The sequence below is a fragment of the Megascapheus bottae genome, chromosome 12 (assembly GCF_031878675.1).
Source record: "Megascapheus bottae isolate mThoBot1 chromosome 12, mThoBot2.hap1, whole genome shotgun sequence".
NCBI lineage: Eukaryota > Metazoa > Chordata > Mammalia > Rodentia > Geomyidae > Megascapheus > Megascapheus bottae.
In genome coordinates, this window is record NC_143520.1 from 14,925,054 (window position 1) to 14,997,142 (window position 72,089).

Here is a 72,089-nt window from a genome sequence, read left to right on the forward strand (position 1 = left end):
ATTGAGTATGCGCTTTCAAAAGGATATTTGGGACACAGCAGAGGAAGTCTTAACAGGCAAATTTATTGCACTAGGAGCCCACATTAAACAGACAGAAGAAAGGGCCTGGAGTTTGGCCTAGTGGCAGAGTGCTTGCCTAGCATCCAGGAAGACCTGGGTTCAATTCCTTGGTACCACATACATAGAAAAAAAGCTGGAAGTGGTGCTGAGGCTCAAGTGGTAGAGCTCTAGCCTTGAGAAAGTCCAAAGACAGTGCTCAGACCCTGAGCTCAAGCCCAGGACTGGTAAAAAATAAAATAAATAAATAAAACAACAAAGACAGAAGAAGTTCATGGAAAAAACTTAAAGAAGCAATTGAAGCACCTAGAGGAGCAAGAAAAAGTTAACTCTAAAACAACTAGAAGGACAGAAAAAACAAAAATAAACTCGGAAATATCAGAGATTAAGATCTACTATACATAAAATAAATAAAAAGTTGGTTCTTTCTACATAAAATTAATAAATAAAAAAGTTGGTTCTTTGAAAGAGTTAACAAAATTGACAGATTCCTGGTAAGATAAATCATAAAAATGAGGGGAGAGGCTCAAAAAAATAAGTTTAGAGAATGTCACTGACATTCAAGAAATTCAGTCCATTATGAATAAGTACTTCCAGGACATACATTCAAAGAAACAGGAAAATTTCAGACTTTTCTAATTTTTCCTTTAAGCATATACAGAAATTTCAACTTCAAGGACCTAACTTATGTAATGTCTTAAAAAATTTCTTTTTTAATCCTGTGATATATTTTTTCAGCTAAATGAAAACATTATACATTAAAAAAGTCAGTAGCTTTTCTGTATGACAACAATACACAAACAGAAGGAGAAATCATGAAAATGATCCCATTTGCAATAGCCCCCCAAAGAATAAATATTTAGGAATTAACAGCCAAAGATGTAAAGAAATTATTTAATGAAAACTATAAAAGCCTAAAGAAAGAAATTAGGTAATGGAAAGACATCCCATGCTCATGGGTGGGGAGAACCACATAGTGAAAATGGCTTTACTGCCAAAATTGATATATAATTTCAATGCAATCCCCATCAAAATCCCAATGACATTATTTACTGAAATAGAAGATGTAATTCAAAGGTTCATATGGAACAACAAAAGACTTAGAATAGCTAAAACAATTCTAGTCAAAAAGAGCAATGCAGGTGGTATTACAATGCCAGACTTCAAACTCTACTATAGAGCCATAATAACAAAAACAGCATGGTATTTGCGCAAAAATAGACCAGAAGATCGATGGAGCAGAAGATCCAGAAATAAAACCATGTGCCTACAATTAACTTACATTCGACAAAGGAGCCAGAGATATATAGTGAATTTTGTCTTGGAGATAGAAACATAACTACATAGACATAGAAATTGATGATAGAATATATACTCGGTAGACATAATATAGATTTATATGTATCTATGACATACAAACCACCACCTTAATTTTAATTATGTTCTAAAATCTGTGTGCCAGTGATTGCACATAAAGATTCCCTTCTTGAATGCTTGCATGTTAAACATAGCATTTGGAATATGATGTAAAAATCAGTGTTAATAAAATCTTAAAGAATATTTGAACTCCAAATCATTGCTGTTGTTCATTTGGTAAGCTTGTGACCGTAGACTAAAACATCAAAAACAACTGTTCAAAATAAGCCTTCATTCCTTATAAGTTGTTTCCTCAGTACCAGATACTCAGAAAAGTCCAGAAGTGATACTGTGGCTCAATTGGTAGAGCATTATCCTTGAACACAGAGAGGTTCAGGGAAAGTACCCAGGCCTGACTTCAAGCCACAGGACTGGCATATTATAATGGTAAATTTCAAAACCACAATACTAACAAAAATATCTTGAAACAGTACCAATTGTGAAAGACAGATGTAAGTAACATACTGTTATCTTGTTTGCTCCCTTGTACTGGAGCAAAATTAGTGACTTACTTCTAACCAAAAGATAATGGATTATTTATGACTGTTAATGATTGCATGCCAGTATTCAGTCTCCATTGCAACCTGTGATAAAGGAAATTGTCATGGATCATAAATCTGTCAGGAAATGAATTCTGTCAATAAGCAGACATACTTTGAAAGAAGTCTTATCTACACTTGAGTCTCCAATACTGGTCAAACACTTGCTTGCCCCTTTGCAGTGGCTATGGGCCCATGGACTCAATCTCATGAGAGTGAATAATAACAAGCATATGTTTCCCACACTGGTAAGTTTGTGGTAACTTTTCATTTAGTAATGTATGAATAATAAACCTGTTTCTGATCATTTATTTTTTACTTTTTTTATCAAGATGTACTTGAGCTCTATGAATTGCATTATATCAAGCTCAACTTGGAAGACAGTATATTGCACAGTGATTGGGTAAAAACAGGATCATGTAGAAGCTGGTGGGACTTGAAAATTTGAAATATGAACTTTAAATTAAGAATTTGAATTTTCCAGGAGAAAATGGTATGATATATATAGTGCTTAAAAACTGGAGTCCATCACAATGACCAAGATGAGACTAGAAATAGATTATCTTTTGTGTGTGTGTGTGTGTGTGTGTGTGTGTGTGTGTGTGTGTGCATTTAGTAGAAATGGAAATTGGCAAAATTACAGTTTTTAAAAGGAAGTCTTGTTTTTTCCCCAGTCTTGGGACTTTGAACTCTGGGCCTGAGCACTGTCCTTGGGCTTTCTCAAGGTTAGAGCCCTACCAGTTGAGCCACAGCAATACTCTGGCTTTTTCTATGTATGTGGTATGGAGGAATCAAACCCGGGTTTTCATTCATGTTAGGCAAGCACTCTACCACTAGGCCAAACTCCTGACCCTAAAAAGAAAGTTTTTTATGGACTCTCTTGTTTTTCTTTATTGTTTTTTCCAGAGCTGAGGACTGAACTCAGGGCCTTGCACTTGCCAGGCAAGGGCTCCTCCGCAGAGATAAATCCTCAACCCCTTCCTTAATTTTTCGTATGATGGTTGATTTGTCTTCACACACCAAAGTCTGTTGATCATAGAGCACACAAAGTTTCCATGATTATTCATGTCTCAGTATACATCTTCTCTATAAGACCACCATAACAAGTGGAACATAGTGACAAAGGTAATGCTGCAGAAACTTGTTCTATTTAGTATTGGCAGTGTTGGACACTGTGTAAAAACGCTGCAAAATTCACAACTCTACAGAATTTCCTTTCACTTGGAGTGTTGCCTTTCAAATATCAGTTTGAATAATAAGTACCCTGGGATCATCTTAAAGTGCAGGCGCTGATTCAATAAGTTTGGAGAAGACCTGAGTTTCTGAATTCCTAACAAGATCCCAAGTGATACTGATACTTATTTTCTTGCAGGTGCTTCAGAAAGTAAGGAACTAAACAGAAATATGACTTGAGTCCTCACAGCTAACTGGGACATAGCTCAATATTGGATCAGCTAGGGAATGGTGACATTCAGAACTTTCAGGTATGGTCATATCAGCAGGAGCAGAATCAATTATGATTAGAGATTTTGTAATATCAAGAGATTCTTTTGAAGATCTTAGTAGGTATAGCAAACCTCTTAGATAACAGACTAATTAAAAATGTATTGGAAGAGAGTGTCATGGCGCCCTCCATCTGAGGTCTGTGTAGTTACTTGACAGGAGTGGGTGGATTTGGTTCCCTGTAGCTAGAGGCATCTTTGAAGAGGACCGGAGACGAATCGCAGATCTTCGAGAAAAATGCCTTCTGCATCCTGCGATACACTCCTTGATGATATTGAAGATATTGTGTCACAGGAAGACTCAAAACCACAAGATCGACATTTTTCAAGAAAACATGTTGCGAAAACAAGGTGCGAAAGCGAAATACCCAAACATATTTACAAGAGGAGAACAGTCCACCAAGTGATAGCATTATTCCAGCATACAGAAAATTTGGATACGAACATGGGGGCTGTTCACATAATAATTCAGATGGAGAATATGTGGCTGGACAACTAGCTGCTTATGGCTATAAAATTTCAGGGAGTAAAAGAGAGAAATAAATCTAGCCTCCAAAATGGATTTTTCAGCCACTCAAAGTAAGGGAAGGAAGTTAAGTCCAGCCTTCCTAAAGATGAAAAAAGAGCTTTTGGGTTTAAATCACATCCTTCAAGAATTTATTGTTAGGATAGTTTTGCTAAATATTCATTTAAAAATAACTAAATTTGCCAATTTCAATGTTTTGTACTATGCTTCAAAAAATACTGTGAAGAAGACAATGCTAATTGAATAAGCCAAATATATTTCTGAGTGAGTTATTTTAATAGTTACTACTTTGGGTCATGAAGTTCTTTCTGTTCACAGATGTCTTACTCCAGTGTTTTCTAGTAACAATTTAAAAATACCTTATATATTATTGTTTTCTTTCTAATGTCCATTTGTACTTTAACATTGATTTTAAAACCTCTATAAAGAATATGATGACTGTAATTTGAGTAAAAATCACAGTAGTAAGTGATCAAAGATAAAGATGTATCACTGGGAATATTTTTTTTTCAGTGTGAGAGCTGAAGTGCTAGTTTATAGAAATGATCTATGAAGATGTTTTACAAGAAATATGTTCTAGTGTAAAAAAAGCATTCAGAATTTTTTTTCTGAAAAAAATGTGAATTGTTGATGTAACTTGACAGTGGTTCACAGACATTCAATGTAAGATTAAATTTAAAAAAAGACTCTTTAGGGAGAATATTTGAACTTGCCATTTATATTTCATTTATAGTAGCTTTGATATACTGTGACTTAGGGAAGGTGTAAAGCATATTTGCCATAAACAAGCACTTCTCTGTTCTTCAAAGAAAAGGCTTTGCAATTTTCAGTGAATGTCTATTGACATACATATGCTAATATTGTGTTGGATAAAAGTTTTTAATTGTGAAATGTAAAGCACTATATGAATACAGTCCATGTTTTTACACTTCTGTAATAGTTTAAACATCTTTCCTTGCCAAATGTATACAAGAAACATTGTAAAAATAATAAAAGTATTTTGCAAAATCTTAAAAAAATGTATTGGAAGAGATCTTGTCAAGTGAAACAAGTCAGGTACAGAAAGACAATTATCATATGTTCTTACATATGGAAGCTAAAATACTCATTAAGAGAAACGGGGTGTAGAACAGTGACCACAAGAACGTAAGAACAATGATGAATCTTGGTGCTGGTGGCTCAGGCCTCTCATCCTAGCACCTCAGGAGACTGAGATAAGAGGATTATGGCTTAAATCTGCCTGGACACAAAAGTCTGTGAGACTCATATCCAATTAACCACCAAAAAACCAGAAGTAGAGCTGTGACTCAAAGTGATTGAGTTTTACCCTTGAGCAAAAGATCACAGAGACATTACCAGGATCCTGAGTTGCACACACACACACACACACACACACACACACGCACGCATGCACGCAGGTGCACACACGCACGCACACACACACACACATGGATGAGGAGGAAGGAGGAAAGGAAGGAAGACATTTTATGGAAAGACAATATACTGTTTGATAGGAATAGTGATTTTAGTGTTTTATAGCTCCATGATGACCATATTTGAGAGGATTGTGAATGTTGCTAATACAGAGAAATGACAGATATTTGAGATGATATCTCATTTACATTGAAATGATTCATGATGTACATTGATATTGAAATACTGCACTCTAAGCCACAAATATCATATGTGCCAAGTCAAAAGAAGTAATTTAACTTAAAACATATTTTAGCAGAAAAAAAGCCAAAGAAATACCAGTTTGTACTAAAACTCCAGTTGTAAAAAGTCCATAATACTAGTATTAGTGAAAAGTTATGAGCTGGATATATGCGACTCACACCTGTAATCCTAGCTACTCAGGAGTCTAAGATATGAAACTCATGATTTGAAGTCGGCTTGGGAACAGCAATGACATAAGACTTGCCTCTAATCAACCCATAAAAAGCTGGAAGTGGAGGTCAAATGCCATCCTTGAGTTATGATGCTGAGAGAACATAATGTCCTAAGTTCAAGTTTCAGTATTACCACCAAGAAAGAAAGGAAGGATTTCACAGGATTTGTAGAATTTTGTCAGATATAGTACACTGGATTCTCGACTGCATTTTCATCTTCATTCTTCTGTCCCTTTGCCTTGACCCCACTCCATCCTTTTCAAGTACTCACTTCCCAGTATATTTTTCCTTCTAAATTATTTTTGCCAGTCCTGGGCTTAACCTCAGGGCCTGAGCACTGTCCTTGGATTTTTCTCAAGGCTAGAACTCTACCACTTGAGCCTCAGCACCACATCTGGCTTTTTCTAAGTATGTGGTACCGAGGAATTGAACCTGGGACTTCGTGCATGCTAGGCAAGCACTCTACCACTAAGCCAAACTCCCGGCCCCTTTCCTTCTAAATTTTATTTTGCCTAAGTAAATATACTATTTTAGATAGCTCTTGAATCTACCATATTTCAGTTATTATATTTGTATATACTTGCATATGACCCAACATATTAACATATGTTTGTTAGCTAAATCCAGCTTCCACAAATAAGGGACAACATGGATTCTTTGTCTCTCTGAACCTGACTTATCTCACTTAACATAATTGTTTCTGAGTATCTTCAATTCTTTACAAATGGTACAAATATAATTTTTAATGCATGAGTAAACTTACATGGCATATACACTCATATATATACATGTATATACAATGTTATATATACAGTATGATGTCATGTAATATATAATTTGATATCTATGTATCTATGTATCTAGCTAGCTAGCTGCCTAGCTTGTTAGCTATGGATCACTCACATTTTCTTGATCCATTCATCCATTCAGGGGCATCTGGGCTAACTCCTACCTTGGCTGTGGTGAAAAATGCTGTAGTAAACATTGTGCCAGTGGCTTTCCCATACTATGATGTGTAGTCTATTGGGTATATGTAGAAGAGTGGAACTGCTGAATAAAAGGGTAGTACTTGTTAATTTTTTGTGGATCATGGGGCTTGAACTCTGGGCCTGGGTGCTGTCCCTGAGCTCTTCAGCTCAAGGCTACCTCCCTACCCCTGGAGTCACAGCCCCACTTCCCGTTTACTAGTGATTAATTGAAAACGAGAGTCTCAAGGTCTTTTGTGTCTGGGCTGGCTTTGAACTGCGATTCTCAGATCTCAGCCTCCTAAGTAGCTAGGATAACAGGTGTGAGTCTCCACGCCCAGCTCAAAGGGTAGTTCCACGCTTAATTTTTTGAGCAACCTCTATGCTGCTTTCTAGAATAGTTGAACAAGTTTAAATTCCCACCAACAGTGTATTAGATGCTGTTAAAAAGCAAAAAGGTGACCCACAGTTATTAAAACATTATTCCTCCTATTTCTTCTTATATTGACCAAGACTGCATGCTTGCTACTGGCCCCTCTCTATTTCTGTCCTAGATTTCCTGCCAGCTTGGCCTCCTCCAACTGTCATACAATCCCATACTTTCTTTTCTTCAGTCCTAATTTTAAGTTATTTTGTGGCATCTAAGAAAAGCATTCTAATCAAATAAAGCAAAATAAAAATATCTTTCAGCAAATCAATCTGATACTGCCTTTTCTTAGTCTGATGTCCCACTGAAGTAGATTCTGAGGTGGAAATTTACAGACAATTTGTTTACTGGCAAGTGCTATTGGGATCAACATGTGTGGGAATGTGAACAAAACAAAACCCAGCCAAGGCAAAGGTTAGGTTATTGATATGATGCCAACCAAGCTCTCGGCTGGTACCATGTGGGATTGAGGTAGGTCTGGTGAGTTACGCTAAATTGGCACAAATTTTTACATACCATCTAAAACAGTCATCAGGTTCAGCTTGTGTGGAAAAGAAAAGCAGCACTTTGTCAAGTGAGGCAGCTATTTACAGCCAAGGGCAAAAGTCAGGAGGGAATAGCTAGCTAGAGGCTAGTTCTCTGCACTCACAGCAGGGAGGAATGAATCCTTTAATCCTGAAGGAGTGACATACACAGTACAACAGGGTATCTGCAATGCCCTTTTCCATAAACAGTCTGTACTTAAGAAATATAAATGCAAGTAACCACACAGTAATAAAAGGGAGCACATAATGTAACCATTTCACCATCTACCATAGAAGAGGACTGGGACACCAAAGTCCCTCAGGCAACCTAGGCCAGCACTTCAAAACCAAGAATGGGAAGGGATTGGCTTTTGTTTTTCCTATTTATTTCAAGCATGTCATCCTGTCATAAAGAGAAATGTAGTTGTATCCCTCATGACAAGTGCACACAGCTTGCAGCTTAAGAGTTAAAAAAAAAAAACCCTAAAATGACACGGTATATGATGAGACAAAGACACTGATCATGAGTTTAAATGTAGAAATGTCAAAACACTATATACATTTTTAAAACCTACTCTCCATTTCTGCATTTACATCAAGGATATTCAACATATACTGTGCCCTATTTGCTCTTCTATCCGTATTTTTTCATTTACTTCTATCTGTACTTTGTAATATCCATATCTTTGCAGAAATTAGACAAATAACCAACAGGAAAAACAAGCAAGAAACTATAGCAATAGCTGGGCACTAGTGGATCAAATCTGTAATCCTAACTACATAGGAAGGTGAGGTTTGAGCATCATGGTTAAAGGTTGAAGTCATCCCAGGCAGAGAAGGCTAAGGCATTTGTTGTGGATTAATCACATGAAAACAAAATTGGAGCTGGGGCTCAAAGTGGTAGAGCACTAGCCATGAGTGAAAGAGCCATGAGTTCAAGCCCTAGGACTGACAAAAGGTATCTATTAAAGATATATATATTTTTTTGGTTGGTTGTGATGCTTGAATTCTGGACCTGGGCACTGTCCCTGAGATCTTCAGCTCAAGACTACCACCCTAACTCTTTGACCACTTCTGGTTATCTGGTGGTTAACTGGAGATGAGTCTCACAGTCTTTATTTAGTGCCTGGGCTGGCTTTGAACCATGATCTTCAGCTCTCAGCCTCCAGAGTAGCTAGGATTACAGGTGTGTGCCACTGTGCCAGGCTTATTTTTTTTTAAAACCTCACTTTTAACCTAGGTTTTAAATGTCCCTAAGTCAAAGTTCTAATTTATTTCCAAACCTTTTCTAGGTTATTTTAACCTTGACTACCAGGAGAGAATTATTTGTGAGTTGAAGATACTGTATCATACATTATACATTCTTTTTGCTTCTAGTTTACATTTTATGTTTATCTTACAGGCCATATATTCAGGCCTGTTTAGACTCACAGCCATCTGTTTCAGAAGGAAATATCACCAGAAAAGCTATATTCAAATCACATCTAAGATCATGTGTAAAGTTGAAGCTGCTTCAGTTTCAAACGATATGAGAAGAAATTTAACAGGGTCCTTGTATATACATGTGTTTCTGTTCTTTTCAGGTCATCTGAATAGGAGAGTGGCTAGGACAACAATCCACTTGGATATGAGCTGTGCTTTAGTATTGTTCTTATGTCCTATACAGCCACTGACAAATGCAGAAAGAACTTCTTAACAGCTGCTGCTTTTACTTTTGCCTTTTGTACTCCCAAATGGCATGTCTTTTCTGAGCTTCTTCATTGGCTTCCTACCCAAAAATACAATGAAAACATTGTAAGAGAATCTCTGGAGACAGTTTTCTCTCAATACAAAGGGAGCTTCTGCAGTAGTCAAACAGCATTGCAAGTATAGTCTTCTGGCTCATTGAATGATTTTCCTGAACCGCACCAGAACAGCACTCTAAATCATAAAAAATAATTTCCTTTAAAAAATTTTTTGTTGTGCTGCCGATTCAGTCTAGGGACCTGTACATTCTAGGTAAGTACAACCAAGGCTAAGAAGGAAATTCTGATGTAAATTAATAATCTTTCTGGCCATAAAACCTGATACTGGTCTGGGAAATTGCAGAATAACAAAAAGACTGTATTACTTGCAGGATTGTTAAAAATATTATTCACAAATCATGATCTAGTAATTACTATTTTGCCTTGTTATACTATTTTTATTTTTTACAGAATTTGATCCTAAGCAAAAGTATTGGTGCTGCAAATCAGTTATTTGTATCTAAAAGTAAGGTATTTGTACAATAAAATTCAAGTGGTTTAATTGCTTAGAAAAATGAACTTACTCTTTAACATAATAAAAACCAGGAAACGGGTACACTGATCAAGGGAAGGGAAAGTATGCATTCATAATACTCAAAAGCATATCCTATAAAACAAGGAAAACTGAGGCGAGGGGCTGGGAGAGATTAGATATAATGATAAAGGATACTATTTTTTTTTACTTGTAAACTGATTTTCTGAATGGGAACTGCTGTGTAAAACTACTTAATAGAAATAAAATTTAATAATATAAAATGAATATTTTGATAATATCAATATGATTTTAGGAAAATTATAATAAACTTACCAAATCACTGCTTTGTTACTTTTTAAAAATATGCCCAATGCAAAACTGCACGTACATATCTAGGCTACAGTACTATTACATAGGAATTAATGATAGATTTGCTTATTATAAATAGAAATCAAGTAAAAAGTACCAGTTCTATTTTCTTTGTGTTTGCATCACATAGAGTCAAATACCCCTTTTTTAACCTCCTCCTTTATGGTTTTATTCTTCTCTTCACCAATTTCTTTTGCTCCTTTCCTTTATGAAAGCATCAACAAATCCACCCTTAAGAACTCAATTTCAGATTTTAGAGAAATATGTACAGCTGTATTCTGTAGTGTTCAAAAATGTCCAAGGTGGAGCTATCTTTTCAGTCCACTTGACCTAATTTTTTCGGGCTTACCAAAGTAAAAGTGTTTCAAGAAATATGCTCCAGTGTTGAAATTCTAAGACTTATAACACATTTTTATTTCTTATGCATGCCTAATACTGTCAGAAGGCTCAGAGTTCCTAATGTGTTTCTGCTTGGTGTAGCAGCGATTCTACTACTAAACTTATATAGCAGCTTCAGCTTTAAGAGCAAATAAAACTAGTGACATTTGCTGGAAGGTAAGTGAAGATGCATCAGTGCACTGATTATCAATATATTATTATGAGAGCAGGAATAAAAAATAGCTCTATATTTATTTCATAGATTGCACCAAAAATTCATTTTAATGTTTATAAATGTACAAGAGAAATATAGTGAAGAACAGGAGTTATTTTCAAAAGAAAGATTATCTTTAGGGGTAGATTTATTTTACTATGGTTTAGCTGCATCAACATGAGATCAAGTTGCTTTCTTCCTTACTCAGTTTCAGTTATTTGCAAAATTATAGGTTGCTTCTGTAAAGGATAAGAACATAAATAAAGAGGAGAAATTATAGTCCTGAATATAGACTCATTGAGGAAGAAGTATTTGGATTGATCTTTGAAAACAGATGTTGTAAAAAGGGTAAATGGAAGAAAATACCCCATAAGAATAAAGATAATAATAATACTGAACCCATTTTATAACTTGCTCAAGGTCAATAGACTAATATTGAAGCTAGAATATAAGCCTATTTTTTTTACCTAAAACATAGGAGGATGGAGGGAAAGCAGGAGAAAACAGGGGAAGGGGGTAACAGTGCTTGAAAAGAAATGTACTCATTACCTTACTAATGTAACTGTAACCTTTACAATAAAAGAAAATAAATAAAATATATGATCTCTCCAAAATTCCATGAATTTGTAATTTGTGCAGCAGTAGTTGAAGAATGTGACAAATCCAGACAGAGTCTTTCAGATGTTGGCGTGGAGGCATTCTCTCTCAAAATCCATAAGGAGTTTGAGAAATAGAAGACAGATTCTAGTCAGAAAAATACAAGTGAGAAAGAGCACTGAGAACCACAAGAGAGGACTAGCTAGAAAGTATGGTGAAACAGAAAAGTCACAGAGGAAACGGAGCTAGCTACAGCTCTAGCTCTCCAGGAGAGGATGGGTGTGTGGGCAGCTGCATGGTATGAAGAGAGGCCAAATGAATTATCCTCTCCAAGTTAAGTCAGGCGACCACTGTAGCCAGCCAACAGACATAGCTGTGGGAAAAATCTACACATCCAGTGCATAGGTCAATGACTTTCTCAGAATGACAGACAGGCCAGCATCAGTCAGGGGACACTTTGCTTTGTATATCCCTGCCAACATCAGGAAAACACAGCTTTCTTGAATGAGAGCTTTCTGTCTAAAACTGAGAAACTAGATGTGGGAGCAGTTTCAATACAAGGGGGTCATTTCAGACAATGAACCTAGGTTTTGCTAGCAGGAATCACAGACTATAGGCCTTACCAGAGAGATCATCTTGCTTTAGGTGCTTCTAATTGGTTGGCCTCCAATACATGACTGCTTCAAAGACTAAATGGAACCCAAGGACTTACAACTCAAAGAACCACTTGAGAGCTCTGAATCACCCATTCTCTGTGTTCTGGTGGACGATTTAAGCACAAAGAACAATTGCAACCCAGGAATTTATGAGTAACCTGGATATAGAGTACAAATGCAGGATTCCCTGTAGAGATGAACATCAGGTAAGGGAGTATGCACTGGATGTTCAAGAAGCACAAAGGGGATTAGTCACTCATAGTCTCACTATGTCTGACTTTGGAAAGCTGAGAAGTTAAACAGTACCAAGGAGTTCTGGTAATGGATGACCTAAGGGAAGATAATAGGATCCTTACAAAGACACCAGCAAGCCTGAACCTGGCAGCGTGTTCCACATCTAGGCGCTACGTGGAGGGTTTTGAGGGATTGGTTTTAGATGGGGTTGAGAGCTCCTGAGGAGGAGCAGGACTCAGGTCACACACAGTATCCTCCACATGGTGACAAACTGCTACATGGAATCTGAAGGAAAAGAAAATCAACCTGAAGCCCATAGGCAGAGTAACAGAGACCCAAAGTTCTGTGTCACCAATGTACAACTGTTTTATATATTCTCAAAACTACCAGTCACTCGTAAGGGACTACCATAGGAGGCACAAATTAGGGATGTACAAGAAAAGTTGGAACTAAGCCGGGAGGGTGGTTCATGACTATAATCCTAGCTCTTAAGGAGGCTGAGATCTGAAGATCCCAGTTCAAAGCCAGCCTGGGCACTAAAGATCATGAAACTCTTGTCTCCAATTAAACACTAGAAAACTAGTAGTGGTGCTGTGACTCAAGGAGTAGGTCAGTAGCCTTGAGCTGAAGAGCTCAGGAATAGCACCCAGGCCCAGAGTTCAAGCCCCATGATTGACAATTTTTAAAAAAAAGGAAAGAAAAGAAAGAAAAAGAAAAAGAAAAGAAAAGAAACATTGGAACCTTCTTCTAATACTAAGGAGCTAAGGACTGCTTTCCAGTACCCAAAGCAGGAAAACTTCAAACGTAGAAGCAGCACAAAATGAATTACTGACTCTTGACCATTCCTATCTTCCCGTGTAACGCATATGTAACACCGGTAAATACAAAATAAAATAAGCTATTTCTACATATGAGTCAACCTGGGAGATGAAGTCTAGTGCCTTGAACAAAAGGACAAAGCTTGATACCAAGTATCCCATATCCAGAAAGTAAAAACCATACTTCCTCCTTCTCACTACGAATTCCTGTCTGAATGTTGAAAATACTTTGATTGTAAAACTGCAGGTGATTAAAACTATCAACTGATGAATTAGTTTCAGAGGAAATAAATCTCAAGATAGATATAAAATATATGATAAGTCTAAATGGCTAACTATGCTATGGTAACAAGCAGCAAAAAATTTAAAAGGAAACAAAATTCACACAAAGGAAAAAAAAAAGCAGAGGTTTCATGGTTCCCTTATTTGTGCTAGATAAAATGCTATAAATCTATGAGTAAACACATTGGATGGCAGGCAAGCGATTACAAATGAATTAAGTAAAATATAACAGACCATTTTTTTGCCAGGCTTGGGCTTGAACTCAAGGCACGGTCCTTGAAATTTCTCAAGGCTAGAAGCTCCACCATTTAAGCCTCAGCACCACTTCTGACTACTTTTTCTATGTATGTGGTACTGAGAAATCGAACCTGGGTCCTGGTGCATTCTAGGCAAACACTCTATCACCATATGGAATAATAAAAGACCCTGTATAGCTAAAACAATTCTTAGCAGAAAGAAAAGTGCAGGAGGAATTCCAATACCAAACTTGAGACTCTATTACAAGGCTATAGTGCCCAAAACAGCTTGGTACTGGGTACAATAACAGGCCCACAGACCAATGGAAATGGGGACCAAGTCTTGAGAAAGAGTATCAATGTATGTGAAGTAATTCAACTTCTATCTGGTGAATATAATATAATCCTTCTATTAATTACAATAAAATATATTAAAAAGAATAAAAATTGTGTATATAAAATTAAGTCAAATAAGCAGGGGAATGTGTTGTAGGCCCATGAGAATGTTGAAGTGGTGACAGTGATCAATATACCTTGTATCCATAAATTGCTTCATTAAATGGCACCTGCTCTATGGAGCTACTTAAAGATAATAAAATTTACAACCCAAAGGCATGACCATAAGAATGTGTAATAAAATTAAAGTGAACATGCACAAAGAGATGAGTGAAGTAAAGGAGGATGAAAGTGACTAATTGAAGAAACTAAAAGTGAGCACACCTACAGAGCTGAATAAATAAACCTCCAAATAACCACACGGAAGAGGAATACAATAAGGATTCAGAAATCCTTAGAAGGAATCTGACTAGAATACTGGAAATTAAAACACTGAGAAGTTACATAGAGAATTCATTTTCAAGACTAAAACTGAGTGGACTGAATTGAAGGCAGGATATCAAGACTCAAGAACAATGTAGATATATTGGAACAGAAGATGAAATAGGAAGAAAATAAAGAAGTATGACTGAAATATGCAAGATCTCAGAGAGGGTGAAGGAGGGTGAATAGTTGAAAATTTTTAAGTGTATTTGTGAAAGTGGAACAATGAATCATTGGGATTATTTTGGTGTTGGAGGGAGGGTAACTAATCAAGATACAGTATGTGCATATATGGACATATCAAACTGAATCACCTTTGTAATTGATTATGAAGAAAAGGGACAGGAGTGTTGAGAATAAATATGATAGAGTGAGTGTCCTGAAGTCTGGATATATTGTGAAATCTATTTTAGAACTTGTGGAAAACACGTATTATATGTTTTTATAGTGACCCATGAATTTTAGGTATATGAATATGTGTATAGAGACTCATTGCAACATAACTATACATACAAACTTACCTGCATTATGGTCAACTAAAATCACACACACATAGGAAGGCATGGTTATTCTAATCTAAAATTATTCATACCAATAAAACCCCACATTATATTTACCTATTCACACAAACCTATGTTTATAAAATTATATAAACCTAGTACATTTCATGATATGCAATGCCCCCAGTTTGTCAACATTGAGCCTGCTTCAGTCATTATCTTTAGAAAGAGAAGCTGGATAAAAAGACAGTTTTTTAACTTTTTACTTTTCCCCAGTGATTTTTTTGTCAGTTCATACAGTGGTCTTTTAATTAAGAACACAGTGAGAAATTTTAGGCTAATATTTACATAAGAACAAAACATACATAAACATGTAAACTACAAATTTTAAAGTGTCAGTCTCAATTATCTTCACTTAACTCATTGTGAAACTTTAAAATGATCTAGTCCTGACTATCCCAAAGTTATATGTTTTCTTCTTGTTTAATTCCTCCTTCTCTGAACATTTGCCATATGGCTATGCTATGACATATGATAATGTGATTTCTGCATTTCAGCAAGAACAAATGACTTTCATTTGCTTTCTCTTGTTTGTGAGTTCTTGGAGAGAGACAAAGTGTAAAATGGAGAGAAAATACTCTTTGATGTGTGGTAGCAGTAATGAATGGTCATCCTTTGAAATGAATCCAGTAAATATTTCTAGAAAGCAGCTTTTCTAATAACTGACACAGTGGAGAGAAACAACATGATGCCTCGATTTATTGCTACCCATCTATTTGGTGATAATAGGTCTGGCTGTTTAAGATGGGCAATCTTCACAAGCCCAGGGAATTAAAAGAAAAATGTTCATTGATTTTCTTTATTCTATTCTGTAGAAAGCGTTAACTCCTGCACTATTCTTCTCCATATATATCATCTACAGGAAATGCCGTGTGTAAAGGCATTTGGATGAATCTTCAGTTTATAAATATTACTGTACTTTCAAGTATTCCTTTCATCTTCTCTTGCTGCCATAATACTGTGAATGTTTTCTTTGCAGCTAGAAGAGGCAATAAATTTACCGAGGTGATCATTGCCCTGAAGTTGAGATATTTTATATCAAGCCATGAAGAGAGAGTAACCAGTTAAAAATGTGAAATTTGACCTGAATGGCACAAATTATTTGTAATAAATTTCAATTGGACTGACAAAAGAGCAGAAAGTGTGAAAGAATGACTCCATTTTTCCAACTTTCATAAAAATACACACAAAAACACAGTCAGTAGATATTTACCTACCTTATCCTCATTAAAAGAGATTTTAGTAAAATATATTAAATGTGCATCATGTCACCTTGGTCTAAGCAAATGTAAGAAAATTTACCATGCCTCTAATCATTTGTTAGAATAATTAACATAGATGGAGAACCAGTGTAGTTTTTTCTGTCACACACATTCAGTATCATTCAGTCCTTTATTATTTTTTGGTTATGGGACTTGAACTCTGGGCCTGGGTGTGGTCTCTGAGCTCGTCAGCTCATGTTACCACCCTACCCGTTGAGCCACAGCACCACTTCCAATTTTCTATTGATAAATTGGAGATAAAAGTCTTGTTGTGACTGGGTAGCTGGACTGATACTATCAGTGGCCTACACCCAGAACATATCCCCATAAATAACACATTAGGATGTCCTTCTGACTGTGTATTAGTTTCCTATTATTGCTGCAACAAACTGCCACCAACTTAATAACTTAAAACAAAATAAATTTATTATCTGATAGTTATGGTAATCAATGGTCCAAAATAAACCTCATGATGCTAATGTTAAAAAAAAAAAAAAAGGTCTTGTAGACTTTAGTGCCTGGGCTGGCTTTGAACTGGGATCCTCAGAACTCAGCCTGCTTAGTAGCTAGGATTACAGGCGTGAGACACCACACCTAGCAAGGATTCAGTTCTTGAAAGCATTTATGTTTGTCAGTTGGGAGACTGAAGGAAGAAAGATAAAGTATGTCTAAATGACATAAAGTCAAGTAGCTTGCATACCAATGAATGATCAATTGTCACTGATAAGATGTCCAAAATTGTACTAATAGAGAAAAGGAAATAAAGGAAGAAAACTATCCTTATCAACAGGCTTATCTTCTTATGCAGTCAGTTACATATAAGTTAAATAAAATAAACATAAATAAAAATTTTAAAAAATGAAAGCCACCAGTTCTCCTACCATATCTAGTGCATGGGACATGTCAAAATTTAGAAAATCCATACAAGACATATTTCCTTCTCATTGCAAATCACATAGGAGCACTTTAAAAATGTTAATATTTCATAACATTAGCAAATGTTGAAAATTAGCCGTTAGAAATGTTTCCAAGAAAAGCAGTACACAATGTGTGAAAATGTCAAGTTCATTAATGTCAAAATACATAAAGTTTCCTGAAGAACTTTCAGAGAAGTAGAATGAATCTAAGTTGCAGCATTTTGGTTCTACCAGCTATACTTGTATACTTTATCCATTTTTAGTAAAATATAACATATAAAGAAAATTTATAATTGAAAATAGTTGCATTGAATCATTTTGGGTTTTGTAATTGTGGTGAGTGTGTATGTGTATAGATGTATTATGTGTATGTGTGGGTGTGTGGCATAAGTCAACAAAGATTTGAGATTTTACTTTTCAATTTAGGTACCGAGTCTTGAACTCCTCTAACTTGCACCCTTCTTTGGACGTTTTGCTCAAACCTCATACTCTATCAATCACTTGAGCTTCTAATTTTGGTATTTGCTGACAAAGCCAATATAAGAATCTTTCATATTTGTCTTCCAAGACCGATTCCCAGGCTAGATCCTCAAACCTTAGCTTTCTGGGAAATGCCTAAACCATTAGCTCTTTTTTTTTTTGAAAAATTTATTCTTTTTTTCCATATATTTTTATTGTAATTAATAGAAGGGTTGCATTATATTCACCAGATAGAAGGTGCATTACTTCACATATATTGATACCCTTCTCATGTCTTGGTCCCTATTTCCCTATCTCAACTCCCCTCCCCTCATCTTGGTTTCCCCCTTCCCTATCCTATTTCAAATAATCAAATATGCATAGACACAATATATCAGATAACAAGGTAAAATACTGTAACAATATGAGATAGCCAAGGGACAGCAAAGAGATGAGAGATAACATAGTACATTAAGGAAAACAACACTCATTATATGGCTTTTGTTTCTATATCCTGGAGGTCCTTTCATTTAGCATCATCCTATATGGCCTTATGCATCTTGGTTTTGTTCTACTGTAAATCTCTGCTAGGAGAGCCCAAGGTTTCTACTGATTATGACAAATGAGGGAAACCATTGAGCCTATGTTCCTTGGAGTCTGGCTTACTTCACTTAATATATTTTTTCAACTAATCTTGAAAGGAACAACCATCCCATTAAAAGATGGCCCAAAGACTTAAAGAGAGTCTTCTCTGAAGAAGAAATAAGAATGGCCTATGGACACAGAGATGCTCAACATCTCTGGCCATAAAGCAAATAAACAGGATTTACAAAATAAAAAAAATAAAAAAATAAATTCAAATCAAAACAACTCTAAGATTCCACCTCACTCCAGTTAGAATGGCCAGGGTCAAGAAATATAATAACAACAGATGCTGCAGGGGATGTGGCCAGGAGGGATCACTACCACACTGTGAGTGCAAACTCACTGTGGAAGGCAGTATGGCAGTTCCTCAAAAGACTAAACATAGAGCTCCTCTATGACCCAGCAATTCCACTACTTGGCACTTATCCAACCCTCCAGAAATAAGGACATACTAAATCCACTAGCACAATGATATTCATTGCTGCACTCTTTACCATAGCAAAGATAGTGGATCAACAAGATGTGGTATTTATACACAATGGAATTCTATGCTGTTGTCAGAAAGAACAACATTGCCCCATTTGTAAGGAAATGTAAAGACTTAGAAAAAAATCATATTAAGTGAAGTATCTGGGTGTTGAGCTATTGTAATCCTCTGCTAGGAGACTCCTAGGTGTGTATTAATTATTACAAATGAGGGAAACCATTGAGCCTATGTTCCTTTGGGTCTGGCTTACTTAATATGGTTTTTTTCCAAGTCTTTCCATGGGCTCAATTAGCTTCATTGAATTTACTTTCCCCCTTTTTTCCTCTCTCCCTCCTTCCCTCCTTCTTTCCATCTACTCTTTTTTCAGTGCTGCATATTGAACCTTAGCCCCTGCATATACTAGGCAAAGCTGTACCATTGAGCTGTATTTTTAGTGTGCCTATAATATTCCTTTACAAAATTTATACTAAAATAATTAAATATTAATGCATGGCTCAAAAATATAAATGAAAATAAAGTGACATAAATGAGGTACATGGCATTTAATAAGTAACAAGAAGCTGCTAAAGATCTTAAGTTGAGTGAGACCCTATCTGGATGTGAGGGAAATGGTGGTGACATTAAGGTATCTTACTGTAGAAGAGAGAATCTATGAAGTTTCCTAAACTACATATTAATAAAGTCAGTATGCTTAAGTTTGAAATGATCAAATGTTTCACACTTCTATTATTCTTTCTAATAAAATGATATTAATTAACCAAAATTTTAAATAGTAAACAAGCTATTTTACACATTATATATTATGTAATTATAAGTTATATTTGCATAAATTATATGTATATAAATAATATAAATATTAATTTACCTTCATATTAACACAATTGTAAAATATAATTAAATTATGTTCTAAACCACTATCTCTCAGGAAAAATCCTTTTGCTACTGCTATTATTTTCCTTAAGGGGAAAAAATTATCTGGTGTCCTTCACCTTTAACTGAAAACAGTAGAATTATTACTATTTTTTGGCCAGTCCTGGTCTTAAGCTCATGGCCTGAGCACTGTCCTTGGATTTTTCTCAAGGCTAGAACTCTACCACCTGAGCCTCAGGACCGCTTCTGACTTTTTCTAAGTATGTGGTACCAAGGAATCGAAACCTGGTCTTTGTGCATGCTAGACAAGCACTCTATCACTAGGCCAAACTCCCGGCCAATAGTAGAATTACTTTTATTCAAACTTTATAAATTTTCCTTTTATACAGAACCAGGTACAGGAAAATATTTGATGCAAAGAGCAATCTTCTTTGTTGCTATAGGAAATGAAGTAGAGAAGCAATAGTTTTTAGTAATCTCGTGGCTCTTCCATGCAAGCCTGATCTTTTTGATGAAAGGCTAAGTGACTGAAAGGGGAGAATAGCATTGAAGGAAATATAAAGGAGGAAGGTTTGGGGGACATCTCCAGACTTGACAATTGTTACTTTGATAACATTCCACTGGATAGCAAGAATTCCCTTGAAAATATGAAGCATTATTTACCATAGCTAAGATATGAAATCAACCCAGATGTCCCTTGGTAGATGAATGGATCAAGAAAATGTGATTTGTAACCACAATGGAATTCAGTAGTTCCATAAGAAAGAATTACATTGTCTCATTCGTAAGGAAATAGAAAGACTTGGAAAAAATTATATGAAACAAAGTAAGGTAGGCCCAAAGAAAGATAGGCTGCATGGTTTTCCTCATTTCTAATAGGTAAGAATTTGTGTAGGATATTCTTATCAGAGGATCACAGTGGCTCAATAACTACATGTATATGACCATGTAAAATGATGCCTAACAAAATGAACTCCCAGAAATGGGAACTAGAGATTTTAAAATTGTACTTGTTTGCAGTAATTTCTTTTGATTCCCTGTTGTCATGGTTTTTAAATTTTTGTTCTTATCAGATTTGGGAAAGGGAAGAGAAATCACTGAAAAGGTGGGACAAAGGATGAACTGGTTAAGCAGAGATACTAGACACTATGTTGGAAAAGAACGTTACAACTAGTGGGGGGAAGGGAAGTAGGGGAAGGGGTTAATAGAGTTCAAAAAGAAATGTACTCATTACCTTACTTACTGTAGCCCCCTTGTACATCACTTTTAAAATAAAATTTAAATTAAAAAAAAATGAAGTTCTGGGGCCAAGAGTCTGGCCTATTGGTAGAGCGTTTACCTAGCAAGGTTTGATTCCTAAGTACCACATTCATAGAAAAAGCCAGAAATTGTGCTGTGGCTCAAATGGTAGAGATCTAGCCTTGAGAAATCCCAAAGACAGCACTCAAGTCCTGAGTTCAAACCCCAGGACTGGCAAAAAAAGTAACATTTTAAAAAATGAGGCTCCGATTGCTTTAAAATTAGAATTCATGTAAAATCCAAGGATAGCATTTGTTTTCCAAGCCATAAAACTACCCTCAGACAGCTGAATAGGACTCAATTGGTGCGGGAACTTCCCGTCAGCTCCATCGCCCTGAACTGTCCCTGACTCCCACCTTATCTCACTCAACACCTGGTTGTTAAAAATCTACGGTCTTTTGCTACCTTATGTTACTCAAACATCTGGTTGCCTTTTGCCTTTATAAGCCTTGTAAAATTTTAGCTTGGGGCCTTCTCCTAAGCTCTGCTGTGTCAGTGTGAGGACAAGACCCGAGCTACAGTTCACTTGAATAAAACCTTGCTTTTGCATTTCGGAGTGTCATCCTGAGACTTGGGCATTACACTATTATCCATATGTCCATCCACCATTCATCTCCTACTTCTGTGGATTGGACTTTCTCAAGGTCAGAGCTCTACCACTTGAGCCTCAGCACCACTTCCAGATTTTTTCTATGTATGTGGTACTGAGGACTTGAACCCAGGTCTTTGTGCATGCTAGGTAAGCACTCTACCACTAGGCCAAACTTTTGCCCCCTGTCCCTGAGCCAGCTTTTATGCTTAGGGCTAGTGCTCTACCACATTAGCCACAGCTCCATTTTCTGATTCAATTCCTGGAACTTATGGGCATCACAATCCTGTTTCTTTAATTTATGGGCACTCTGGGTCACTCATAGTTTAATGTAAACAACAAATGGCTGCTGCTCCAGAATTGGGGGAACTTCTTAGTCCTCAGTAGATGACAGGTGATACATAGGTAGGTATGTAGAGAAGTAGATACCACAGATAGAAAGAAATCACATAAATGATAAAGCTAAAGGATAAAATTAAGAGTAAGGGTATACAGGGTTTTTTCTTAGCTGCTATCCTTTCATAAGTTTTAAAGGTATTTCCAACTGAAAGAAAGTAAAACAAGATGCTGGCAGGGTTGTGCAGAAAAAGGAACCCTACTACACTGCTGGTGGGATTGTAAACTAGTTCAGCCACTCTGGAAAGCAGTGTGGAGGTTTCTTAAAGAACTGAAAATTGACCTTCCCTACGATCCCGCCATACTATTTCTGGGCATCTACCCTGAACACAAGATAGATAAGGACACCTGGGCAGCCATGTTTATCTCGGTACTATTCCCAATAGCCAGGCAATGGAAACAATCCAGATGCCCTACTGCAGATGAATGGATACAGAAAATGTGATATGTGTGTATATATATATATATATATATATATATATATATATATATATATATATATACACACAATGGAATTCTACATAGCCAACAGACAAGATAAAATAATGGCATTTGCAGGGAAGTAGATGAATCTAGAGCGAATCATGTTGAGTGAGACAAGTCAAGACCAAAGGAACAAAAGGTGCATGGTAGCATTAATATGTGGCTATTAAATCCAAACAGTGCAAGAGCAAGGACTCAATATTTACATACCCAATGATATGGACATAGTACATAGACATAAAAACTTATGACTCTATAGATATAATGTTTTATTACATTGATTAATACCTATCTATGATATATGAACCCTTACTGTAATTTTGATTATGTTCTAAAAATTAAGAGCCTGTGATTATATATAGAGATTCCCTTCTTGAATATTTGTTTGTTAAACACATCATTTGAAATATGATGTAAAAATCAATGTTAATAAATTCTTCTTTAAAAAAAGAAAAAAAAATGAGGCTCTGGAGTGTCATTTAGCTCTTTATCCAGGAGTGACAGAAAACAAATTCTCAAGAATAACTAAGAAATTTTTACAGTATGTTGCACATATTTATATAGATAGCATAATAAATGGAACTCTGCGTCCAAGCTCAGTTATAAAAGTCAAAAATATATGTCAAAGAGATATATAAATTTACCTTACTATCTTGTAGCACATGTCATATTATGACTAGATGACATGGCCCTGAGGAAAGGTAATTTGATAATATTCCATTGGTATTCCAGCCTGGAAATCTACAAATCACAAAGCCATTTGGAGTGAACAAATACGGTTGTTATAGTCAATGAAAATTATATAAAAATTGAACAATATGACTTGAAAATAGGCATGGGATGGGAAAAAGGGAAGTAAATGTGGAAAGAGTGATATTAATCAAGATGCATTGTACTCACAACTTGACCTCTGTTATTTGAAACCCCTTTGTATAGCTATTTAATAAAAATATTTTTTTAGATATGTGCCAAGCTATTTATCTTTCCCTAGTTATCATAGAACCGTTGACTTCAGAGTCGCATTTCTTCTATACCACTCTCAACCTGGGCGGTCACTTTCCCACTGGACCCTGCCCTGACCTTCCTATGCATACTTGCTTTCAGATGAACACAACGGTAGTGGTAGTTAGGTCCATAAGGTCATATGAGGTCATGTGGATGTATTTACATATGTTTTTAAGAGAAAGAGAGACACAGAAAGCATTTTACAAGTGAGAAAACAACACATATTGCATTTGAAGTTCTCAGATAAAACCTTCCATATGAATGGATTTTAAGTAGTAGATTTGTATTTATTAGACAAATAATTACCTATTGTAATAAATACTTGCTAAACACATATAACTCCTATTTTGTTAGTCCATTCAGAAAGCCAGTTTGTTTATACTATTCTGTTATGAGGTATGAAAACAGAGAAATGGAATTTGAATTTTTAAATTGTGAAACTCAGTATTAAAAGTACTAAATATATAGATAATGAATTTTGAAGAAGGACACACTAGCAAGAAATTAATCAGAATTTGTAGCATTTCAACCAAATTCTTGCCTAAAGAAAGAAGAAATGCCACCGGGTGAACAGTGTTCAGGAATTCCTGATTGACATAGACCTTGTTCCCTGGATCAAGCTCAATGGTAGTGGCAAAGAGGTAGAAAATTATGACAAGTTACATTTTGAAACAAACCTCTCAGAGCTTGGCATATCTTTGAAGAGGAGTGACTTGCATCTAACCTAATGGAAAGAAATGTGTGTTTCAGAACCTAAAAAGACCCTACCTGTAATATTGAGACCTTTAATATTGAGATATTAAAATCTTCGTTGAATTTGCAAACTCCAAGGAAGGAATTGAAGGAGTTCAGAAAATATTTGTACTGGATACAGGAGGACAGGAACAGATTATACATGAACACTGTGTAGTTCTATAGAAGGAACTTGAACATCCTCAGATTTTCATACTTGTGGAACCCAGGAACCAACTGTTCATTGATAATTCCAGTACTTACCATTCAGATCATAATGTGAATTGCTTCCAATAACAAATTGTGCTTCCCCATGCTTTCTCCCAAGTGATCTCGTACATGATTTCTCTCTCTCAAAGCTAACCACATTCTTACTTCTGTTTGACCTCTGTTGCCATACATTGAAGTCATATGATTTTACACATGAATAGAATCAAAAGGTATGATTGAGAAGTGAATTTCGACATTTTATATGAGAGATTAATTTGTGGTATTGTGTATGGTGGTTGGTCACCGTTATAAAGCAAAGCTCTTCTTTTTTATTGTTGTAAATCATGCTACATAATAATTACTTTTTATATATGACTATTGGTAATGATAGCAATTGTTTTCACTTTGGGACTGTTATTATGTATAAAGACATTGTAAACATTATGTTGGATGTGTGCTATTGAATGAAAGCAACTATTATACACAGTAGTGAAATTTCTGGGTGGCACTGTACTTTCATTTTTAATTCTACCAATTCATTTTTCCAAAGTGCTTACAAATTTATGTACAACAGAAATATAATCAACTTCTCAATTGGCCCACATTGCTTGATAACACTTGCAATTGTCTGTTCTTTGCATTTCATACATTCTGCTTGAAATATAATTTACCGCATTCAGATTCCAATTTGCATTTCATTGATGAATAATGCTGCTGAAAAATGTCAATTAGTGAGTGGCAATTTTGATTTGGGAAATGGCTAGTTGTCTTTTGCCTATTGAAAAAGAAATGGCTTCCTTTTCATATGGACATTAAAGAAAGTCTGTGTATTCTGAAAATAGTTCTGTCAGACTTCTATGGTGTAATTATTTTTCCATATTTGTAGCTTAACTGTATACTTAAAACTGTTAGTGTCAGTGGATAATTCAGATGAAGCCCATATTTGTCCACATTTTCTTTTATATTTAATGTTTTTATTAATTAAATACCTTTTCTGAATTTTTATTTTTATGGTTATTATAAAAGTGATGTAAAGAAGGGCTGCATTTGCATAAGTCAAATAATCAGCACATCCTTTTCCTCACCTTGTGGCAACTAAGAAATACTTTAAGCTGTAAGAATATTCTCCTATTATTATAGATTACTTATTCCTTTACCTATTTCAAATACAGTCTGAGGAAAATGTTAAAGTTTACTTTTTCCCCTCTATTCACTTTATATTCTAAAAATCACTGAAAACTTGGTGAATCCATATGTGCCTGAATATGGAAGTCTTTTCTAGACATTGTTTTATTCCCGCTGCACTTAAACACTCTTTTCTAATTATTAAAATAATTTAGAAATCTTGCTCTGAGCAAGAATGGATCCTCTGTCTCTACTTAATCTTTCTTCAAGATTTGCTTACTAACTTGACAATTTTCAACCAGTAGATGTATTTTATATTTTCAGATCAGTTTGAGTCGTAACTTACTATAGTAACTAAAAACTTTTCAAAAACCTATTTCAATTTTACAAACAAAATTGACCTTACTTTTCTCCTTCAGTCACTGAAACAGATAATATCATGGGATAAAATTGCCATATTTGAGTATATTGTATTTATATGCTTTACAGATTTGATGAAGCTTCTAACTTTTGAGAAAAACACAGAACAAAATTCAGCAAGTTAATAAGTATGCCCCAGGCATTTTTAAAACAAAATTAAGAAGTGAAAATAAATGAAATAAAATAGATTTGAGGTTAGTTTCTAGCCGAGAAACAATATTATGTCTGAAAACTCCACATCAATGTTTCTGTCAAAATTGTGTCTATGTTTCAGAAGAATGCTTTGCATAAAATCCAGCTGATGGTGGGAAGGTAAACTTATTGAACCACTCTGAAAAGTATGGTGGTTCTGCAAACAACTAAATAAAAAACTACTCCACTCAGACATCTTCATCCAAAAGATGACAAACTAGGATACAGTAATGCTGCATGCACAACCATTTCATGCAGCACAATTCACCATAGCCAAGGTATGGCATTATTGCCGATGTCCCTCAGTAGACAAATGGATAAAGAAAATGGGGTAGACATACAGGGAATTTTGCTCATTCTTTAGAAACAATGGTGTTGCATCATTTGCAAAGAAACTGAAGTGCCTGGGTGAAAAATCGTGTTAAGTGAACTAAGTTAGGCCCAGAGAGACAAATGATGAAAGTTTTCTCTTTTATGTGGAACCTGTAATTAATTGAAAAATGTATAAATAAAGAGCTAACATGCTATAACCATATCTGACACTGGAGGGCACTGAGACTCATGAGTCAGTGAGGTCGTAGGACCTTGCATAGGGCATGCTAAAGGAATATTCAGCGTTCTCTTTGTGTGGCATTTGGTAGCCAGTCACCCAGCATGGGTGTTCAGCATGGCTCTTTCCTGGTATCCTCTGGTGTTGAAGTTGTTCTGTGGTGTGGAGTAGCTTCTGTGACCAATACAGAGTTCCTTTTGCTTACTGCTGCTTTCAGAAAATGGTCGCTACTGTTTGTGCCACTGATTTTTATCTCTGCTTATTTTTCCAAATCACTAAACCTTTAAAGCCAATCTTGCAATTTAGTTGCTTCTAATGGTGAGGTCTCATTAGGAGATTAAGGAAAGAAGAGAGAAAAATTAAGCACTGTTTTGTCCTTTTGAAATTCAGCCTTACCTTCTCTTATTCTTAGATTTTCTCTCCCCTCCCCACATGCATGCACAATACATCCATGGTTTAAAAAAAAACAACTTTTGGGGCTAGGAGTTTGGCCTAGTGGTAGAGTGCTTGCCTCGCATGCATGAAGACCCGGGTTCAATTCCTTGGTACCACATACATAGAAAAAAGCCGGAAGTGGTGCTGAGGCTTAAGTGGTAGAGCTCTAGCCTTGAGAAAGTCCAAGGACAGTGCTCAGGCCCTGTGCTGAAGCCCTGGACTGGCAAAAAAAAACAAACAAACAAAAAAAAACAACTTTTGTCACATATTTGGAATGTGAAAAATATCTTTTTTCTTTTCTTTTTAATTGTCCTTGTATTTGGGATAGAATTCCACACACTATGCTAAGTAATCTTGTATCCACTTGATGCTCAATGTAGCCTGTTTAGTTTAACTATGTCTCACAATTACCTATGAAAAATGCTGGAATTACAGATAGGAAGCACCATGACTCATTTTTTTTTTGTTGAGAAAAGTTCTTACTTTTAGCACAATCTGGCTTTGAACTGTATCTTATAGATATATGTATTCTGTTAGCACTGTGCATGGCTATTGAGTCTTTCGGTAAATGACATGAATTTAAAAGGCAAATAACTGAAGTTGTATGTGTACTGGATTAAAAGCTTGAAAAATGACACAATCTAACTTAAACAAGCTTGATATAATCAGTTTTATGGGAGTGGACTATGCTCTTAACATCAGTGCTTACATGTGAAAGAAAACTGCATAGTTCAACATTCCTTTGAACACTGAATTTGGGATGCAAAACAAGACCCAGAATTCTTATGACTATATAAAGATGTTTGTTGTAGTTTTAAATTCATTTTACCAAGCAGGATGCACTTTCTGGCTATGCTAGGAGCCTGAGGTGGGCCCAACATTTGTACACTTATCCTGGAACTTAACTTTTTCCTCCGCAAGCTGCAAAATTAGCTCCTGCATCTCCAGATCCACTGTTTGGGTGTCCTGGTCCAGTGACTGATGTTCTGTCTCCTCCTTCTTTCTCTGTCTCTCTTCAACACTGCTATTTGCTTTTCATAGGGGATAATGAAATCTCCAATGCTGTCTAGCTGTCCTCTGAGCGATGAATAGTTCAAGGTCTTCTGCTTTTACTTCAAAAATATTTTTATTTGCAAATTTCATTGAAGGGCCTTGTAGATTCTCAGTGGGCTCCAGAGTGGCATTTATTTCACATGAAATATGATTACTCATCCATATGGACCAGGGTGTCTTATTCAGGCCTGCTATGGTTCAGAGCTGCCAGGAACTGAGACAGGAACTGGCAGGGTATTTTCTGCTGTCTCTGCTCTTGGCCCAGCTACATCTTCTCTGAGGCTTGAGCTGCAACAACAACCTCAAAATGCCTGCTTGTCTTCTGGGACTCTATGTTCTCTGGGGTTGTGAGATTGGGCCTGGGGGCCTGTTCATCTTTATTTTTTCTCTTCTCCAGGGTGATGTAGGTGGCTCAGCTGGGCATGCAGCTGCTGGTTGTGCTGTCTTTTTGGTATGAGTGAGTCCTGTGTCGCTTCCAAATCCTTGTAGTCTGTACTGATGTCCTTCCTGCTCAGCAGCACTTCCTGCTGAACTGGTCCAGCAGCTGTGTCTACCTCAGCAGCTGCTAGCCTTCACTTGATCTCAATAGGCTTCCACCTACTAGTGCAGATAGAAGAATCACTGGTCACATTGCTTCTGCAGGTCCTGGGCTGCTTGAACCTTCACTGTTCTAGTTTCCATCAGATATCTTAACTGCTCCTGAAGCTGGTCCAGCTTCTATGTAAGTTAGTACTTGCTGGTCAGCTCAATGTTGTTTTGGAGAGACTGATGGAGCCATTTTGCAGCTAAACCAGCTGTGCCTTGAGCTGCTAATTCTGTCCCAGAGCATATCTGATTGTGGTATTAGGAAACCCTTGTTTCCTAGCGTTACTAGTGTTTTCTGTCCTTCTTTCTGCTCATTCCATTCCTTACAGGCCTGTTCCAGTTCCAGCCGCATCCTCATCTGCTGTGCATTTTGCATTGTTTTCTAGATGGGTTTGTAGCTGTTCAGCAAGGTTCACTGCTTCCTTCTTCAGTTGCTACACTTTGGCCTGCAGATACTCTTCTGTCTCCAAAGGCCCTGCAGGTGGCTCTGTGGGTGGTGGGCCCTCTAGCTGTTTCCTGAGACTGTCAAGACTATTTCCAGCTGCAACACTTGTTTCACAGTGCTCTTCTTATCCTCACTTATTTCCTGAATTTCTGCCAGCAGTTACTCTATGATTTCATGCATATGATGTGTTCTGCATCTTCATATTTGTAAAATATTCATCTCTTTTTGCTTTCATTAAAAAAAATCCTCCACACCTCTGTTTGGGTCTCTAACTTTGCCTTCTCTTCCTCGGCCTATTGTAATTGCTTGTGTCTGGTCATTCAGACCATCCAGAGAACTATTGTGAGTATGCCAGACATTCCTAGATTTTTTTTATAGCTCTTCCATTTCTTGTTCCACTGTTACTTTCTCAAGCAGTAAAATTCAAAGCAAGCTTCCAGTTCAGGTTCATGCTTCTGTAGTTCTTCCATGTTTTTGTTGATTTTATCTATCTCCACTCAGGCTATCCATTTCTCTGATTAACCCCCTATTGTGCATTTATCCTATCTCTGCTAGGTGGAGACAGAAAGAAAGAATTCTAGATTTGCCATGAGCATTTGGGAAGATTTTGGGAAGGTGGCAAGACCCTGAAGCTCCCCTGAGTTCTGGGTTGCAGCCTGCACCTGGGCCAGGCCTGTGTATAAGCTGGTCTTCTGGGATACTATTATCTTTGTGTTTTGCATATGGAGCTATAGGTCATTTTTCAGTTCCCTGTGCTCTTCCACAAACTTCTTGTGGTATTATTTCTAATTATTGTAGTGTATCCAGAGTATCTCCGATTTGTTCAGTAAATCCTTCTATTTTTCTTTTTCATCGAGTTGCTGGTTTCTTTGACAGCATGGGTCCAGGGCTTCAGGCCAATCTTCATATTAACTCATGGATCATTCATTCATAAGGAAAGAACATGGAAAGATCCAGGATGGAAGATAAATGGCAGGGCAATATTGTAAATTATATATAGCTCTGTCTGTTCAATCAGAAATACAAAGCTCTAATTGGAAAATTCAGACAAAGGCAAGCAATCTGAGCCTAGCACCAATCTAGAAACACAATAGAGCACTAAATCCAAGCTATCTGCTCTTTGTACAGCTCACAAAGTAGTGACCCACATCTCAGCTCAATGAGAATCTCTGCATGGCACAAAGGCACATGTCCACTACCCAGCATACATCTTGGTCTGACAGAGAAACTCAAATGACTGTCTAGGGTGCAAAGCTGAAAGTTTCATCAGCTGTACTACAACACAGAAAATGATTTCACAAGAGAAACACATAAATGGGACTATACCGAAATGAAACACAGTGAGTCACAAACTTGTCATCTCCAGAAGAACAAAAAGATGGGTAGGGTAGAAAGCAAGCTGAAGCTCTGGTATAGTTGGATGAGAGAGAAAGCAAAAAGCAGACAGAATTTTGAGCTCAGAAATTAAGACTGTATTGGTCTCAGCCTGCACCAGGGAAATTAGGATTTAGACTCTCACCTTTTTCACTAGAGTTTGGTCCTTGAGAAAGCCAGGTAAAAGAAAAAAAAAAAAACCTTGGTCTTCAAGCTCAGAGACCCACTGGTCTGAGACCACACTGTGCTCAGATTTAGTAACCTCCTAGACCAGGAAAAAGAACAAAGATAAAATTTTCAGCAGAGCTCAATTCTAATATACACAAAAACTGACACTAGCAATATCATAGGCACAGAAGGACCAAAAGGCATTGCTCCTAACCAGGTTTCTGCCTTCCAGAGCTCAGCCCCTGGTGCTGAGAGGACAGTCTTAGCAGAGGTTCAGCCCAACAGTAACAGAGACAGAAGAGTGTTGTTCCAAACAAAAGTCCTGGTCCTGAATACAAACACCAGTGCTGAGAGAATGGCCAGCTTCCAGCAGAGATGATTTTAGCCAATAGAGACAGGGTCCAAATGGTGCTGCAAACCAGAGTTCTGCCACTCTGCTCAGCTCTGAGTGCTGAGTGTGGTCAGAGCATCTAGTGAAGCTCCACAAAAACAGTGACAAGGAACAAAAGGCAGTTCTGCAAGCCAGAGTCCGGCCCCAACTCAGCTGTCAGGGATGAGTAAAGGATCAATCTCTAGCAGTCTCCTCCTAAACAGGGACAGGAATGGAACAGCTTCAATTTCAGAGTTCTGCCCTCAACCTAAAACTTAGTTAAACAGGGACATCCCTCCGCCATCTCTGCCTCTCACATACAGGTATAGGAACTAGGTACATCAACCAAAGCCAGAGACCTCTCCCCTGGTCACAGTGAAAAGCAAGAGACTTGACCTGAGCTGGGTTCAACACGAGCAGGGACAGAGCATGAGGATCTGATTTTCACCCAGTGGGTGCCCAACTCTCACCCAGACTGGCAGAATTAAGAGATGGCTTACTAATTTGTGCCTTGGATACTTCTTTTCCACTGACCCCCTCAACTCTTGTCGAAGAGGGATTTTCTCCCAAGGCTGAGGCATTAGATGAGAAGCTTGCACTATAGAGCAGTAAATCATCATAATTTCTTTACTAATGAGTCAGCTCTACCACATGCTTTCACATTTTAGAATCATCTGCAGTAATGTTGCTCATCTAACCCCATGCAGTCCTTTGTCCACAATCTCCTGTCCAATTCCTCTTGGTTCTGGTAGTTGATCTGATTCTGTCCTCTCTCAGATGGACTTGGTTCCAGGCTCTAGCTCTTACTCAGCAGCTTCTTCTCTGTCATCCTCCAATACAGTCAGTCAGTTATGTATCTTCAGAGTGCCCCATTCCTCTTAAACTTACTCTAGGTTTAACTAGCTTTGTTCATCAGACTTCTGCCCAGAACTGAGCCTACGATGCCTCTGGACCTTCTGAGCCTTGACCTTACAACTGTGTCTTTCCTCTTTCTATCCCACCCAACTCATCCCTCCCCAAAGCAGACCAGTTTTGTAAAATACCCTGTTACGTTTAAGCCCTGCATATCCTTTGGCTCTTCTTCCTGCCCTACATTCCTGAAAACCATCTCAAGCAGGAAAGCCTGAGAGACTCCATTTTCAAAATAACACCCAAAAGCAGATCTGGAGGCTGGCTCAACTGGTAGAGCTCCCAACAATGTAAGTAAAGTGAGTAACAGACAAGTCCTCTGTTCAAACCCTGGTAGTAGGAAAAACACAACAAACGACAACACATAATTTCCATATTTTCCTTAAAATGCCTTTGCTAATTATTTTTCAATGACATAAGTGCTGTTGGTCATGCAAGGAAAAGGGAACCATTATGTGCTGCTGCTGAGAATGTGAGCAAGTCTAACCACTAGGAAAAATGTATAAAAAATTCCTTATAAAGCTAAGACAGAGGAAGCATGTAATCAGCTATTCCATTTTGGGGTGTTTACCAAGAGGAATTTAAGTCACCTTGTAACAGAGATACCTAAATATTCATGTTTTTCATAGCTTTATTCACAAAACTCAATTTATAGAATTAGCATATTTGCTATCAGCAGAATAAATAACAATTAGGCTGTATACACATTGGATTTTTATTCACTCACTAATTAAAAAAATGAGAGTATGCTACCTGAAGGAAGCAGTTTGGAACAGTAAAAAATCATCATGTTAAGTGAAATATACCAGACTCAGAAGAACAAACACTACATATTTTTATATGTGGAACCCGGGGATGTTATTTAAATGATGATGAAAAGAAAAGAAGATAATGAAAGAAGAGGAAGGAGGTCCAGGAATAGGGAGGTGGAATCAGTGAGAACAGAGAAACCTTGCCTGCAGAATTGAAATTTTCATAATAAAAATACAACTTGAGACAATTAAAATATAGTAAAAAGATTTTGTTTCTGCTTACTTAATTTAAGGAAATGGAAGTATATTACAGATGTCATTTCTTTAAAATTAAGGTTTCAATGTTTCTAATTCAAGAAGATTTTTCTTCTCATTTCCTTGTAGTAGCAGTTCTTTTCCTAAAATATACACTATATATGTACACACACACACAATTTGCATTTTCTTTCTTGGCTCTAGCTCAGGACATAGCTTATAAAGCAGGGATAATGAGGGATTTACTGAGAACAACAATTTCAGGTTCCCTCATTTCATAATTTTTTAAATACCAAAATAAAATTTTCCTAAAATATTTATAATTTATACATTGAATCATGTTGTCAACTTCCATTTTTAATTATCCTTCTAATTGCTTTTCATTTTAGATCTCAGTATAAACCTCCTTCATGCCACCTGCTTTTGCATAGCAGTATGAGAAAGGAATCATGAGAGAAAAAGAAAGAACAGAAATGTTTCAAATATATTCTGCAAAATTACAAGTATTCAAGGATATAATGCACAGCAAGTAGATTCATTGTGTAATAGAGACAGGACATCAATACACCTATCACTGACTCTTTTTTACATAGCTTGTAAGTTCTATGAAAAATTACAAAATAAGCTCCAAAGCATAATCTACAATATCAGTGTCCTGTTTTTGCTCAAATACGATTATTTCTGACCTGTCTATTATTGTTTTTGTTTTTTTTTGCCAGTCCTGGGCTTGAGTTCAGGGCCTGAGCACTGTCCTTGGACTTTCTCAAGGCTAGAGCTCTACCACTTGAGCTTCAGCACCACTTCTGGCTTTTTTTTTCTATGTATGTGGTGCAGAGGAATCGAACCCGGGTCTTCGTGCAGGCTAGGCAAGCACTCTACCACTAGGCCAAACTCCCGGCCCCTATAGTTTATTTTTCTAAAGTAAACATTTAATAGAGATCTTTTCCATCTACTCGCCATAGAACATCTAGAAGTGTTTACTTAAAATATAGATTCTAAGCTGGGTGAGGTGGGTCATGCCTGTTATCCTAGCTACTCAAGAGGCTGAGATTTGACGTTGGCAGTTAAAAGCCAGTGTGGTCACAAAAAGTACATGAGACTCTTATCTCTGAAACCACTGGAAAACTGGAATTGGTAGCACAGTTGCTTAAGTGGTAGAGTGATAGCCCAGAATACAAACCCTACAATTGCCAAAAGAATAAATAAATAGATAAATTATATATCTAAATATGGATTCTAACATATAGTCAAATAATTATTTTTATAGGAGAGGACCGAAGAATCCTTAACAACTCCTTGGGCACAGCCATATGGAGAGCAACTTTTCCTGTACAGGCTGTGCTGTGTGACATGTAATGCTATGTGACAGAAAGAATGTTGAGGTGGGAATCAGGTATGCACTGCTCTGTTACTAAAGGAGCTAATTGTGGTTCAGTAACTTTTTCTTTGTGAGTGTGCATACCTACATAGATAACATGGAAATAATATGTCTGTTCACCACTGTGATCTGACATGAATAATAAACAAAACAGAACAGGCCAGCAAATCTGCCTTGAAAGTAGAATAATATTTATAAAAATTGATAACTTTTAGTTAAGGTTTTGGGTTTTTTTTTTGTTTTTTTGTTTGTCAGTCATGAGTCTTGATTGAGCCTGGGTGCTGGCCCTGAGCTCTTCAACTCAATGCTACTGTCCTATCCCTAGAGCCACAGTATCACTTTTTGTTTTCTAGTAGTTAATTGGAGATGAGAGTCTCACAGACTTTAGTGCCCAGGCTGGCTTCAAACTGTGATCCTCAGATCTCAGCTTCCTGAGTAGCTGGGATTATAGGCATGAGCCAAGCACCCAGTTGATGAAGGTTTTATTTGATCTTCACATTAATAGTATACAAAATAATGTTTAGAAAATTATACTTACATTCTAGAACAAACTAGGAATGTGAATATTTACTTATGCAGAAAGCCCTCAGCTACAGATTGAACTTTTCCATCAAGACCTTGAGGTGCTATAGTCTGATTAGCATCTTTTATCTAGATATGATATGCCAGATTATATTATGGGTGACTTGAAATGATTGATAATGAGAATATTAATTATATTCCTTAATCACAACATGTGCATACAGTCCCTAAAATACAGAACAATTGACATAGCCACTAATAATTATCAAAGGCATGCCAGAATCATCTACTGAAATTCACACTTTAAGCCTAATAATAATAACGGCAACACAATCTGGAGTTATTGTATTTCAAAAGGACAACTTTGCTGATGATTTCACCTTGAAACATCTGCAATTGCCAAATTCAAGAGAGCATTCTCAAAATGGTGTCAAGGGTGCACTCTTAATGAGTAAATCTTTCCTGACTGAAGCACTCTACTTTTCTGTTAAATATTCTCTTGCTTCTAGAGGTCACTGCCTATTATGATTTAAAGAGCAAAGGACATGTGCATTAGCTAGTGGCTTTCTGCACTATGCCTGAATAATGCGTGCACTAAAGTCTACCATCTGAAAGCTATCATCATGGTTACAGTGTGGGATGAGTAGGGCTGGATAATGAATACATCTAGTAAAGGTTAGAATCCTGTTTTTACACCTGGGATTCTAGACATGTGGATCTTGATCCCTTGACACATGATTGACTTTTAAAATAATAAATTTCTCCTTAGAAATATATCATTAAAATTGTGTGTCCAAAGCAGTCAAATTCAAATCCCCCCCTTTTTTTTTTGTCAGTAATGGGTTTTGAACTCTGGGCCTGGGCATTGTCCTGAAGCTCTTCAGTTCCAGGCAAGTGCTCTACCACTTTAGCAAGAGAACAATTTCTAGTTTTCTGGTGGTTATTTGGAGATAAGAGTCTCATGGACTATTGTGTTCAGGCAGGTTTTGAACCATGATCCTCAGATCTCAGACTCCTAAGTAGCTAGGATTACAGGAATGAGCCATCAGTGCTGGGCTCAAATACTTTCAAGACAATCATCTAAGATAAACAGATTTCACTGTTTTGTGAATATTCACTGATTTGTGAATAAAGGGAAACTTCAAATCTCAGAAAGTCATGGCCACTGTTCTGTAGTATGTATTTTGTACATCCCTTCCATTTTCTGAAGGAGGCAACATTTTAATAGCAGAGTTTCAATTACAATCCACTTTAATGCGCTCAAGTTTTGTTTGATATAAGCAAAACTGAGGATACTTAAACATGCCTAAAATATTTCATACATTTCTTTTCTAAAATTCATTTAACTCAAACTCAAATTTATCATAAATCTATACATTTTATTTTAATGTATCCATTTTATGACTTTGGATCATTTAACTATCTTGGCAGAATAATTACCTAATGCCCTCAAGCTCGTTGAATGTTAATTTACATTACTAGTTATATATACTACTTTGCCTTTCTTTAGCTACTTATCATGCTATATTTTCTGAGTACACTTCTTTCTGATAAGAAATATCTCTACCCAATTGTACAGATGGTGAAATTATTCTCTGCTACATATAGAATCGAGGTGGCAGATAAATTTTTGGACTATTTAGTTCTGTAAAAAAAAATCTGGTTAAAATAATTTCGTTAGCAACAAGATATTTAATGGATTATTAAGCAACTAAATTGTGGGAGTTTTTATTTAAATGAATTATTGAGTAGCGGCTAGGACTCCAGATGGCTGGAATATTTAATAGGCAATATGGGAAATATAGTAGGTGAATCTAGTTGCCTCAAAAAGTATTTTTTATATCTTTTAAAACTTATTTTACATTCTGGCAATGCTGCTCAAGCAATGCAAAATGCTTTCATGTGTTAAATACCACTGGCAAATGCAAGAACACAACACACATAATTGTAAGACCCTTAAATAAGTTATACATGTTTAACCAACCATATGTTGTTAAGATACATGAAAATATGCTATCAAAAATTAATATGTCACTAAAGACAAAGTCACCTTTGTTTCTCCAGTAATAATAAAACATGGTTTCTTTGTTGATTATTTTTTTCAGTACTGGAGTTTGAACTCAGTTTCACATTTGCTGGGCAAGTAATCCACTGCTAGAGATATATCTCCAGACCATTTGATTCAGGTTATTTTTTAGAGTGTTTTACTTTTTGTTCAGGACCACTTCCATTTGCCACCTCACTGTAGCTGGGGTCCACCGGCAGAAAACATGATGTCAAGCAGAGTCTCACAAACATTTTGTTTGGGCTGGCCTAAAATCAAAATTCTCAAGACCTACTGTCTCCAATGGCTAAAAGCACAAGCATAATAAGGAGCAGAATGCTAGTTATGTTTTATTTTATTTTATTTTCTGCCAGTAGTGGGACTTGAAATCAGGGCCTGGGCATTGTCCTTGAGTTTTCTCAAGCAAGCAGTCTATCACTTGAGCCACTTGCTTCTGGCTTTTTCTGTGTGTAGGCTAGGAAGGAATTGAACCCAGGTAGGCACTCAACCACTAGGCCATACTCCCAGCCCTAATAATTTTATCTTAAGTGAACATCACAGAAAACAGAAATTATGAAGAAAGCAGTTACACATTAATATAAGGAATTTGACAGAGGAATGGACAGATAAGAACTTACTTTCATAATAACAGTCCCTGTATTAGGTGACTAAGTAAAATCACAAATTCATTCAATAGTGACCAAAACAAATATTGTGTTTCTGAAATAAAATTTAATGTATATTCCCTTGGCAAATGATTAATTGGAATTTACATTAAGCTTTTAAAAATAATAAAAAATGTACGATATGTTCATTTGAACTTTTTATGTGGTATCTTAGCATAACTCTCTCTACTATAAGCAGAGTAAACAGAAAAGAAATATGTCCTAATAAGTACACTATTATCCTATGGTTAGAACTGAGCACTGCATGTAATGAACTTTCCAAATGTATTCTTTCAGTAAGTATAATAAAAAAATATGTAAACATGATTGTTAAGCAATCCCTTGAAAGAAATCCATTTTTGTTTCATATTTAATGAAGTGGTCTGCAAATATATTCATTATCTAAAAGGAACCTTGACATTCACAGGAATAATATGAATTCAAGTCACAGCCAAATGTATATAAAATAAAATAAGTTGGATACCAACATTCTATGAAAATTCCAGTAGATTTTATATAGTGTCTATATCAGATATATAAAGTATTACTTGTTTTACTATATATTCATGAGAATGAATATCAAATGCCAGTGGGAATACTGGGACTGTATTGGAATTTAATAATGAATAATTTGGAAGATGTCCACAGACAGAGATTGATTCTATAAAACACTTGCTCAGACAGAAAAATTACAAAATCAAAGCTGTCTGATTAAAACCACAATTTTTTTTAAAAATTGGAAGTAAGGTAATATAGTATTCATTGGATGCTAGAAAATACAATAGAAATTCCAATTGTTTTCCATTAAGTAAAATTTTCTCATTTGGGAATTCAGTGGTTGATCTTGTCAGATAAATTTAGTTCAGTTACAATTAGAGACACAAAATCAAATTTTTAAAAAGAAGGTCATTAGACAATGGTTTATTTCTGAGAATATTTTTTGCCATTCCTGGGGCTTGAACTAAGGCCTAAGCACTGCCCTTTGGCTTTCTCAAGACTAGCATTCTACCACTTGAGCCACAGCATCACTTCTGGCTTTTGCTATGTATGTTGTACCGAGGAATTGAACCCTAGTCTTCATGAATGCTAGGCAGGTACTCTACCACTAGGCCAAACTCCTGACCCATTTGAGAATATTCTTTATCATGCTCAAACTTATAAATGTCACCAATTTTCACAAAGAAACACTGTCTATGGTTTCCTTCATCTGTAACTATTAGTCTATACCCAGGATATTCCAAGCAGAGGATTGCAATTGTTCATAGATATGTACATATATCCATATAAAATGATGCAATCGAAATGAACTTCAAGATATGGAAACAAGTGGGGTTTTTTTTTTGTTGTTTTTTGGATTCTTTTTTTTTTTTGGCTTTTTGTGTTTGTTTTTTGTTTTGTTGGTCATGGTAGTTGAAGTCTGGGCCTGGACATTGTCACTTAGCTCTTCAGCTCAAGGCTACAACCCTATCCCTTGAGCCACAGCACAGATTCTGGTTTTCTGGTGGTTAGTTGGAGGTGAGTTTTCCCAGGCTGGCTTTGAGCTGCCATCACTAGATCTCAGCTTCCTGATTAGCTAAGATCAGATGTGAGCGACCCTTCCTGGCTGAGTGGGTTTTGTTTTTGTTGCTGTTGGTATTGTTTTTAATATACTGTATAAAGTTCTTCCATCTCTCTCTTGTTTTATCCCCTGTAGCCACTGTTTTTGATTCTGGTACCCTGTGGCTTGTATATATGTTTATATGATTTGAGGAAGGGAAGGGGAATAGCAAATGGTGAAACAAAAGACAAAAGGTGAACCCATGTACAGATACTCGTAAAGTGCTAGGCTGGAAATGAACTTTACAACTTGGGGGAGGAAATAGGGGAAGGAAAAGTGATAGGAAACAAGACAGAGGGTAACAATGTACAACAAGAAATGTATTCATTAACTCTGTTACCCCTTTGTACATCAACTTTACAACAAAATTAAATTAAATTAAAAAAATATGCTGGTAAGATGACAAAATAAATATTTAAAATGTTGTGAATCATGTGATGTTAGGCTCCTTCTATAACAATAGAAGATAACTTCCTTGCAATGGTATATGCTTATGCAACTTAGTTCTTGCTTCCCAGTGAAGAAGAATGTGACATGTAAGCTTATCATTACAAGTTATTTGTCCTGAACTTGCTTTCTGTTTTACTTTTATGTAAGCTGAACATCAGATAGGCAGAATCCAGCTTTCATCTGCAGGAAAAATAATGACAAGACAATTAAGATGCAGAAGCCTTGATATGTGAATGAATAACTTCATAGGCAACTTTATCCCATTGGCCAAGATAGTCAAATTTGTGAGAAAAATGTACTTCTGTTGGATTCAAGCAATAGTATTGTGTTGTAGGAGTTATAATCAGAGCAAAAAAAAATTGTCAAAGGATTTAATAAAAACTCTGGAAAGATGTAGAACTTTTCCAGTTAACAAAGACAGGTTTAGGTAGAATTTCAATCATTTTGGTAAAAATAAAAAAATCCTACGCTTACTAACACATATTCAGTGCTACTAATAAGTTGATGTCAAGACTATCTAAATCCTTTTATCTGCAATACATTATTTTCTATTTTCAGCTTTTTCACAAGACTGCACTCAAATGTGTAATAAGGAAACTGCAGTCTCAAACAAAAGCTAGCATTTAGCACATCATAAAATGTTATGTCTGTAGAATGAATTTGAAAAAAGAATCAAAGATTCTGAAAATCATTTATATTAACAGGCATTTTCATACATTTTCAAGTTAAATAGATTGGATTTAATAGATTTCTTCTAAGTAGACAGTGGACTGCAACTTGAGCTTATGAACAGTGTTTGGGAAATTGAAAACACGGAGATGAAATTCATTGTATTGTTTCCTTATGTCTCTAAAATCCTCTAAAAATAGTTGTTAACTTTATTTTTCAGATGAGGAAATTCTGATCGAGATATTAGTCACAGACTAACAAAGTTAATGATTCATCCACTTCACAACTACCTAATCGTTGGGATGTAAATGAGAAGTTTCTAATGACTGGAATGCTGTGGTAAGAAATTAAGTAGCATCTACATTCTGTGAGAAATTGTTGGATTTGGATAATATTTATATTTTATGTGTTTTTAAAGTCCACAACCTTTTCCCAAAATAAATGTGATGATGTAAACACCTTTCCTTTATACACATTAGACATTCTCAATCCTGAGAACCACTATTGAAGCTTGTTTTAATTACAATCTAACACAATTCTGAAACTTTCCCAACTTGAAAAAGAACAAATGTTTAGAGAAAACATAATATTAAAGTAAATTCAAAAAAGTCATCTTCATTCTGCAATTCAGCATATTTTAGGATGTAAAATTAACATAATCCAGAGTCTAAGATTTCAGAAGCACAATTCAAAATTTTCACACTTAGGAAGACCAGACTTTACCACAATTAAATAGCAAAAAGTAGGAACCAGACCTGTGACTCAACTAGTAGAGCACCAGACCTCAATGAAACCACGCTAAAGGCAGCACATTGGCCTGAGTTTAAACTGCAGTACTGGTACATAAGCAGAAAAATAAATCAACATCAAGATTCAGCCTTCCTGCATAATAATAATTATCAAAGAGATTTTCCTTTTAAAATTACTATAAAATTATATAAGTTAAAATTCATATTCAGGTAAAAATCAATATATTGACATTTATAAACTTTATGAAAGACACCAACAGTGGAAAAAAGTAGACAGTATATTGATTATAAGTGTTAATATTATTTAAATGGCAATATTACTGAAGGGTACCTAATATTCAGTGTAGTCTTTATCAAAATGTCTATGATATTTTTCACAGAAACAGAAAAAAAAATCTCAAATTCCTATGCAACTACTAACATGTGGAAGCGCCATACTATATGAATTGAAAATGTACCACAATGTCATACGACTAAGGAAAATCACTTGATACTGGAATAAAAACAGTGTTCTAGCATACAAATCCAAAATGAATCCATATCATTCTCAACAAAGATGCCAATAACACAAAATGGGAAAAGGATATTTTCAATAAATAGTGCTGAAATGATGTCGTCGTCGGGGTCCTTCTCGGACATTTGGGAGGAGGGTGAAGTGGCAACGGAGGCCACAAATGATTCCTGGAACACAGACTCTGGAGACCAGACTCAAGATGCAGATCTAACTTTATTAAAAAATGTGGTGGCTTATATACAGCACATCATCCAATGGAAGCCACCTCATACCACCAACAGCAAATTAGGCCTTCCTGTTGCAACCATCAGCCAATGGTGTCCTGAGATGCTGCACCCTTATCTGGAGTTTCCAGGAGCTCCTGCTTGCAGGAAGTGCCCTCAGGTTCCATACTGCCCACGTCACTGGGAGTTCCCAGGGGTGTATGTGCCTGACAGCCCAGGGTCAGGGAAGTGCAGAGAGCATTGTAGGCTGCTAGCCACCAGCTAGAAGTCCCCACAGAATAACTGGGATTCATGTGCAGAGGGTTGGAAATAAGCTTTTCCCTCACAATATAAACAAAAAAAACTACTTAAAAATAAGATCAAATAATAAACTTAAGTGCAAGAATAAAACTGTAGAACTGCTAGAAGAAAAGGGGAAGTCACTAAAGCATTAGTCTTGGCAATAGTGTTTAACCTGGAAAGGCCCCCAAAACTTAGGTAATTAAGTCAAAATGAGACAAAAGACATTTCATGAAAATAAGAAACTTCCACTCAACAACTTCCACAAACAAAACAGAGGACAGAAAGGAAAAATGCAGAGAAGGAGGGAATATTTGCCAACCTGAGAAGGTGTAATATCTAAAATACTTTTAAAACTCATGGGAAACTCAACTATAAAAAATAAATTTTAAAAAGTGAACAAAAGCTATGAGTAGACATTTTTCAAAAGAAGACATAAAATGAAGAAGAGGTTTACAAAAAGTATTTCATAAGAAATATCAGACCACTAGAAAATATCAAACCACCTCTTAATATGATTACAGTTTAAAAAATGGAAAATAACAACTGTAAGAAAGAATGTAGAGAACCAGCACCCTTGCACACACTATTGATTAGAGGTAATGTAAATTAGCATCGCCATAGGGAAAACAGCATGGAGGTTCCTTAAAAACAGAAGTATCATATGATTTTTGGCAATCCCATGCCTGGATTTAACCTAAAATATATGAAATCAGTACATAGAATAGTTTTCTGCCCTGCCACATGTATGTTATTCTTACTCATAACCAGTAAATCATAAATTAAATGTCCCTCAATCAATGTGTAAATAAACAAAATAGAATACACTAGGTTAAAATCAAAGGAAATTTTAACATGTGCAATAACATAGCAAAATATGAAGGGTGTTATACCAAATGAAATACAGAGCACAAAAAGATAAATGCTATGTACTCTTATTTATATGTGGAATGTAAAAACTCTGAGCTCATAGAATTCATGTGAAATGGTGATTTCTAGGACCTGGTTTGGGGGAATGTACAATTGATCAAATGACTCCCAATTTCAATTAGACAGTATGGATGAGTTTAAGAGATCATTTGTACAACCTTGTGATTGAACTGGATAATAAACTATTGCATTTTAAAATACTGTTAGGAATTTAACTATTGTGTTCTCAATAGAAAACAATGATGGATTTCAGATAATGTGCATTGTCTGTGGTGAATTTGTACAACTTTAATCTATGAAATTATAGAAAAGAAACATATAAGCAAAAATTTATTTATTTTAAAGTAACTTTAAATATGTACAAACTATTAATAAAATGTTTATAAATTTAAAGTTAATAAAAAGTTGAGAGATACTAAATTTGATAAAGATGTGCAATAAGAGACTGAATTACTAATAAGTAGATAACTATTGTTTCATCATCAGATTATAATTTCAAATTATCAGTATTTAATAATTCCTCTCTCTGCCCTCTCATATTTCCTTTTCTCTGATACCTTTAAAATAAATCATTGTTCATTATAAAAATATAGTTCATTAAATACAAATCTATCAAGTTATTTGTCAATTAAAGTTATATTAAAAATGGAGCTAAGCACCCCAAAAGGCACAAGAGAAGAAACAAGATTCACTTACCATCATAGGGAAAAATACTGATAAAGAACATATCTAGGGGCCTGAAGTGTGACCTAGTGGTAGAGTGTTTTCCTAGCATGTACAAAATCTGGGGTTCAATTTGACAATTCTACAGAGAGAGAGAAGGGGGGGGAGCTGGAAGTAGTGCTGTGACTCAAGTGGTAGAGTGCTAGCCTTGAAAAAACTCAAAGACAGTGCCTAGGCGCTGAATTCAATCTCCAGAACTGGCAAAAGGGAAAGAAAGAGAGCAAGAAAGAAAGAAAGAAAGAAAGAAAGAAAGAAAGAAAGAAAGAAAGAAAGAAAGAAAGTGAAGGGAAGGAAGAAAGAACATATATAGCAAAATAAATCTCAAAACAAGGAGCAAAATATGTAAAGCAAATATGAACGCTAGGGAAGAAGTCTGTACAGAAGGGCAGAAATTTACTCTGAAGAAGGATAGATGAGAAGGAATATCACGTGACCATCTTCTGTCTTTAGTACATTTAATAACTCTTTTTAGAAAAGGTTATCATCAGGAAGATCCGTACTCACTGAATATTCAAAATACATTTCAAAAAAGAATATATAGGACAACTTCAGTAGTACTTTTAGCCTTACATGCCATTATGGTTTCAAATTACCTTGCTAATATACTATATAGTGGCAACAGTCCAGAAAGAAAAAAATAGGGAACAAAGCTATGTGTGTGTGTGTGTGTGTGTGTGTGTGTGTGTGTGTGTGTATGTGTGTGAAATTAATTCTCAACTGATGGTGAATAATCAAGGGTAAATTTAAAAAGTAGATATTTAAGAATATTGACAACACAAAATGATTGAAAGTACATATCAAGGATGAAAGGGAAAGAAGTGCTTAGCAGAGCTAGCATTTTCAAGGAATGACCCAGTGTCATAAAATGAAGAACTCTGAGAAGACATTGCAAGAATAACGTTAACATTTGTAGATGCCCTGTGTAGCTGTGTTTACACCTTGAGATAGTGATATCATCTGGTTAACACCAACTTCATCACCATGACTGATACTAAGAGCTGGAGCCAACTGATCTCACATGAAGGCAGTTAACAAATAGATTCAACACTCCCACCTGACCACACATCCCCAGCATCTATACTTGGTCTGATATCTGTCTGCCTGCCTGCCTGCCTGCCTGCCTGTCTGTCTGTCTGTCTGTCTGTCTGTCTGTCTGTCTGTGTATATTGGCAGAACACGAGGCAAAGACAGAAGAAGAAATGTGGTTGGCCAAGTCCCAATTAAGGACATCATGAAGGGGGAAGTTCTGTAGCTTAGAACTGTATCTAAATGGGAGCAGATTTTTGTTCTGAGATAATGAATAAAATGCAAACATTTCACAACAACTTTAACATTTTACTGTGAAACTGAAATCATTCCCACATAATTCTATTATTCTCTATTAATATATGTGGATCTCTGTGTGGGGAAAGAAAGAAAACATTCTTAAAAGGTGAGTGAATGCAGTATAATCATCACCAACTATTGAAAGAACACACTGAAAGGAAGAAAAATATTTCACATTCATTCTAATTGTGTTTAACACAAGCAAAGATTTAACAGACAAATTAATGTAGATAAGAAGGAATTAGAGACAAAAGAGTATCCCTGAGTGCTAATGAATAACTACTACACGCTAAATGAGAAAAGATAAAGGAAAACTAAGTGATGAAGGATGGCATTAATGAGCAATGGGGTGCCCACATTTTTCATGATATTCCTACATTTGCATGTAATATGGAAAACCTCTGGCTGCCATCAAGGTGTTGGTGGGTTTTTGCTCATTTTAAGGCTTCTTTGTGGGGAGAGTTTGATTTCACGATCAACTATGTAAGGGTAGGAATGCATCAGATCCTTTATTATGATGGGACCAGAGCATATATTCCAGAGGGCAGCCATCAGCCTAAGAAGGGGCCTGGGTAGGAGAGGAAGAGATGGATGAATGCCAAATGAATCCCACAGTGTTCTTGCAATCAGATCTCACAGATAACAACCCATTACCTCTGCAGTATTAGGTTCACTGGAAACAACTTACAGGTTCCAGCCCATATTCACCCCAAGGGGACCGAACTAGGGAAGAAGGCAGGGATTCTTGATAACCATACTAGCTAGAAAAAATAAAGAGGAGAAATTCCTCATTGTATAGATATTTTTTGTTCTATACATCAGAGAAAGTGGCTCCAGAGACACACTTTCATCTCAGTGGTTCTTCCTTAGTTCTCGTTAGATACTCAAAGGCATGCACTTGCTAACTTCCCTGAAGAGAAAATTTAAACATTTTCAGTCTTTTATTCTCCCTTTTCTACAAGGTCTAAACCTGGTTAAATTGGAGGAATGAGTTCACATCTGCTGTAAATATAACACATTTTCAATATCTATTCCCCAATTTCAATGAAATTGCCTGTGTATTTAATTTACTTTCTCAGGGAGACTGTGTGCAGGCCAGTAGGGACATGCTGAGGAAGATGATTCTTGAGCATCTGTAGCTTTCCTTGTTGCATCCATTCATCTCCTTGGTACCAGCGGTATCCTGACAGCTTCCCACTGCAAACCTCTACGACTGCTTTAGCACTTCCCCTGGAAAATCGGCAGGCAGTCCCATTATGTACATTTTATAGATAAAATACTGCGGATGAGATTGTACAGTTAATTTCTGAGAGTCACTATAGTTAATGGTTTTGTTTCATAGAAGAGAATTCTTTGGTTGAAAAATAAAGCATAAAACTAGAACAACCATTTACACTCTCCAATCATTTTTTTTCTTTTTTTTTTGGCCAGTCCTGGGCTTGAGCTCAGGGCCTGAGCACTGTCCTTGGACTTTCTCAAGGCTAGAGCTCTACCACTTGAGCCTCAGCACCACTTCTGGCTTTTTTCTATGTATGTGGTACTGAGGAGTTGAACCTGGGTCTTCGTGCATGCTAGGCAAGCACTCTACCACTAGGCCAAACGCCCGGCCCTCTCCAATCAATTTTAACTACTGTGATATCTCTCATTTTTTTCTTCTGTGTAGAGATATGTGTGTATATATGCATGTACACAGGCACTTAGTTCTATCTTATGAATGAAAACTGATGTTCTTAATGTATTGTGTGCAGCTATTTATTTTCTCTTTTTTCTCCCTTATGATTTATCACATGCTGTTACCTTATCTAATTTTGTTGCTTGCTATATTATATATATGTTTATTTGTTTATTTGAAATAGGGAAGGGAAAAGGAAAAACAAAGTGATTGGGAGGGGTAGGAGAGGGAAAGTGGGACAGAAACATAAGAAGGGATATCAATGTTCAAGAAGTAATGTACTCACTGCCTGACAAATGTAACTCTAACCCCTCTATACATCACCCTGACATAAAATACAATATAAAAATAAAATAAGTCAATCAGGCTGAAAAAAAATAATGAACATTGACATCCAATGCTAAGTTCCTCCTTAAGTATTACTGAAATAAACTAGAATAGCACATGACCCATCAAGGTCTAAAACTGATTATGCCATATAATTAAGTGGAGATATAAAACAAAAACACAGGATTTTATCCACAGCTGAAAAGATGGAAATGTAGGCTAATGCCTGATTGTGTCTCAGTATTACCGAACTCGGCTGGGTAACCATCTTCCTTTATGTGGGAAAATCAGCCTCTGTTTTCTGTAATTCAGTCATTCTTGATTTTATGTGCCAAGCATGCAGTTAAATATAACCATATATAATATCTAATGAGCTTGTACAATAGTTATGTGATCTCCCCAAATCACACCAGAAGTAAAACATACTTTAATTCCTTAATTCTATTCAAAGTGGGATTAATTTGGAAGTTTCCATTGTTATGAGATCTATTCTCCCAGTCATTTTATATATATATATTTGTATGTATGTGTACACACATGAACACACACACACACACCACACACACACACACACACACACACACACACACACTTTCCCTAAGAGAAAATGTCCAATGGGTTGTACTTTCAAAAGTTATACAAAGGATAATAGTTTTCTTCAATTCCCTTTTCCCACTTTTCATTTGACATGTTTCCCATTTTGATTTATTTATACATGTTTTACTTGTGCAAGTTTTATTTAACTTTTGTGTATATATGTCATGTTTTATTTTTATATCTCTGATGATGGAAACAGATTATTTTTAATATTTCACTAGTTTTCAGCAGTCTGAAATAAACATTTTGAAACTTCCCCTTTCTTATGTAAACCAATATTTTCTAGAGGAGCCTATTCGAATTTGAATTATAATTGATAGGTATTACATTCCCATGTTTATATTATAATTTGTTTCATATTCTATTTGTACATATTCAATTCACATAAATGTTTTAGGGAAGATCAAATCAGATTTTTTTTTTTGGTCAGTCATGGGGATTGAACTCAGGGCCTGGGTTCTTTCCTGACCTCGTCAGCTCAAAGCTAGCACTCTACCCTTGAGCCACAGTACCACTTCGAGTTTTCTCGTGGTTAATCTGAGGTAAGAGTCTCATGGACTGCTTGGCTCAGACTGGCTTTGAACCATTATTCTCAGATCTCAGCCTCCTGAGTGGCTAGAACAAGCAGGAGCCACTGGTGGCCAGCAAATCCAGATCATCATACACAGCAGTCATCCTTAGTGTTTACACTTTTGCTGTTTTGAGAGAGTCCTACACAGCTCTAACATTTTATTCACATTTATACATATTTATGACTAATCAATGTAATACTATTTTAAATAATAAGTATTGTTTTGTAGTTTCTAATATTGTATTTGCTTGATGAAAAACATGATAGGAGGAAAATTTTAAGATTAATAGGAAAAAGACAAAGAGGATCTAAAGCCAAGAAAAATCTAGTATCACAATAGGAAAATCATTGGTATGTATCTGAAATATATTTATTATTTACTTCTGCTTTCTATTATTACTTTGGCTCTATAAAAATAAATTAAAAATAATAAGATATATTTTTCTGAATAATAATTTTTTTATTTCCCAACAACTTTTATTTGATTTGTCAAATCTTTATATTTACAGATAAGCTCTGATTAATACATTCAGAAAATATGGCATAGTAAAACTTGTCCAAAACAATCAAGGATTATTATAGTCCATAACTATAAATCTTCTATCAGATCTACTCCTTTTGAAAAGTCTGATCCATCTCAGAAATTGTGCCTATGGGTTCTTACACAATTCATGATGTCTAAAATACCTACTATCTTCAAAGCTTCATTTTAAATTTTAATTTAGGGGAAGTAGAGCTGTGCTGAATTATCATGCATAATATGTCAGTCTTATACTTTGAAGTCCAGACAATGATGTGTGTAAACACCATTTTAATAACTCATCTTTATTTTTCTGCAATCATTGAGCTTTCAAAATAGATCAAAACATACCTCAATACAGAAAAAATAAAATTACAATCTTCAACATGGCTTTCAAACACAAGAGGTTTCTTGTGTTTGTAAAATATTTTAGTACAGCTTTCCTAGATCTTGATGACAGCACTTAAAATTACATCTACTCCAAACAGCGGAATTTTTTATGCACTGTGAAATAACCTTCAAAATATTCTCAAGAAGTTTCATTTAATTGGGAAATAAACAATAACTCAATAGTACAATTAATAGTTTAATGTATATTTTAAACATAGGTATTTTAAGGTACTATTTTATGACTATTTTAACTTAACAAAACAAAGATGTACACATGCTATGCCACAAAATGGCATGTAGTTAAAAACCTAAGATATATTATTTTATAGTGACATTCATTAAAATTTACCACCATCAAGTTCAAATGTAAGAGGATTTACTGGCAATTTCTGTAAATTTCAGAAAATATGTCTCAATAGTTAGCAAGTCCTTTTTTAGTAAAGCAAAGGAAGATTTCTATTTTTTTACATGGTAACAAATTCAGTATTGATCATCTAAAAATATAAGGTGTCTTACTGGTAGACTAAAGACATTTTGAGCCATATAATGAGTGACTGTTGTCCTTAATGTACTATGTTATCTCTCATCTCTTTTGCTGTCCCTTGGTTATCTCATATTGTTACAGGATCTCACTTTGTTATCTGATATATTGGATATATCTTCATTTGTTTATTTGAAATAGGATAGGGAAGGGGGAAAACAAGATGAGTGGCGGGGGTTGGGGGGAGAAAAACGGGGATCAAGACGTGAGAAGGGTATCAATGTTTGCGAAGTAATGCACCTTCGATCTGGTGAATATAATGTAACCCTTCTACTAATTACAATAAAAATACATGAAAAAATATCACAGGTCATGCACAAAAATATTAATTTAAGCTTTGGTAAATGATAAGATGCTTTAGTGATTATGTATATTAATCCATTTATTTAACTTGTTTGCTATTAAGGGTGTCACCACATCCGTAACACATTTTGACAGGTAATCCTGTTTTGAAAAAGAATTTGTGAAGTCAACATATACTTTATTAATAACAGCACAAGATGCAAATGTGAAGGAAAACACGTTCCTTCCCAGTGTTATGGAACCTAGATGCTTGGTATGATAAATGTGCAGCCAAGACATCTTCACATCATGCATAATAAATGATATTGGAGACCAGCACATTTCAAGAGTCTTCATTATAGTTCCCCGAATTTCCTCTGTGGATAATGTTTTCATTCAGCTAAAGTTTTTCTCTATGAAGTATCAAAAAGTTACTCTTTAAAGCATTTGGTACTTCACATTTTCAGAACAGTAATGTAGTGAATTGTGTGATATATAGTACTTTTTGCATTTTCAAAGAACAAGAAAATGAAAAGCATGTGGTATTTTGAAACTGTTATCTATATTAATTTAGCATCCTGTCGACTTTCCTAAGAGGCCAACCTGAAAATGCACTTTTTCTATGTAATCAAAATGTCTTCATGTAGACCTCTGCATCCAGTACTACAACTAGACTAGTCTAGAAATAAAAGTGAATCTATCAATCACTTGCATTTATCCTTAAATTGAATATTAGCCTTCACAGCAGGTACACAAGAAGTTTCATAAGCATTTCTTTTACTTAAATGAATTCTGTACAACTAAAACATTTTGCATTAAATGTCTGTCATATTTATTACAATATGTAGAAAATTAACAAAATTATTGCTTTATTTATGTATTGATTAAAGCACACTAAACAGTTATTCTTGTCGACATAATGATTAAATAAAAATAATTTTTCATCCAACATGACCATTTGGATATAAGCTACTTCATGAAAACGTTGCAAAAATATGGGTAAAAGACATGGAATCTGCATATTTAAGATTATATTTGATATTGTATATATATTCTGCAAGATATTCAAAGTAAAGAAATAATGCCTTTTCTTTCAGTAATAGATAACGTAACCTAAATTTGTGATATTATCTTTGTGCTATCTGTCTTATTACAGAACACAGTACACATTATATCCTGTACTTGATGATTAACTATGAGTAGAAGGACATATGTACAATTTAAACTAGCTACCACAATCAAATATTGCATCAAGATGTACTATAAAAGATGTATTATAATAGTTAAACATATCTAAGAACTGTAAGTTCTGTAATGTTTTTCTATTTTTCATACAGAAATGTAAATTCTAAACAGAAAAAAAGAAAGTGGAGAGTATAGCACACTCATAAATAATGCCTGAATTTCTACATGATTATTTGTTTAATATTAGACTTTATTACTGATGCACCCAAAAATTAGGAGTCATAATCTCAGTGTAGCATGTTAAATTAATTTGAATGTGAACAATAGAACATTTTGACTCTATGGATTCAATCAGTTTTTCCTTTAAAAATAATTGTATCATTTTATGTGCATAGATGCAAACAATTCTTTCCCCTTGATATATTATTCCCTTCATTAACGTGAAGTGACTTTTTTTTCTTCTGACAGATTTTGATTTTGAAGTCTACAGTATCAGATACAAACATAGGTACTCTTGTCTATTTTGGGTCCTGGTTTTGATTGGTTTACCATCTTTTCACACTAAACCAATATTTGCATTGGAGAATAGGACAGATTTAGGCAACAAATAATTAGTCCTTGATTTTTTTCTTTTTCCATATATTTTTAATTTTAATAAATAGAAGGCTTACATTATATTCACCATAGAAGGTGCATTACTTCACAAACATTGATACCCTTTCTCATGTCTTGGTTTCCATTTCTGCCCCCACCCCGCCCCTCATCTTGTTTTGCCTTCTTACATATCCTACTTCAAATAACCAAATACGCATATATGCAGTATATCAGATAACAAGCTGAAATACTTTAACAATATAAGGTAGGCAAGGGACAGCAAAAGAGATGAGAGATAACAGTTCATTAAGGACAACAATAACTCATTATATGGTTTTTGTTTCTATATCCTAGAGGTCCTTTCATTTAGCATCATTCTACATGGCTTTATGTATCTAGGTTTTGTTCTGTTGTAAATGCTGCTAGGAAAGCCTAAGGTTTCTACTGATTATGGCAAATGAGAGAAACCATTGAGCCTATGTTCCTTTGAGTCTGGCTTACATCACTTAATATGATCTTTTCTAAGTCTTTCCATTTCCTTACAAATGGGGCTATGTCCTTCTTTCTGACAGCAGCATAGAATTCCATTGTGTACAAATACCACATCTTGTTGATCCACTCATCAACTGAGGGACATCTGGGTTGTTTCCATATCTTTGCTATGGCAAATAGTGCTGCAATGAACATCATTGTGCTAGTGGATATAGTATGTAATTATTTCTGGACTATTGGGTAAATGCCAAGTAGTGGAATTTCTGAGTCATAGAGGAGTTCTATATTTAGTCTTTCGAGGAACTGCCATACTGCTTTCCATAGTGGTTGAACAAGTTTGCACTCCCACCAACAGTACAGTAATGATCCCTTCTGGCCACGTCCTCTGCAGCATCTGTTGTTATTAGATTTCTTGATCATGGCCATTCTAACTGGAGTGAGGTGTACTCTTAGAGTTGCTTTGATTTAAATTAATTTTATGGCAAGAGATGTTGAGCATTTCTTCTTGTGTCTATAGGCCATTCTTATTTCTTCTTCAGAGAAGACTCTCTTTAAGTGTTTGGCCTATCATTTAATGAGATGGTTGTTTCTTTTGAGATTAGTTTGGGAGTGATTCAATTATTTGAGCTGGTGATATATTTTAGATATGAGGCCTTTGTCCATTGTATGGGTAGTGAAGATCTCCCACTCTGTAGGATTTCTAGTTAATTTTCTGGCTTTGTCCTTTGCCATACAGAAGCTCTGCAGTTTAATGCAGTCCCACTTATCCAGACTTTCTCTGATTTGTTGTGTTTCTGGGTACTTATGAAGAAAGATTCTACCTGTACCAAGGAGACCTAGTGTATCTCCTATTCCTTCTTGTTAAGTTTTCAGTGTATCTGCTTATACTTCCAGGTCTTTGATTCATTTGGAGTTAATTTTGGTGCAAGGTGACAAATAAGGATCCAATTTTAGTTGTCTGCAGGTGCTTAACCAGTTCTGCCAGCACCATTTGTTGAAGAGGCTGTCTTTCTTCCATTCTATTTTTTTGGCTCTCTTATCAAAGATAAGGTGGTCATAGGTCTGCGGTTTAATATCGGTGTCCTCAATTCTATTCCATTGGTCTTCGGGCCAGTTCTTGTGCCAGTACCAATTTGTTTTGGTCACTATAGCCTTGTAATAGGGTCTCAAGTTTGGTATTGAAATTCCTCTTGCACTGTTCTTTCTGCTTAGAATTGTTTTTGCTATACGGGGTCTTTTATTATTACATATGAAATTTTGGATTGCCTCTTCTATTTCTTTAAAGAATGACATTGGGATATTGATGGGTATTGCGTTGAATTTGTAAATAGCCCTTGGCAAGATTGCCATTTTTACGATGTTAATTAATTCTTCCTATCCAGGATCATGGGAAGTTTTTCCATTTCCTCAGTTCTGCTTTAATTTCCTTTTTCAGGGTTTTAAAATTTTCATCTAAGAGGTCCTTTACATTCTCAGTTAAGTTAATTCCTAGGTACTTCATTTTCTTTGAGGCTATTTCAAAAGGAGTTGCTTTCCTGGTTATTGCCTTCTTTCTCTCATTGTTGGCATAAAGGAAGGCAGTTGATTTTTTTTTCTTTTTTCTTTTTTATTGTAGAGGGGTTATAGTTACATTCACCAGATAGTAGGTACATTACTTCTCACACATTGATACTCCTTCTCATGTTTTTATCCCTATTTTCCTCCCCCCCAACCCCTCTCAATCATCTTGTTTCCCCCTTCCCTTTCTATTTCAAATCAACAAATAAACTTATACACAATTTACCATGTAATGAAATCAGATACAGTAAGGGTTAATTTTATACCTTGCTAACTTGCCAAAGTTTTGAATCAGCTCAAGCAGTTTGGGAGTGGAGTCTATAGGGTTCTTTAAATACAGAATCATGTTATCTGCAAAGAGGGAAAGGTTCACTTCCTCTTTTCCTATTTGGATCCCCTTTATGCTTTTAAAAGCTCATGAAGAAATGCTCAACACTTCTGGCTATAAAGGCAATTAATTCCAAACAAACTTGAAATTCCATCTCACCCCAACTAAAATAGCCATTATCAAGGAAACAAACAAACAAACAAAAAACAGAAACAGAAACATTCTATGTTTTTTGATTGATAATTAAAACTACCAACGTTGAATGCTAGTATTGAAAAGTACTCATTAATTCCTGTCATTTTGTTGTCAGGCATGAACCACCATCGTCTGGTCTGGCTGTCTGTACAGTATTTGATTTTTTTCTACTCTTCTTTTTAAATCTATTTATCAGTTATCATAGTTTTCCTATCTATCTTTCTATCTATCTATCTTTCTATCTATCTATCTATCTATCTATCTATCTATCTATCTATCTATCTATCTATCTATCGATCGATCGATCTATTTATTTTTGCCAGTCCTGGGCTTGAGCTCAGCACTCTTCTTCGACTTTCTGAAGGATAGCACTCTACCACTTGAGCCTCACACCACTTCCAGCTATTTTCTATGTATATGGTACCAAGGAATCGAACCGAGTCTTCATGCATGCTAGGCAAGCACTGTACCACTAGGCCAAACTCCCAGCCCTATACCTTTCCTCTTTTAATTCACTGCTCATTCTCACAATTTTGCATTTGAGCTTTTTTCTGTGTTTTCTTCCATATTCTAAGTTTCACTTACTGTGGCATTATTGACCTTTGGGTGACATATTGTCTTATTTTCATACTTACTGTGTATGTGTACTTAAATGTATATTTCTATGGCCCAGTATTAGGTAGTCACCTATTTTAATAACCTGTAGTCCTGCAGGTTGAGTCAGTGTTCAGGCCACCTGTGTAATAGGGAGGATGTAGCACAATTTTCTGCCCCTCCACTGCAGGGCACTCATTGTGCAAATTTTGTCCCTGTGCCCTTGTTTCCAGAGATTATTCTGCAGCACTACATCTATAGCTGGTATTTTGAGATGAAATTATGGAAGAATAGTATACACACCTAAACCTCACCTGGGGTATGAAGAGGGCAGCAAATTTTCATTAATATTTACTTTTGTCTATGTAGTATATTCAACAATGATTAAAATAATAAGATATCTTATGTTTTCTGCTATGAAAAGTATGAGCTCCTAAAGAACTTAACCTGTATGAGATACATGACACTATTTGTTTTCTTTGATTATTTTTTTAATGATTAACTAGGTTAGGTCAGCATACATTTATTCAAAACTTGCTATGGTCTAGGTCTTCCTCTAGAATCTCAGAAATTGAATAAAAAATCTGTGACCTTATTTGGCCATATATGTTAGATTTAGTACATATAGCAAATAATGCTATATTATGTATTTTAATGCCCATCTTTCCTGGTTTATATGCATTGTCAATTTTAAGGGCTTTAATTTTTATTTTTTTAAAAGGAAATTCTTTTTATTTTTTTTAGTTTTCAAATTAGTACATTTTCAGAATGCTTATGTTATGCTCTACAATATGATGTAATATGCAGAGATACTGGATCTCATTAGCAAAGTTAAATACACAAATACTAATAAACTGACTTTTTGAGGCTCTTTGAGTCTACTGTCCTCACATAATTATTGTGCCCAAACCACATTTGTACATACCTTATTTCACAGTTGCCCTATGGGGAAGAATGGTCTTTGCCTTGCTAATAATAAAGTACTATATTTTGAAGGTGAAAACAGAAGTTCAGTGAGCTTAATTTTCTTAACTCAAATAGGAAGCTGATAAGTCAACAGATAGATTTGGAACTTGGAACAACAATCGCCCTCTGGACTAGTACCAAAATTCTCCTCTCTTCCTTTCTCCATAAACATTAATCAACTCCTGCTTTTCAATACATAAAAAACTCCACTTTCATTCTGTCCATTTAGAAGAGATAAATTTAAGAGAAAGTACCTGATGGTGATGTTACCCAATTCTCAAAATTGCTAATACTGCCAAAAAATCAAACTTCAAATGACCCATCCTTAATAACAAAAGAAATCCACTAAAATACAGCAACATGATGTACTAAACTTGTGCTTGCCTCACTGATAAAATACTATTATCTAAAATAGAAATTTGAAGAGCAAGCTACCCATATACTGTGATTTAGTTTCAGTGTTACAGATTATAAACAGCCAGAACCTTGCTTCACATAACATTAATTTATATTTAAAATGAGGTAATTAAGATTCCATATCTGTCATTCTCATAGTCTCTTTTTTCTTAGACTTCCAAATTTTTTCATATATTTTTATTGTAATTAATAGAAGGGTTACATGATATTTGCCAGATAGATGGTGCATTAATTCACATACATTGATACCCTTTCACATGTCTTGGTCCCCATTTCCCTTCCTCCCACCCCCACCCCTCATCTTGTTTTCCCCCTTCCCTATCCAATTTCAAATAACCAAATACAAATATATCCGAAATATCAGGTAACAAAGTGAGATACTGTAACAATATGAGATAACCAAGGGACAGCAAAAGAGATGAGAGATAACATAGTACCTTAAGAACAACAATCATTCATTATATGGCTTATGTTTCTATATCCAAGAGATCCTTTCATTTAGCATCCTACTATATGGCCTTTTGTATCAAGGTTTTGCTCTATTGCAAATCTCTGCTAGGAGAGCCCAAGGTTTCTACTGATTATGACAAATTCGGGAAACAACAATCATTCATTATATGGCTTATGTTTCTATATCCTAGAGACCCTTTCATTTAGCGTCCTACTATATGGCCTTTTGTATCAAGGTTTTGCACTATTGCAAATCTCTGCTAGGAGAGCCCAAGGTTTCTACTGATTATGACAAATGAGGGAAACCATTGAGCCTAAGTTCCTTTGAGTCTGACTTACTTCACTTAATATGATTTTTTCTAAGTCTTTCCATTTCCTAACAAATGGGGCAATGGCATTCTTTCTGACAGCAGCATAGAATTCCACTGTGTACAAACACCACATCTTGTCCATCCACTCTTGGTTCCATATCTTTGCTATGGTAAATAGTGCTGCAATGAACATTGTTGTGCTGGTGGATTTAGTATGTCCTTGTTTATGGATGATTGGGTAAATGCCAAGTAGTGGAATTGCTCTATGTTTAGTCTTTTGAGGAACTGCCATACTGCTTTCCATAGTGGTTGAATGCGTTTGCACTCCCACCAACAGTGTAGTAGTGATCCCTCTTGGCCACATCCCCTCCAGCATGTGTTGTTATTAGTTTTCTTGATCCTGGCCATTCTAACTGGAATGAGGTGAAATCTTAGAATTGTTTTGATTTGCATTTCTTTTATGACCAGAGATGTTGAGTATTTCTTCATGTGTCTATAGGCCATTTTTGTTTCTTCTTCAGAGAAGACCCTCTTTAAGTCTTTGGCCGATCTTTTAATGGTTGTTACTTTGGAGATTAGTTTTGAAATGATTCAATTTTTTGAGCTGTAGATATATTTTAGATATGAGGCCTTTGTCTGTTGTATGGTTGGTGAAGATGTTCTCCCACTCTGTAGGCTTCCTACTTAGTTTACTAGATATGTCCTTTGCCATACAAAAGCTCTGCAATTTAATGCAGTCCCACTTATCCAGCCTTTCTCTGATTTGTTGTGATTCTTGATCCTTATTAAGAAAGTTTCGACCTGTGCCAAGGAGGTCTAGTGTATCTCCTATTCCTTCTTGTAAAGTTTTCAGAGTGTCGGCTTTTACCTCCAGGTCTTTGATCCATTTGGAGTTAATTCTAGTACAGGGTGACAAAGAAGGATCCAACTTTAGTTTTCTGCAGGTGCGTAACCAGTTCTGCCAGCACCACTTGTTGAAAAGGCTGTCTTTCTTCCATTCTATTTTTTTGGCTCCCTTGTCAAAGATTAGGTGGCCATAGGTCTGTGGTTCAATATCTGGGTACTCAGTTCTATTCCATTGGTCTTCAGGCCTGTTCTTGTGCCAATACGTAAAGGACCTTTTTGATGAAAACTTTAAAACCCTGAAAAAGGAAATTAAAGCAGAACAGAGGAAATGGAAAAACCTCCCATGCTCCTGGATTGGAAGAATCAATATCTTGAAAATGACAATCTTGCCAAGGGCTACCTACAAATTTAACGCAATACCCATCAATATCCCAATGTCATTCTTTAAAGAAAAGAAGAGGCAATCCAAAATTTCATATGTAATAATAAAAGACACCGTATAGCAAAAACACTTCTTAGCAGAAAGAACAGCGCAGGAGGAATTTCAATATCAAACTTTAGACTCTATTATAGAGCTATAATTCTCATAGTCTCTTTTATTTTCCCCTCAGTAGTTAGAAGCATTATACAAAACAAAGTTATCTTCAGAAATGCAAGAATATATGGAGGATTACCTGTGGTGAGCTAGTATAATTCTCATCATGTTCTTAAGTAATTACTTCTATTTTACACAATTCTCTTTAGTATCTCTTTGAAATTAAGGCATATACTCTGCCATATTTTCTAGTGAGCCAAGAGCAACAATTTTAGTTAGAAAAGAGATGTAAATATGCTCTTTTCTGAGAATAGGTTTTGTAGTGTATTCAACTTTATTAATAATTTAAAACTACACTTTAGTTTTTGTTTTTCTTTGCTGAGAATGTTCCCCTTTGTGTAGGTACAAAGATGACCTTGATTTGCTTTCTATTACTCTTCAGCACATTTTGAGTGTTGCATTTGAAACGTGTCTCATCTTGTTTCCCCACATAATTTTACAAGTTGAATAATGCAGCACCTTGAAAGTCCTGAACGAATGTACTTAGTAAGATTTATTGCTGTTCATTCTTAGAGCCCAAATCAAACACTGATGGATTTGATTTTTATTCAGATAATGAACACATGCTATCAAATAATGTATTATTTCTGCAATATCTGCTAGGATTTACCACAACAAAATACTTGAAAAACTATGTTCATTTTCTGGGATTATTCTTTTCCTCACTATTGATTCTTACTGTAAGCTCAACTCAATGCTACTATCTTACAAGAAGTTAAATGTAAATCCAATGTTATACTATTTAATTCATATTTATTATCTTTAATATTATGTTTCTTCTCTACTGTAATCAATGTTTGTCACCATACAAATTAGGTTTGTGCCTTTCATAATATAGATGCCTGTTTTAAAATGTTTTCATCATCTATGTTTTGTTATGATATTTCAATGTTTCTTCACTACTTCATTTCATGCTAATTATGACTTCAAGAATTGAACTGAGGTCAACTTTTCATTTTATACTGGTTAATAATGAAGTTGTTAATTTGAGGTTTGTCTGTGTACCTGTCCTGAATCTTCTATTCACTTCCTGGGCGCCTTCACTAAGCTTTTTCTTGCTCTTCCACTAGAGCCACAGACCTTCTGGCCTTTTGGTGCTTAATTGTAGATATGACTCATGGATTTTCTTGCTGAGGCTGGCTTTGCATCATGATCCTCAGATCTCAGTTTCCTGAGTAGCGAGGATTACAGGTGTGATCCACTGGCACCTGGCTTAATGAGTTTTTAATCTGTGTGTGTGTGTGTGTGTGTGTGTGTGTGTGTTTGTCATGGGGCTTGAACTCTGGGCCTGGGCACTGTCCCTGAGCCCAAGGCTACCGACCTACCCCTGGAGCCACAGCACCACTTCCCATTTTCTAGTGGCTAATTGCAGATAAGAGTCTCAAGGTCTTTAGTGCCAAGGCAGGCTTTTAACTGCAGTCCTCAGATCTCAGCTTCCTGAGTAGCTAGGATTACAGATGTGAGCCACCACACCCAGACTAATGTTATTAGTTTGTCTCAAAGTTGACAGTACAAATTTTGATTTTGGAGTGAGCTTACTTTGTACTCTCATTTCCTTGAGCACTAAGTTACAGTCATGCTTCTACAGAAGAGATATTAAATTGAAAATATTCATAGTTGCTTTTGTTTTAAAATACAACAAACACAAAGCTCATCCTGAAAACAATCCTGAAATTTGAGTAAATATGAAACTCACTCACCTATCTCTCCAGTGAAGTAAAACATAATGACTTCAGTAACAAGAAGAATTTACAGGAAAAAGTGTCAGATATTAAGTTCAAAGAGTAATATTCTGCAGATGAAAAAATATATATATGTTGGAACCAAGTTCAACCTTATCTGGTTTTCATTGTAAATCTTTTTTTCTAAAACATTTTGTTTTATTTAATAGTTACACATAATTACATCACAAAGCTCACATTTTGTAGGCTATGTATATAAGTTGTAATGATATGTATAGTTTTTCACAGAGTAATAAAAATAAATGAATATATTTAATAGATAATAAACACATCCATATAAACTTGTTTGCATACATCAGCACAAAACATATATGGATGAGAAGTATCACAGCAAAACCATAATTCAGAGACTCTTCTATCTGAGAAAGTTCAAAATGCTATCTGTTTAAGCTGTAATTCTCTTTACAATTATTTTATGCATACTTTCTAAGGTCTAGTCTTCCATAATATAAGACAAATACCAATATATCTCAGTGGCTAGTTAATGGGATTAGAATCACATTAGGTAGAAGAAAGAAACCTAGGCTTACCCAGTGTTACTGTACTTCCTAAATGCAACTGAGCACAGTATCTTATATAAAGAGGAAATTTATTATAAGTGTTGATTGCTTTTGTAAATAGCTAAAAAAAAGATTCTTACAAATCAGTTCTTTCCAAATTTAAAGAAAGTAAATATTATTTAAAAATAATTTCTGCATATGCAATATTTATGTTGCTTATTCTATTAATGCTGTTTATCTATCCCATACTCAGCACAGTATAATGTTAACATTGCAACCTCAGCAGCTTATATTTGACTTTGTGCAAAGTATTTTCCTTCATGTTCTAAATCTTACTAACATGCAGTTTGAAAAGAATGGAGTCAGCTTGATTTTTTAAAATAGGATTATTTTTCCTCTCAAAACTTTAATTCTCAAGTCTTTTTTTGTCTTTCTGTAAAAGGGCTATATCTATAAAATGTGAAAATGTGAAAGTTTGTAGGATACTCAGTAAACACATTTTCAACTTTTCAGTGTAGACCATAAATACTAATTGATTGTTCAGACTTTCTGTGTCTCTTTCTATGTACTTCTTCAAACTTCCAGGGCATTAAGTGATTGATGTAAACATAATGGCAAAAATGAAACAGCATTTTTATTGGTTAGTTCTTAATTGTTATTACAAAGCAGTTGTAAGAAACAGCTTTTGAGAGGAAATATTTATTTTGTCTCATGTCTCCAATCCATAAAGGCAGGGAAAGAAAGCCTTTCATCTCATATGATGTCCAGGAAGCCCAGAGGGAACACCTACACTACCTTCGGTTTTCCCCTTTTCCTATTTCATTTCATTGATTGGTCTCCCTGTTCTGATCTGAGCAAAAGTCTCATAGCCATACCAACAGTAAAGCCATACCATGTGCTTTACTTGTCTCCTGGATCCTTCATCCAATTGAGTTGACTATAAAAAGTAACCATCCCAGTACTTAATATATTTTATTATTCAAGATGTAAATGAAGTTGGAATATTTATCAAATGTGTCAAAAAATTAAACTTCAGCCAGCTGCTGCTGGCTCTAGCTATTCAAGAGGCTGAGATCTGAGGATGGCAACTGGAAGCAAGACCAGGCAGGAAAGTTCATGAGACTCTCATCTCTAATAAAAATACTCAGAAAAATCCAGATCTGGCATTGTGGATCAAGTGGTAGAGCAATACCTTTCAGCTCAAAGAGGTTCAGAGACAGCTGCATGGTTCTGAGCTCAAGATGTAGGACCGGCACACATGCGCATGCACACGCACACACACACACACACACACACACACACACACACACACAATGAATCAATCAATCAATGAATGGGTAAATAAACAAATAAATAAGCAAGCAAGCACATTTCTCTTTTGAAAATAAACATTCAACTTTACATGCATTTTAGATTTCATATCAAATTTGCAAAGATAACATGGAGTGCTATCACGTGTTGTTAATTGAATTACCACTTAACTTTTCCATTAATATCTTACACTAGCATGGTGTACTTGTAGCAATTAAACAAATATTTCCACTAACTAAACTTCACTTGGAACACAATAGTTTTAATTTAGTCATGATGTTGTTATTATGTAAGCTAAGCACTTCATGTTTTAAATGACATTGACCATTTTAAGGAATTATGGTCAATTACTTTACAGAATGTTACTCAATTATATAACAATATTTGTTTAATGTTTTCTTCATGATTAGGTTGGCACTGTTGAGCTGGAAAAAAAATATCTCTGATTATATTCTCTCCATAGCATGTGTTACCAATATGTTCTGTCGTAAGATCAGTGACTTATTTATGTGGTTTGTATCGGGGTTTCTAGGAGAAGGGTACATTTTTTCCTTTTTATTCAGTTTTCTTTGGAATAGAGTCATCATGTTCATGATATACTACTACCACTAAAAGAGGCATGTTGTGGTTTAGCTTCCACATTTTAGCAGGAACTGTATCAAAATAATTTAAAATTCTACTCTAGGAAAATATCAGCTCTTTTGTTAACTATCTGAAGTTAAAGAAATGTGGGAGGAAGATGTCTAAACCTAAGGATGTTTTTCTGTTTTACTTTTTAACTCTATTTCCATTTCCTGTTTTTTTTAAAAAAAAACTCTTAATGATTTTCTTATCTATTTTCTTATTTACTGATAAGGACAATTAAATAATGTTACAGTCTGTGATTTTATAATTCTAAAGGATTGATATCACTCTTCTTACTGCTTTTATTACAAATAATTTTTATTACAAAAGAAGTATTTGGTTTTATGGAGCACAATGTTAATGTGAAAAAGTAAGATCAAAGAAGTAAACCTTTTCTGATATCTTTGAGAGATAAAAAGAGTATAGAAGGAACACATCTTATTTCCTTTGATTTCACTCAACATATTTAAAAAATTGCAAACTAGATTTCAATACTATATAATGATAACCCAAAGAGAAAAATAAAAGTTATTAGTATTAAACTGAAGTTTTTAAATTTTCACACATATAGCAATTATATGTCTGCAGTGCATTTGTCCAAGTAAAAAAAAACAGTGTATGTAAACATACCTTAAAATGTTGTATTATGTCAATTTTTATGGAAATTGTTTATGTTCACTCATCCATTGGCTTACAACGAAATGTGATATGAATCTAGTGTAAAGTTGAATCCCCATCGTCCTTCTGCAATATTTAACCATGATAGAACTTTACACCATTTCTATTAGAAACTATGAATTTTCTGAAGGAATCAAAGTGTTTGGAGTTCTATCTCGTCCTCAAAATGCCATCTGACATTGTCTCAAAAATCAAAGACTGCCTACATGAAAGAGGATATCACATAATTTCCTTGTAACACATGTATTTTCATATATCCCAATCCAATTGTAGAAGCAAATTGGAAAATGTTTGTTTGTCACTTACATTTTTAAAAGAAAACTGATCAGAAAAAACTAACAGTACAAAACAAAATGTCAGTTATGCAGCCCAGGCTCTTATTTTACGGAGAGCAGATCTTCAAACTTTCATGTGACTAAGACACAATAGAACTCAGATTACAAAGCAGCTCCCACTCTTTTACAAACTTCTAAAAACAAATGTATTAAAATAGGAGTTTTATTTTGTAAAGCAATCTAAATAACATAGTAAGGCAAGTTTTGTAAAACTTTTTATCAAAATTTTGAGTAGCATAAAAGGAAAGTAAATATTAATTTTCCTTTGTAGCATTTACAAATGTCTATTGTCACTTTGTTTAAAATTAAAAAAAAACCTTTGGATAAATAGAATGAAGGGTGGGCGTGGTGGCTCATGCCTGTAATTCTATCTACTCAGGAGGCTGAGATCTGAGGATTAAAGTTCAAATCCAGCAGAGGCACAAAGGGACCTGAGACTCTTATTTCCAATTAACCTCTAGAAAATGGGAAGTGGGGCTTAGTTCAAGGGTAGGGTGGTGGCCTTGAGCTGAAGAGCTCAGGGACAGTGCCCAAGGCAAGTTCAAGCTTCATGATCCACAAAAAGAAAACAAGAAAAAAAAATAGAATGATGACTTGGCAAAGGAAGTTTTAATAATGTGCCATAGTCAACTTTCTTCCTACAGAGGATAAAATTCAGTATAATAATGGTTTAGATATTTAGACATTTGTTACAAATCAAATATGGCTGCTTTTGCTTTGTGTTTTTCTTTCATTACATTTTATTGAACAGTAAAATTAATTATAATTTGCATATTTTCCTTTCACTTGTTCATAGCACTGAATGCTTGCTTTATTCTTTTTTGCAAGTATTCAAATTTATTCAATATCTAAAGACAGAAGGGGGCAGGGAGTTTGGCCTAGTGGTAGACTGCTTGACTAGCAAGCATGAAAACATAGAAAAAAAAAGGCAGAATTGGTACTGTGGCTCATGTGGTAGAGTTGTAGCCTTGAGAAAAACCCAAGGACAGTGCTCTGACCCTGAGCTCAAACTCAGGACTGGCTAAAAAAAAACAACTAGAAGAAAATTCAGTTTCTCAACCTTAATGACCTTCAGGAGGAATAAAAGTTTATTCATTAATTCCAAAAAAAGGCACACAAATTTGTTCCCTTTAATGAACGTAAGACTCAGGAAATGCATTATTCTTGATAACAAATTCATAATAGTTGATTATCTCATTCTGGACTGGGTATTTGACATAATTTCACAGTTACCTTATATGAACTATTCTGTTTCTCTTTATTCAACAGTCATGAAAACCCTTTCTCAACCAAATGAGACTTTTGAACTTGCAATTTATTTTGAGCCATTAACTTTCTTTCTGCTTTATTTCTCAAATTAGATTTGTATAATATTTTCTTTTCTTTTGAAAGCATGTTACTCAGCTCTAAGAGGGTTAGGATATCTTTATAGGCATTATGTAAATTTCAATGTCAGAAATTCCAAGCAAGATCTGCTAGGTGCAGAAAATGTCATATCTATTTGCAGCTGAGCGACCTATGTGTTCTCCATGTTACAACCTCTACAGTGTTAAGTCAGAGAAATGTATCTGCCTACTGTGGAGAAAGCATTGTACAAAACAGTGAAAGGACAATTCAAATCTGCAATCTGCTGTAGCCATTTTGGCTTAAGTCCATGCCCTTGCTGAATTTTTCACTCTTCTTTGGGAGTTGGTCTGGTAAAATAAAAGGAGAAGGAGGAATGAGAAGAAAGAGGAGGAGGGGGAGGAGGAAGAAGAGAAAGAGGAGAAGGAGGAGGACAGGGATATTGAAGAAGAGTTGAATAAATGGATTTCAGTCAGAAAATACCAAAGAAGAAATTTAGCATGAACTACTCAACTTTTGTCTCAGATGACCAAACAAAAATGAATAAAAGACACAAAAAGGGGGCATAGTTTCCATATAATAAGTGCATACTGGCAAACAATCAACAAAAGCCTAGACTTTCAATTGCATATAGGTAGAAGTTTTAAAATTTTTTGGTTTGGGCAGTGTGTGTGTGTGTGTGTGTTTGTGTGTGTGCACATGCACACACACACACAATAACACACATTCACACTTAAGATTCTCAGAGCCTGAGCAATATTTCAGCTTCTTTTATTCAAGGCTGGTGCTCTGCCACTCACAGCTATGTTTCTAGCATTTTTGAGTACTTTATCAGACTTTGCTGCTTGGACTGCCTTTAAATCATGATCCTCAAATCTCAGGCTCCTCAGAGAGCAATTAGCATCCAGCCGATAAGTATGTATTAACTAACAATCAGCAAGGACCTGCAGATTGTATCTGTCATTCTCTCTTCATTTGTCTAGGAGAAACTCTGTTCAACTCCTGGGTAATAGGGTTGCTGCTCTGTGGACAAATAATAATTTAACCAAGCACTTACCAGTCTTCCTGCATTTGTAGCAGGTGGAAACAAAGATATGGTTATAAAAGTCCATCATATCCTCTAGTAGTTTCTTTGGCCTTCTTGTAGGCACAAATGAATAAACTGGATCAAACGGGCCAATGAATCATCTCATTGCATTTTAAACTGTGATAACTTCAGTGGAAACTGTTTACTTTAAACTGCTCTCCCAATGTTATCTTCAAGGATCCTATAAATCTATTTTCCTCTTATGTTTGAAATTGATTAATGCTGAAACATAGTCATTCATCTACAAGTCTGCATATGTTTATAGTGAAAGCTTTGTAAGTTAAGATTCACAGCTTAATGGGGGGGTGTTTTCTGCTACAAGCCTGGGTACTCTTGTGTGTGACAATGCTGCTATGATATTATACATTAAATTTTAAATCAATCCTTAGAATACAATTCCCTTTTCTTATCTTCCTCTTCACTTTTACATCTTCAGGAAAGCCCAAGATCTATATCTATATCTATATCTACATCTACATCTATATCTACCACGCATGAATCTGAAACCCTGGGTTCGATTTCTTGGTACCACATATACAGAAAATGTCAGAAGTGGTAGTGTGGTTCAAGGGTAGAGTGCTAGTCTTGAGAAAACTTAAGGGCAGTGCTCAGGCCCTGAGTTCAAGCCCCAGGACTGGCAAAAAGAAAGAAAGAAAGAAAGAAAGAAAGAAAGAAAGAAAGAAAGAAAGAAAGAAAGAAAGAAAGAAAGAGAGAGAAAGAGAAAGAAAGAAACAGAGAAAGAAAGAGAGAGAGAAAGGAAGAAAAAGAAAGAAAGGTAGGTCTCTGGAAACCATATAGTGGATTAAGAAAATAAATTTAAGTGGCATTCCCCAATAGAAAGAAAACATAATTGGGAAATAGGCAAAAGGAGAACAGCAGGAAGTTCCTTCTGAGAAAATTGTCAGATTTAGCTTTGCAATCTCGTATAGAACAAAAGAATAAACTAGAATCTTTGGAATACAAACATAAAACTACTCATTAACTTGTATTCCAATCCTTTGGCTGTTAAGTTACACACACGGGGACATGAAATATTCAACTCTTTGACCTGAGACAAAGAGATCGTCCTTCATGTGTCAGTATGTAAAGCAGAATCCTATCATTGAAACTCAATAAAGTAAATTTGAGAAGCAGCAGGCAGAGTACTGATTCTGTCTTCTGAGTGTTTTGCTGGGAAAACTCAATATGTGCAGTAAATTCCACACACTACAGGAAATCCCTCAATTATAGAATTCAATAAAAGGATTTGCCTGTAGGGACCCCCTTCCGATGAGAGTAAATCATCCTGATGACTTGCTGAAATTTTTTGTTTCATTTGTTACATCCCTATCACTTTTGATCATTACTGTGTATGTTTGCAGTGGTTCAATACTAGTTAGATGTGAGAGGAATAGAAATTTTAAAATCAGGTAGTATATTTACTTAAAAATAGAAATTCTCAGATTACCTACAAAAATGGCCTAAGCTCAGTAATGCTGAAACTGGAAAATGTTACAAAAAAAACCATAATTCTAGTGTTCAATGAGACACTTCCTGAGGTCTTTTCATGAAGATACCATCATTTTTTTAACTCACCAACTTTCTGAGACATCATTCCAATGACATCCTGTTGGGTGTTTGGCACTTGTAGTTTTATTCAGTATATTCCTACTTCCTCCATCAGTTCTCTGAACGTGCAGAAGACAGACACTCTTCTGAGAAAGAAGATACACATTCATATTTTTTAGAGTTAGCAATCACCATGTTGATATCTTTCGCTGTACACTATTCTGCTGGTGTTAGACACCCCAGATGCAATTTAATTCTTCTAAAAATACCATGTGAAATGTATTATCTGCTCTCTTAAGTTGCTTCCAACTATAACAATTCTATATGCTTCTAAGTTATTGTCAAGCTCTTTCTTGTACTGCCTTGTGAGTTTAACAAAAAAACAAACAAAATAAAACAACAACAGATGGAGCTACTACTACCTGTCCCTATCACCTTCATCCCATCTGTCTATGAACCAGAAGTCCTGGGATATAACATTAAGAAACATGACCAGAGAAGGAAGATAGGAAACCTATAGGAATTAAAATGCAGAATATATCTGTGCATCATGTTATCATAAAAGCAACATGACAGAATATCCAGATCCAGGGCTCTTCACTTTTAAACAGTCAATGTAGGAAGGTCACTTAGGAGATTCTCTCTAGAAAATGCTTGAAAGTAATCTCAATGTTATCACCTTGTAATTCTAATACTTCCCCCACTCCCTAAATACAAAAGAACTTGACTTTCTTATAGATAGAACCTTGAACCTGCTATCGTTTATAAGAGACTTAACCATTCAATTATTTCCACATTAACATCTTATACTGATCTCCATGTGTGCTTGTAATAGTATTAAATATCATGTAATGAGTTAATCCTCAACAAGTAACTGAAATTAGTATTCATAAAACACCTGCAAAAAACTGCATGACCTAAAAAGCCCGACTTGTAATTTTAAAAGCCTTTGGATCTGTAGTGAGGTTTGTTTAGTTGTATGAAAGTCTACAAACTTGACAATGTAAGAACAAAGATTGGGGGAGGGATACGTGACTATCAATCTGTTTATACCATAAAGTGATGTATACTTGGAAAAAAAGCAGGAGGCAGAGGAAGAAAAAATCAGTAATCAAGCATTTCCTTTCAATTTCTTGATGAATTTGCATTGGTGTCATTTTTTGCCCATAGCAGAATTATGCATTATGAGTACTATTCTCTGGGGTTTTCTGCAAACACAACATGTGTTTCTTATTAAATCATTCCCTAGAGCCTCATTCAGAATAAACAGTTCATTGCTTTTAGAGTTTTTACAGAGTAAGTTCTCCTTCAATTGATACATAAGTTTAAAAATTGAGCTGCATAAGACTATTTCTATGCTGTAATCTCCTATGCCCTGGGATTTTAAATGTGTTCCTTTTTGTAGGGTGAGTCTTGAGATTCTCCTTCTCTTTCTGCTTACAAACAAATCACTGTGAAAACTCTCTCACTCCAAAATGCAAATGATTATTAAGCAATATTTATTGTCTTTTAAAAAAGTGCATAAAAAGCAATATAGCATACAGATTACATGGGAAAGCCAATGTACCTACGTCAGTTCTTATCTTTGTGGAAAGTTGTCTATCAGTTCTTAGTCCCTCCAAATTTGGTACTTAAATTCAGTTTTTAAATGATCTGAACATTTATCAACTTTTTTTTCATTTTTAACATTTCATTTCATTAAATATTTATTAACATTTACTTTTGAATCACCTACTGTGTTTTCCACCATCCTGCTTAACTTTTTAATCTTTACTAATATTAGCTGAAAACAAATTAATAATTCAATAACTCCAGTAAACCAATTAATACCAACAATATTTTCCAGTTAATGAAATATGTTTAGTGAAGTAGTCCCTAAATTAATAGATTAGTGGCCTTCTACTTATGATTTAGCAATGTTAAGATTGCATAAAAATATACCTTCAGAAGAAACTGGACTTCAAATGTTGATCTTTTCCCATGATAGTGATGAGTGAGTGCTTTGATATACTCTCCATTGTTGGACAGCAACCTGAGCCATAGCTCCTAGTCAGCCTGTGATCCAGAGTAAACATTTCACATCTAAAGTACACCCGGTGGTCAAACTACGATGCTTGATGGAGAGGGTGTATTAAATGTACTCTCTATGTATGGAAATTTCAACTTATGGTAGGTTTATCAGTAAATAACCACATTAAAGTCAAAGAGCATAGATGACAAGTATTTGACCCACCCATAGTACAGACAATATTTACTGAACACATTCTTAGCTCTGAACACTTTCTTAGCCTCTTAGCTGAGAGTCACGCCATGTGAACAGCAAAGATACACACACCCAAAAATACCAGAAAAAAGGTCATTTGTTTATTTACTTCAGTGATCAAAAATCTACTTAGCCACTTTAAAACAGAAGTCATTGGGAACTAACACAAGATGGATTGACAGAAAGAACATGAATTCTCCATTGCTCTGCCACATTCTACAACAAACCCCAGAAATGTGAAAGGGCTGGATATGAGATTCTGGGACGGAGTGCATTTGGGTTGTAAGTATTTTTAAGCTACTGGATTACAAAGCACATGTTCATCATGCCCATCTCATTGATTTTATGAACCAAAATCCAATAACAATATGATCTATTGATCATTTGACATCAATCTTCTGCTACCAACTCTAAATTCATACTTTAGGTGTCACATAGCAAGCTGGTAGGAGCACTACTAAATGAGTTTATTAAGAACAAGACAGCCATCTTACACTGCTCAATGTAATCAAGTATGACTAAATTTGGTAATAATTAACTACATTTGATTTCTTTGAGAATTGCAACATAATTTTTTTATCACATTTCAAAATGACAATTTATTTTTATTTATTTATTAAGAACAAGACAGCCATCTTACACTGTTCAATGTAATCAAGTATGACTAAATTTGGTAATAATTAACTACATTTGATTTCTTTGAGAATTGCAACATAATTTTTTTTCATCACATTTCAAAATGATCATTTATTTTTTGGGTGGAGGCCAACAAACAGAATCAGTTTTGGCTTCTCTCAGTTCAACTTCCTGATCCTAAATGTTGAACACCAAATGTCATCTTGCAATCTGTCAAAAGCTTTATCATCTTAACCCATAGAGCTATGAAGTCTGTCAGTGAAACTGATGTGTCATCCTCAATGGATGATAAGGAAGGGCAGATAACCTGTTCCAGGAGGGAGGTCATGTTTTCTCAAAACAAGCAGTCCGTGGGCAAGAACAGTATAAGGAATGTACAACGTTTAGTTGGCAAACTTCAGCAAATTTCCCAATCACAGCAAGGATTCTGAGAGAGAGCCCACTTCCAAATCTCTTCTAGGCAGTATAGAAGGAAAATCTACATTCTTGCTCAGCTTCTGATTTTAGAGACACAATCATAACTTATTTGACAAAAACAGATAGTAGAATTCATGTTATTTACCAGAAGTCTGGGAGGCTGCAATAACTCAGTAATTTTATTAGTACTCTGAAACAACCACCAGCTCTTCAATTGACACATCTGATTCCAGCCAGCAAGCCCAACATTTTGACAGATTAGCTGAAAGGGCTACCAATTACAGGGGATGTGGATATTGATTTCAGTGTGATCCATATGACAATTATCTTGCAAATCTCCTCATATAAAACAAACTAGTATTCATTCTCTTCTCACTTCTCCTAATTTTAGGAGTTTCCTTCAGGGCAAAAATGGTTTCACAGCACAAGCCTGGGTGTGCAAATCATGCAAATTCCAGGAAAGAGATTATATTCAGGCCCTGGCCCTGGCCACATTTTGTCGAAACCTCTTAGCCTATCACTATACCACATAATATAATTGTTCTTCTGTGCCTGGGGCTTTTCATTTACACTCTATATTTTTTGACAAGTTAAATGTGCTACAGTATGCTTCATGGAAAGTGTTTATTTTTACTCTGGAGTACTCATATGTGTATGTTTGTGCAGCATATACATTGGAATCAAAGGAGAAGAATTCAAGTATGTATATATGGCTTATCTATGTCAATGTCCTTTATAGGACAATGTGTTTGTGAGCTTCCCTGGTTTACAAAACAGTGAATGTAATGTCACATGTAAACATCTGCACATTTACATTTGATTTCTCCAGGACTTTACCCTATTCAGTTGT

General features: G+C 35.4%; 1 pseudogene; it reads left to right on the plus strand.

Moving 5' to 3' along the window:
- The first annotated feature begins 3,752 nt into the window (after positions 1-3,752).
- Positions 3,753-29,501, plus strand: LOC150056262 (threonylcarbamoyladenosine tRNA methylthiotransferase pseudogene; annotated as a pseudogene).
- Positions 29,502-72,089: the final 42,588 nt, after the last annotated feature.